The sequence below is a fragment of the Cupressus sempervirens genome, chromosome 7, assembly GCF_028749045.1.
Source record: "Cupressus sempervirens isolate cs-2001-9-10 chromosome 7, ASM2874904v1, whole genome shotgun sequence".
NCBI lineage: Eukaryota > Viridiplantae > Streptophyta > Pinopsida > Cupressales > Cupressaceae > Cupressus > Cupressus sempervirens.
In genome coordinates this window covers 487,836,943-487,909,031 of record NC_143124.1, presented here as the reverse complement: position 1 = coordinate 487,909,031, position 72,089 = coordinate 487,836,943, and the positions used below count along the sequence as shown (strand labels likewise).

At 35.0% G+C, this 72,089-nt stretch overlaps 1 protein-coding gene across 1 annotated transcript; it reads left to right on the top strand.

Annotated features, from left to right (window-relative positions):
- The first annotated feature begins 13,067 nt into the window (after nucleotides 1-13,067).
- Nucleotides 13,068-66,898, top strand: LOC149547676 (pectate lyase 1-like). Its single transcript, XM_089794171.1, is given in 3 exon segments — nucleotides 13,068-13,402; nucleotides 47,343-47,518; nucleotides 66,543-66,898. Coding segments are annotated over 3 exon segments (867 nt in total).
- The last annotated feature ends 5,191 nt before the right edge of the window (nucleotides 66,899-72,089 follow it).

Here is a 72,089-nt window from a genome sequence, read left to right as displayed (position 1 = left end):
TTGCTATTTTCTTTTTCTTTGTTAGACCCTTTATTAAAAATTTGTTTGATAGACTCAAGAACACTGATATTATTCTTCTCAAGAATGTATCTCAAGTGATCAAGTTGTTTCTGCAAACATTTATGTTCATCATGACTAGGTCTTTTACAATAGGCACATTTGACCTTTTCTTTCTTAGGCTTATTGCCCTTGGAAGATGGTGTATCAATAGTTTCTTTTGAAGAAACCAGCATCTGATCCTTCTTCTCCTCGCTATTCTTTTGTTTCTTGTCCTTACTGTTGTTGTTACTACTTTTTCCTTGTTGTTCTTTTGTGCCTTGGTTGGCAGCCAAGGCATGTGACTTAGAGGACTTAAGAATGCCCATCTGGATTAGCTTGTCCTATTCTTGAGTGAGATTGATAGAAAAATCATCTAAAGATGGCATGGTGAATTGAGTACCAAGTGCACCCTTAGTAGCATAGAAGGTAGAGACAAATATAGAATATTCTGAACTTAGCTTAGAGAGAATACTAAGAATCAGTTGTTCATCTTTCTTTTCAATTCCACATTGATTTAACTGTAGCATTAGTGATTTCAATTTGGTGAAGAAATCTTGGATTGTGTTGAAATTTCCTGGACTCAAACTAATTAACTCATTTTCCAACATATGACCCCTCATTGAATCTTGTGTGCCAAATAGTGTTTCTAGCTTTGTCCATACTTCATTTGGTGTATCCAAAGACTCAATGTGAAATAGCAAGTCAGGAGAAATAGATAAACACAATGTTCCAAATGCCTCATCACATTTGTTAAACCACTTAGGCTTATCATCATCTTTAGCAGGTTTAGTTTCAAGTCCCATAGTTATCCTATTTAATCCAGCTTTCCTTAAGTGAATTGTCATGCGTGATTTCCACTCAAAGTAATTGTATGGAGTTAGGATGGGCATATTTTTTTGATCCATGATGAAGAAATGCAGAGAAGAAATGCTAAAAAGAAGAGAACCCAGCCATGACAATGCCCCCCCCACCTTTTTACTCAATCAAAGAACCCCCCCCCCCCCCAAAGAAATATGATTTGGCACTTTATTTTAGTGCATTTACAACTACCACTAGAAAGAGATACTTAGTGGTCTCAATTTCAATGCATTACAAACCCTCATGAAGAGCATATGCTAAAAGTGAAACTTGGGCACAATAATCAAGGAAACAAATAGCACCACTGTGATCTACTCGAAAAATCATGCACTTTCAAAAAAAGAATCGCCTCGATATGAGGTCGTATGAGAAAGTTATGATCCTCCGAAGTTTCCAAAACGAGAACTATGCACAGTCATGGTTGAGAATCTACAATTTCTAAAGAATTCATGCATAAAAATTAAAAAAAAACTCTAATAGTGGATAGAGCACAAAAAAATAGCCAAGTTCCTAACAAGAATCATCAAAATCGGAGTCCGTATGAGCAAGAACAAGACATTTGAAAACTGTGTTCAAATCTACGACTGCCAATGGAGAGGGGTATGGCTCTAGCTTTGCATGCTCGATTCTGCAAAATATACAGCTTGCATGCAAAATCTAAAAGATACCCAGATAGTTTTTCGAGGCTGCAAATAAAACCCAGAAAGCATTTTTCTTGCTAATGTACAGAGGATGTTGTTGTAGTGTAAATCAGATGCCTTTAACTGTAAAAAATGGCTCCAAAAATTAAAAAATGACTCCAGCAACTAGAATATGACATGAAAATGTTGGATCAGCTTCCTAAGTCCATCAATGGCATGCTGGAACTTGCAAAACTGATTGAAAACTTCAAATATGCAAGTTGGTTGTCAGATTTGAGATTGAAACCCTAGAGGAAAACGGTTTTTGTCAAAACTTTTTTGATTCTCAAGATCATTCAAAGATGCAAGAGAAGATCATACTTCATTTTTTGAAAGACTACAATAAAGTTTATTAGCCCCCTCGAATCTCTCAAATAAGGAAACTAAAATCTACTCTTGCACATAACTAGGCTCTGATACCATGTTAGAATCTGAAAAGATTAATAACCTAGAAAACTAGTGCAAAGAGTAAATATCTAAACTATGAATGCAAATGATACAAAATCAAAATAGCATCATAGAGTTAGTCTCCAAGAGAGTAATGCAAATGCTTGGAAGCAAAATAGCATTAAGAGGATGCAAAAACAAGAGATGCAAATACAAGCCAGGTAGCATGCTTATATAGGCTAGGAAGAGGGAGGAGGTGGCAACACCAACCAATGAGGAGCAACCATCTATCGAACTAAAGATAACAAAGTATCTTCCCAAGATAGCTAATGGATGCTCACATGTAGGAAGGTGACACCTCACAACCATTCACCTAATAAGACATGATTTATTAACCTAAGCGAGATTATTAAAAGTGTAGGAAAAGCCTATCAAAATAGGAAAAATAAAAAATTATACTAACATCTATACCATGATCCCATGCCACAAGATCATTGTTTAACATGCAAGATGATTGTTCATACCCATGGGCTGCTATTCATACTCGCGGGATCACTATTTAAACTTGTGGGATCATTATTTTACTCGCAGGATCACTGTGTAGGATAGCTTTTTTTTCCTCGCAAGATCATTGTTTTTATATATATATTTTTAAAAAGAGTATAAATCAAATTTTGAATTTTGGTGGTTATGTAGGATAGGTATTTTTCTAAGCATTTTTATGTCTATAAAAAAGAACAAAATAAGTTAAATCATTTTTTCCAATAGTTAAGCTTCCATTTTAGAAATGTTTGGTGTCTAATCAAATTGATTTTTTGTAGCATTGTAGTTTGAAACATCTTGAAAAGCCTAACCATATTTTTTTTGCAGGTTTTTCTTAGAATGAACTTGCATGTTTAAACAAATATTTCATTGAATGAATGTTGCTCAAATCAATCTTGAATGCCATGGACTAAAATCAAGTTTTTTATTGGAATGCATGATTAAAACATCAAACCCAATCTTGAATGCCAAGGATCAAATAATCATTGCTATACCTCACACTTCAACTTTCGGGCTTAAAAAGAATTCACTCACTCTTGAACGCATAATAGAATTGACGCATTCACTTGTTCCTTTTCAAATTTCTCATGTTAACAACACTCAAATTTCTTATGTTGATGAACTGTCACTTTTCATTATGATGACAATGTTTTCAAGTTGGAAAGAAAGTTGTATGCCATAAACAAAAGTGTCTTTAATCATAGATTACAAAATATAAATCATCATTTAGGAATAAACAAGTATCTTTTAAACCCAAGATCACTTATGTGGTCTTGTTTTACACTTTTTAGGATGCCTACTTGGAGATTTCATCACCCCTTGGGATGACCTCAACTCTTGCATTCAGGCAAAGTATAAATTTTGGGAGGTGAATCGAAAGACACCTCTCTTGGAAGCATAATCTTGTCACTATTAGCTAAGCTCCAAAGAACTTTATACCTTTGAAAAGTGAAGGTAGAGATTTGGGTTACCATCTCCTCCCATCTATGTGGCATTATTTTATTTCATCTATAGATTTGGGCCTCAGGTACCTTGCATATATTGAGGACACCCCTAGCTAAGCTTGTATATCCTCATAAAATATCTCATAGGGCTATTGGTGTGTTTGAAATGATTAAGTGTTCAAAAACCTCCCAATGTTTCAAAAAAATCAAATCTTTTTCCTAAAGAGATCACTTGAGTATCCTTTGAACGGTTGTTAGCAAGTCCACTCGCAACAACCCAACCATTGGTCAATCATTCAACCCAAATGAAAGGCATACTTAGTGTAGTCACTACCTCATCGAGATTCATCCAAGCTTCCAAGCTTTACTCTAGCACCATCATTCCTAAGGTCTTCAATAAAGTCTTCATTTTCTATCCATGTCTTAACTAGTAACATTCCATCCCTACCCAACTCATCATCAAAATATGATGTCACAATCCTATTACAATGAGTTTGGTCATCCCACCTTTCTCCCACTCAATCCTATTCTAGCGATGATGAAGATATGGTTGATTATGATGGGTATATTGAAAGAATTAGAGATATTCCTTCAAACTTCCTCCAAAATCAAAACATTCCTCCAAACTACTCCATCATTCCTCCATGTATGCCCACTAGTACTCCTTACCATGCCTTTGACAAGGGAAATCCATTATTATCTTCATCCTTACCTTCTTCCTATATTGTGCCTACATATTCCTCTTATACATCATTCATCTCTCCATCTTCCTCCACCTTCATATCCTAGTCTCCACCATTCCAAAACATTGCTAATAGCTGCATCCCTAGTCCAAGACCATGATCCCAGTATCTTCAAAACATCTTTCCAAATCCTCCAACCAATCCTAGTCATACAACACATCACCCTAATCACCGTACTCTTCCCAGTCCAACACACTTGTCTCTAAGGAATTTTACAAGGAAACCCAAAGAAAATCCATCTCCCACACCCATCACTCCTCTTACATTGTCTTATCGCTAACATCCCTATCTCATCCACACCACTTATCAAACCCCTTCCATCTCTTACTTCCCATCCATTGAATCCCTCCAAATACCATCCACATTTCCTCCTCCTAACATTACCCAAATCCCATATAATAAACCCAATGAGTCCCTCCCTAGTCAACTCATCCCCATTAAAGAACCTCCTACCCATCCATCTACCTCACTTTAAGAATTTTCCACACTTCTCTGATAATACCATCCACTCATATCCATTCCTATCAAGATGTTGTCCAAAAGAATGTTGAAATATCCCACAACATAGAAGAAGATCCAACCATCCCACTTACTCCCCTACATGATCCACTTTTACCTTTCAAATAGTAGTCACCACCCCCTCCATATCTAAATCTTACCATCTTACCTACTCCATCTCAAGATCCATTCCCATCAACACATCCAAATAAAGATCCTATCATTTCATTCCCTCTACTTCATGATCATACATACCCTATAATCAATGATGATAAATCCATAGAAGAAGAACTAACTATCATATCTGAAGCTTCAACTTTTTTAGCTAGTAATGGACTCACATTTTGTGTTTCAAATAATGAACATTATATTGAAGAAAGAAACAAAAGTGTATCTCTAGATTTTGGTATCCCTTCTATTCACATATGGTTACAAGTCCTCCCATATTCACCCCAAAGTTCCCATCCCTCTTGCTCTACATCTGGTTTGGGCCCTTATCCTACTACTTCTTTTCAACCCTCCATTTTAGATCCCTTACCTAACTCTCCCTCCCTTTCCACCCATTTTGGGTCCTTATATACCTAATATTAATACTTTATCTCCTCCATCTATTTTTGGGACCTACTCCTTACTCACTTCCCTCTATTTTAGGTCCATATCCTGTATTCTAGTTTGTCACTCCATCCCCACAAATCCACAAGCTAGATCATCAAAGGAACTCATCCTTGAATCCCTTCCAACCTTCAACCTCTATCACTCCTTCCATAAACCCTCCATATCCTCCATGCTCTTTTTCCCATACCATGGCTAATAAAAACATATTGGATGCCAAAATAAAAAAGAATAAATCCACAAATCCACAAAAATTCTATGTTTCAACATGTTCGTTCTAAAATAAATGTTCCAAAAGAGAAAGTGTTAATCCTAATCAAAGAAAAAATCAAGAGGCCACAAAGGCCCAAGCTGCAAAAGTAAAAAATAATGTGGATACCCAAGATGCTCATAAAAGAAATGCATCTCAGAGAAAAATCTCAATTGGCATCTATTCATGCCACTTAAAAAGCCTCATCCATTCATGCTTTATCCAAATCTACATATATAAATCCTTCACCCCCCTAATCCACTTTTGGTCCTTCTGCTTCTTATCCTAAAATTCCTATCCTCCATCTTCCAACTTTACTTTTAGTCCTTATATTTCTCTTCCTCCATTTTCTCCTTAGCCTCATTGAAAAACATTTTTCTTGGTACTTCATCACCTATTAGAGTGTGTGTTCATGATGATATTTCCATTTTCCTCATTCATTTACCCACAAGTCTTATGTCTTCCCATCTCCTATCTACCAACTCCCACCCATCATTCCACTTATATAATCCAATATTTTTCTCCCCATCCTACCAACATCTATGAGGAAAAATGAATCTCAAAAAAAAAATAAAAAAAATCCATTGGTGAAAACTTGGCAATTCAAGTATCTTGGACAAGTACCATTATGAAAACTTGGCAAACAAGCATCATGTATAATCCCTCCATCTAAATGTTCTATATCCTTGGAGGCATCATCCATCACCCACCATACACATATCATCCCACCATACCAACTAGATCTTATCCATTTCACCCACCATCCTCCTTCGGATATTGATACAAATAAACTGTATCACTAGATACATGATTTTGGTCATCCTTTTTCACATCCATTTCCCATCACAATTTGTATCCACCTATCCTTTATCCACCCATTCTTTCATCCATATAATCCCTCCATGAGCCTTACCGACTCATCATAAATTACCCTCTCACTCATTCACCTTTCACATCCTAGCTTCCATCTATCTCCCTCATCCTCTTGTTGACCAATATTCCATCCTATCATATCCCTTATAAAACCTCCTCTTGAATAAAGTATAGCTGGGGGCACTATATTCCTTGGAGACCATGTTGTGTCCATCTTTCCATCCCCCTCATTCTAGCCCTATTTTTATCTTGTCATCTAGAAACTTGTCATGCATTTTTCTCCTATCCTTGCACTCTTCACCATCTCTCCATATTTCCATCATCTAGTACATCCCTTGCTATTGGTATCTAACTCTAGGCTATCTCCATCTACCCCAATGTCATCCATTCATATCCTAATACTCCTAGAAATCTATCATCAATTACACCATTCCATTGCACATCCAATCACATTCTTAATCTTCTGCCCAACCTTGTTGCAAGCCTTGGTCACACCCCAATCATCATCATTGGGATCCATCCTCCCCCCTCCTTCTCTTCATGTATATCATTCCCTTATCCATATCACCCTACCCACCATTAATCCATGTTCTTCCACTATCTCCTCACCCTGAGCATTTCCTCTGGTATCTTAAGCTTTACACTCACTATCTCCTCATCCTAACCTTTCATCTGCTATCACCTCATGTTGAGCTTTTTATCCACCATCTTCCCATCCCAAGCTTTTCATCCCCTCTATCTCCCTATCTTGAGCTTTCCCTCTATCTCTTTATCTTGATCTTTTTATCTGCTATCTTCTAATCTTTATCTTTCCTACTACTATCCTATCATGTTGAACTTTTTTGTACAGTAATCCCTTGGAAATACTTTGGTTTGTTAGTTGTATATTCCTTACATGTTAGTTCTTAGCTTGGTACCATGGTATATCTCTCATCTCTTTGTGTTAGTTCATGCTTGATTGCAAATTGGAATTATCTTGGTTAGGTGCTCTAGTGAATCCTCATACAAGATCCCTTGTCATCAAGATGTCCTAACAAAGGTTCTGATTGTCTGACTCATCCTAGTCCTCGATATCATTGATAGATCCTTGTAGGATGTATCCTTCCTCTCATTTGATCTTGGTCCATTAGTATCTAGTTGTACTGATCTCTCTAGCAAAAGGTTACTTTTTCATGGATTCATATTTTCTTTCAATTTTTTTTCTTTTTGGGATTTCAAGTTTAGTTCTTAATGCATCTCTTCCATGAGATTTGATTTGTTCCCTCCTTAAGGTCACCATGATCTCTTATATAATGGTGTGATATAAATGGGGCAATTTGAGAACAAGGTTTTGATCATGTCATTTTCATCTTCTTTTCTACTTGTGAGTTAGTTGGATATGACCCTTGCATTTAAAAAACATGTGATCACTTGTGGTTACATAGTGCACTTGGGAAATGTAATTTTCTTGTGGGTTACCCAGTATCATTTCCACTCTACTTCTTTTAGGATTCATGTGTGATGTTGGGGCAATCCTTGTGTGTTTGTTTCACATCAGTCTTATGTAACATTGGTACAAAGGCCTTTATGTTCTTTGTAACCTTGGCATATCCCCAATATTCCTATATCAAAATAAATGCTCAACTATATGGTGGTTCTCCTCTTTGGAACAGCCCCAAGCTCAAGCTTCAATGGATTACTTCACACTTCCATCCTACCCAAACATCCCATCCTATCCAAGCATCCTATCCTATCCAAGAATCCCATCCAATTGATCCTACCGTCATGATCCAACCAATCTATCAATCCCATGGTATCCAATCCTACATCAATCATAATCATAGCTCACGCATCAATCATAATCATAGCTCTTATATCACTCATAATCATATCTCCTACATTATTCATAGTCATAGCTCCTGCATCAATCATAATCTTAGTTATTGCCAATCCTAAAATCACAATCTCCCCAACCTTACCCTCTTCTGAATCACTTCCTTAGGATCAATTTCAAATAGCCAATCAACCCCCCTCCCTCTATAACTAGTGTTTTTAACCCTCACTTATCCTTGTGCACAAGGTTTTCCTTTGTATCATTCTCTGATAGTGAGAGTATGAGCTTCCTTAAACCCCCTCTCTTAGCCACTCTCAATCCTCCTACTTGCCCTTGATTCTTGTACTTTTCAAGAAGCTATCGAGCCTCACCTTCTCTCCCTACCACCTTCTTGAGGGGGCATCACACAATCCATTCTATCCTTTTCTACTCAAAACTGGGGCAACCATGTTGCTTTCAAAAGTCTCCTTTGCATTGTTTATATTCAAACTTCTTCAAAATAGTGTTGTTTTAACACTATGTCAAAGAGAGGCAAAATGTAGACACCTAAATCTGATTACAACACTACCTAATCATATTTAGTCTTCTCTTAGGACATTATTGATTAAATATTTATTATTTAATTAATTAATCATCATCCCCTAGTTAATTAATTAATTTAATTAACTATAGTCCATTTGATAAAATCAAATGATAACCCAAAATCAAATTATCAATTAAATCCTGATTCCTCTATTAAATTAAAATAAATTCTCAAATCTATTTAATTTAATCCCATATCCCCATTTTATTAAATAAATTATTTAATAAAATATCCAAACCCCTAAAACATCCCTAAGAAATTCCTTTATCCCTAATCAAACCCATTCACCCATACTAACCTCACTTAGCCTCCTATCTAACCCATCCAATCAAAGCTAACCCACTTTCCCCCTAATCCCCTTCCTAAACTAAGTCTAATCCCCCTCCTTAACATGTGTACAACTTTAAGCAAGGGTGAAGACTTTCTAACACAAGCCAAAGTCAACAAGTCTCCCTTATCTTCTTACATCCCTCTTAATGGCTCTTACATTCCATTAATGCCTCTTACATCCCTCTTTATGCCTCTTACATGTCTCTTACACACTCATTCTCCCTGATTACTCCCTTTGACCAACCCTTACCCTATCCTCTTACACTCATCCCCCTTGTAACAAGTGGCACTTCCATATTGGCTCTAAACAAGCACAATCCATGTGCTTCCCTTTGAAAGCATGTTAGCCCTCCCTCACCATTCCTCCATCTTTGCATCCTAACCCTCCATCTCTCTACCCCTTAACCTATAAATAAAGCCATTCCCTCTCACAATCTATCAATCTGCTTTAATGCAACCTTATAATACTCCACTGACTACTCTATCATAGCCATTTTACACCATCATAATGTTGAAATCCATCCATACCTCCATTTTTGAAACCCTCATCCATATACTTACTTGGTAAAAACCCCCATCCTTTGGAAGCTTGAGCACAACATGAGCATACATTCGCTATCCATCAGGGACATAGCTTCTTCATCATAGGTTATGCCCAAGGAGCTTACCATTCTTGGTTTGCCTTTCTTTTGGTGATAACCTCATCCTATCAAAAGTGTTTACTCATTTGGTTATTGTGAATGCTTTTGTTAGTATTAGTATTCCTTTTACACTAACTAAATTAGGTGATACACCATGTTATATAGAAACTAAGCCATGAGAAATGGAAAATATGTCAATTTTATAATTGAAGAGGTAGACTATTTCAAGTTTTTCTTTTATTTAAATAATTAAATTGTTAATAAGCATCACAAGACACATGCACATATAGAAGATATTTAATAGATAACTCCAATATACAAAGAAATAGAGATACAAAAATCAAATCACAAGAACAAGAGTAGAGAAGGAATGTCATAGGGAAAAATTTCAAACAAGATTATCCAATTTTAGAGATTTTTAAAGAGGTTCCTAGATTAAAGAATAAGATTCTTTAGTTTATTAAAACTTTTAACCATTTTAATCTATTGTGAAATATAATATATGAAATGAAGAAAAAGATTTAGGTTAGAGCCATCAAAAGAAGATACAAGAAGCTAAACAAATAGTTTTTATCATGTTTGTAATAAAACAGAAAATTTATTTTCAAGAAATAAAGGCTAGATAAAAATCTAAAACAAAATGACATGTATATACCTCAAATATGAAACATAAAATATCCAAAATGAAATAAAGAGTGAAGCAAATTAGACAAGAGATATAGATGACTCTTTAGGAAATTTTGTATATTAACAATAGTGTTAAGTGATCAGCTTCATTAAAAACTTAAGGTAGGTTATAGCCTAACAAAGAGATGAAAAATATTAGTAATGAGGAAGAGACATACCTTTAACTAATCAAGTTCCATGGAAAAGGAACTGTCAAAATGAATAGAAGGTAAGAAGATATACAAAACAAACTTTGGATTAATCTTTCACCACAGTTTTTTATATGGGATTTGGAGTCTATAACCTATTGGAAATCTCTTTTCTCATAATCAAACTATAGTAATTTTATAACAATCAATTAATGTATCATTAATTTTCACTTTAGCAAAATCTTACCATTTGCCTCACTTGGAGAATAAGCATTAATAGAACTTGCACACTCTAAAAAATTTATCATAAAATATTCCTCTATTTTCCATTTCCAAATAATAGTATTGTATATTTACATCCAGCTTATTTGTACTTGGTGAAAGATCTACCACAACAATCCAAGCCTACAATTGAATTTATCTTGGACAAGGGGGAAGCACACAAGACAAGGAGGAGGAATTATTATGAGTTCTTGGTCAAATAGAAAGATAAACCCCTTAAAGATTCAACATGGATGACAAAAGATGAAATTGATAAGACTAGAGAAAAACTATGATAAATAGTATCATAAGTTACCTTAGGTCTCATAATGTAAGGAAGCTAAGAGACCAAATGTGTTTTATAAGCCTTGGGTCTCATCAGACCAACATGACCATAATATGAAGGTAGCATAATGTCTCATAAGATATTTTGAGATTATTTATCCAAAAATGGCCTTAAAATGGCATTGGCATGATTTTTTATCATTTTTTGGTTCTTAGAGGAAAAATTGTCAAAATTGCTACTTTTTAAAAAAAGTTGCTAAAATGTTGTCAAGCAACTTTTTCGCAAAAGTTGCTTAGTAAAGGAAAATTATTTACCAACAATCATACTTATTCAAAAGTTGGTTTTGTCCCTCTGCAATTCATCCACCCTGCTGAATTTATCATAAGATATTTTACCTGTGAAGGAAGATATTCCTATTTGCATGTTGTTCATTTCAAAATTTTGAGTGGTTTGCGGCATGGGGATTGTCCTGTAAATCTTCCAAGTTTCCTTTATAATATCATCAAAAGGAAAGCTACCTATGTACAGCAAGGCAAAACCCAGTCAGTATCCCACCATTTCTTGATTAGGGCTATAATTGAAAAAGAGTTGACTAGGCAGCACTTGGGAACATGGGATGATTTTGTAAAGCTAAGGTCAGAGGGACCTAGAAGGGGTGGACCTAAAGGGCAAGGAGTAGGGACAAGAGAGAAAACTATTGTAGGAGTCAAAAAAGTAATATATAGAATGACTCAAGAAGCTTCAGCTTTTCCTTCTACGCCTAAAACTACAAAGAGGAAAATTTCAACCATAAAAGCCTCAACTCATAGGAAGAGAAAATCACACATAGTTGCCGCAAAGGAAGGTTCAGAAGAAGTACCTCCAGTATCACAAGAACCTGCACTTAACCCAAATAAAGGAAAATCTATTGATAAGGGTAAGAAACCAATTTCTACCCCACGACGAGTCACCAGAATGTTTGGGGTGAATATAAGAACTGAACCTCCTGCGCCACCTACTGAGCCTCCTATACCACCTATTGATATTGGAACTCCAGTACCTACACCTGCATAGTCACTAGAGCACACAACACCTACTCCTGAACATAAAAATAATCTTGAGGAAATTCCCACAAAACCAAATAATCCTATTAATGTTGATAGTGACATAGAGTCCTCAGAAGAAATAGTGCCCGAGGTTGGACACCCAGTCGAGGAAACTGATAATCTACCATCAAAGGAATATCCATCTGTTGTACAAGAAATGGTTCAAGAAATTGTTGAAACATTTCAAGATCAAATGACTATTGTACCCCATCCTACAACCATTGCCCCTTCATAAAAAGTTGATAACACTGTTTCTTGTCAACATAATAATTTTGTTGAACAACATCATTCTTAGGATGATAGCACTGCTAACCACCGTCATCTTGAGTATTTCCTTGAAGATTATAGACCTATTGTCCATCATCATACACCATCAGAAATTTCCACTCCATTAACAATTAGCTTTAATTTGTACCAACAATTTCAATGGGAAAAAGCAAATTGGGATTTAGAAAAGAAACAAATGCTCAGAACTATCAGGGAACAAGCACAAAAAATTGAAGAAAAGGATAATGAAATTAAGATCCTACAGCAATGTGTCACGAAGATCACAGGGCTCATTCCAGAGCTTATAAATTGTAGGTCCCCATCTCCAATTTACACACTATTCCTAAAAGAGAAAATGATTAATTTTTAGTTATCTCGAATTACTTGGGGGTTGAACCCTTCCTTACATACTCCTCGGGAATTTTATGCAACATTCAATTTAGTTCCAATGACTCTGAAGAATCTCTTCTATGAATTATATGTTCATAATCTTGATGTACCAGATGATAAAGATTGGAATTCATTGTTATATGTGGGTGATGTATAGTTTAGGGTCGTTATGTCATGGATGCAGAATGAGATCAGTCAAGGGAACCAGGCTGCTCCTTATAGGGAAAAGGAAATGTTTGAACCATTAGACATTTGGCTTGAAATAAAAAACACTTACAGAGTATTCTTCGATTGGCTTTCCATTAGCAATAATCAAAGTGCTACTGCCAAAATCCACCCTGTTCGCAAACAAGAATTTCTAGATTGGGAGCAGCATTGTTTTGAAAATGCCCCTGATGCTATACAAGCTTCTCTTCAAAGATGGATTCGATTGCCAGAAGACTTGAAAACTAGGGAGTTGCACTCTCCCCAAAATCTAGAATTAGCCATCAGTAGGATGCCCAGGTATTTGATGTTGGGAAGAAATCAAAAAAATTATTGGGTACCTCTTCGTTTCCAACTGCCAATACTTTTGCATCCTATGCTTGGAAAATATGATTTGTTTGCTGAATATAACATGACTGCTGAAGAACAGAAATGGGAAAGATTGAAACAAAATCATGGATATTTCAATTACAGAGCTCATGAATCAGGAGAAAAAATCGTCAATGACCTCAGACTGCGGATGAGGATCAAAAACCTATAGATGCTGAAGGGACCAGCCTCAGGACAATTGGGGGATGACATGAAGAAATAGAAGTTTTATTAGCCCTTCTTGTGAAAATTTGTCTATAACATACTAAACTTTATCATCCTTTAGTATAAATGTTTTGAACTTCTGATGTATAAAGTATGGACATAGGGTATAAAATGATAATCAGAATTATATTTAAAAATCATTTTGTGGTATAAATATTTCTTCATGAATGTTTGATATGGGTAGATCTTCCTGCAGCTAAAGAGATTGCAAAAACTATTAGTTGAATAATTAATGCCTTTTCTTTATAAACTAATAAATGAAAATAAATGTTTGTGGGAAGTCTTGTGTGTAGTAAATGTTGATCGTAGGATACAAGTTGAGCGAGAGTTAAATGAACTACAAAGGAATAGCACTAAAGCATTGATGACATTAAGGAGAAGCATTATGACACCGTTGCAGCTAGAAGACTTGGCGGCAAAGTCAGAAGGGACCTATTTTAATGAATAACCAAGTGGGACCTGATAAAGTTCCCAAGCAAGGAAGTAAGCATCAAAGCAATCAGTTAAACATGCAAAGCATGATACCTGGATTCCTAGAAAGTTGTTTGAAGATAGATAAATGAGGAAATCTAGCATTTGTTATGATCTCTATATTTGTGGGGAATTTATAGGAGAATTAATGTCTTTCCAATTGCATGTTTGTAGTCTTAAAGTTGTAATTGACTTTCCTTCATGAGGAAGTCGTATTTTTAGGAGTTTGTTGTTCTTCCCTATAAATAAGACCTTGTTTGTATCTACGAGGTTAAGAAGTGAATAGACAAACAGAGTTGATAGACATCTTACTATTTTTCCTAAGTTATTGTAATACTATATATTTGATGAATACATGCCTTTGTTGAGTTTCTACACTTTTATATGAGTTTTTCTTTCCTTCATTCTTTTGTGGGGGCCCATGTGAAGGGTGGAGTTTTACTTTAGTAAGTAGGAGTTAAACTCAATTTTCTAAGTTAAAGTTAAAACTACTGTTCTTGTAGCCACTGGAAACAAAACCAGTCACTATTCCTGTAGCAGTAGCTACATAGATGTATGGCTAAATAATTAGAATTTCCTTCCAAGTATTTGATAGTCATCTTTCCTTTGGATAAACTAGATTTCCTTAATGTTTATTGGATTCAAAGTAGTAGTGACTTTTAGTGAAAACTAGAGCATATAATTTGCAGACATCATCTCAAGTTCATGCTCCCAGATTGACATTTAATGAAAATCAGCATAGTACTTTGGTCGTAAGGGATGTCCAATCCTGCAACTAAAAGGGTGTTATATTGATTAGACAGAAACTACAATTGAAACAATTTTTGTGTTATCATTATTGTCAAATCTACTGATGAGACATGTTTCTATATAATCTAAATGTCATATCTATTTGATTGATGAAGATGATTTTAGAAGTTTCTCATAACAAAAGTACCTAGAGAAAAGGTTAAGTTAAGAAAAGGAAGTTACAATGGGTGTTTGATTAGTTAGACTTTGACAAGATAATTTGATTGTTTACATTATGAAGACATGAGAAGGCTTAAGTTTTTTGTGAAGAGAAGGATGATTTCTTGAAGAATTACAAACAAAATTGAGGACATAAGTGACAAGGAAGGCTTATCAGGGAATCAACACATGACTTGAATTGAGATATAAAATAGAAAAGTGAGTTTTAATCATATAGATCAAACTCTTTTTTTTTCTCTAATCATTGTATAATAGTTTGTATAGAAATACTTTTAATCAAAGGTTGGCCTAACAATCATTAAAAACTTAATAGTTTGTGTAAATCCTTTAACTAGGTGACATTTTAATGGAATTTTCTAAAGTCCTTTGGAAAAGCCACTCCTAATAGGTTTGTTAAATCCTTTAAATAGGTCACATTTAATAGTGTGTATTGTGAACTTTAACAAGGTTGGCTCCTAACATGGCTTAGTCCAAAATAGTGAAAAAGTGATGAGATTTTTCTTTTGGTTTTTCCCAAATTGGGTTTCCACATCAAGTCCTAGTGTCAATCTTGTATTGAATATTTTTATGGTATTTTACATGTCAAATGTTTACATTCAACAAGTCTATTATATTAGGATAGTAAACTACTAGTTAATATTATTATTTAGAATATAGTAGAGATTGAATTGAATCAAGATACAGAGAACTAAAAAGTGTTTAATTATTTGATTGTTCAGTTGGTACTTATGCACATTGAGTAACTGATTTAGCCCCCCACCTTCTTAGTTATTATAAACATTATAAAATTTGAACCATTCCAAAGTTAGTGGATGAAGATTTTATAGTTTTGAAGTTTGATGAATAAAGAAGCACTAAATTCTATCTAAATTTTGTTGTTTCCTAAAATTATATGGCCTTGTATGGATTGGAAGACTAGATTAGGTGACATTGTTGGATAGTGTTTTGAGTTAATTTTCTAATGCACTTGTTCTAACTTATTTTGGTGTTTGTTGAAGATATTTATAGGTGTTTTTATATTGAGACATCTTAAACCCTCCTAGAAATTAGGGTTTGTACAAATGAAGGCATAACTTGAAATTTCAAGAGTGTATTTCCAATGCCACTTAGGAAATTCAAGTTAGGACCATGTACTTTAATATTTCAAAATATTGGGATATGAAGATTTTTTTCCATTTTTAACATCAGGTCCTAGGTCAAATGTCTCTATGTATTTGACCCTAAAATTTGAATTTTATGTAACTAGGTGAGTAAAAGTAGCAAAGTGACTATATAAAAGATAGATTTGGAGTATCTGAAGACAAAAAGAAAGAACTCTTTGAAGGTTTGGTTTAATTCTATGAACCTATCTCATCATCTTTTCTCTCTAAACCAAGCCTAATTAGTCTAATTAGGTCCATGAACATATTAAAGGTTAGGGGGTGCTAGAGTAGAGTCAGAACTTGAAACTTTCAAATCTCATAGAAGACCCAAAAGGGTATATAAAAAACTAATTTTTTTTCTTGGTCACTTTGAGTTTTTGGATTTGTGCTCAAATTTTCTTTTAGGCCAACCTAATTGCTTCTAGGTCTCTCTATTTGGTTAATAAGGCATAATTGGTTTGTGGGTATCTTAGAACCCAATGAATGGTTAAAGCCTAATATAAAAAGACTAAAAAATGAGTTCCAATACTTTAATTGAGTCTATGAAGAGATTGAAGTATAATTCCATACTTTGAACTAGTTTAGGGAACTTTTCCCTAAAGCAAAAAATGCCATTGACTTTAATTTGAACCCTATTACTTTGTAGGGTTGTTTTGGGAATTTAAAACACATAAAATGGTAGAGTAGCCTTTGAAGAAAGTGTACATATGAAATTGGGAGTGAAGATGTTTGGTTTGAAGGATTATAGTGAAGGAGGTCTATAAAGCACTCTTTTGGTTATGCTTAGAGGAAAGGTAGAACAAGAAGACTTCGCAAAAGATCTATCACAGAGGAAAGGCCTTCTATGAAACCCCATTCCACATATGTTACAAAAGTCATTCATAATATTCAAAATATAGGTATCTAAAAATACCATATACTTATAATTTATAATACACTAGATCATGAATACATTCTTGGAAATATCACAATTACATCAAACAATCTCATATATAGGATTTAGATTATAGATATATTCAAAGGCTTCAAGTGTAGATAAATAAGGGTAGTAAATTTGCATGAATGTGTTATATTTTAACTACACCATATAATAAATATAATAACAATGGTGAATACAAAGGTACAAGTGTCTATCATGATAATCATAAATACTAAATAGAGCTTTCATATGCTACAAGAGCATTTCCCACTTTAAGGTAAATATAGTTAATAATGGGTAAAAATGGTAAGTTTTGGATATGTAATGTGGAATTATCCTTTTAAGGCTCATGTGACTATTGGAGAGTCTATTGGAGGTGTTGGAGTTCTGATTCAACAATACTAGAAGACAACGAAAAATATGATAGCTAGGGTTTAGCTACTTCCCATGATTGGCACATTTTATTTTGGATATGGACCAACTAACAAGGAAAATGATGCATTCTACACTTTAGGTTCTACTAACCAAGGTAAGTTAACCATTTCTAAGCATTATCACACTATAAATACCTTGCAGTAGACTTGGTCTCTAAAACTTCTTGAAATTGAAAATTGACAATAAACTTATAGTACCCAACTAAAAATTGCTATCTTGCAATAAGTGATGACCAACATTGGATTTCTATTCCATAAATCCTTGTAAATTAATTTGATCTTAAAATGAATGATATAATGCAAATTATGTCTAATGTAGGAGCATCTAGTGGTGTAAGAGCAATCCTGCATCACCCAAAAATATGCTTAGTGTTAGTTTCTATTTAAAATGTTTTCATTTCTAGAAACCTGTTTGGGTCAAATAAAGATTCCAACTCTCATAGCTCCACTATTGGTTTTCTAGGTTAGAGTTTTTGAGCACCTTGGGGTATGTGCCAATGCAAAAAATAAGTTATTTTGTAATTGAACTATAATTATAATGATTTATAGTATGTAAGTTGGAGGGATGATTATACTTGTAATTTAAAGCACTCCAAAAAAAAATCAGGTCAAAAGGCTTTACGGTTTGAAAGTTATTGCAGCTTTAAGTTGCCTAGAGACCTCCTAAGAGAACTTCAAAGTCAGATTTGAGGCACTAAATGGCCTTGTATGGGCCTAAAAAATGGGGGATGAAAAAATCTGGTCCATAGGACTATAGAGCACTTGGAGAGCTTTCCAAAAATGTAAATGTTTCATTAATCAAAGTCTCGAATCAAAAGTTATGCCTCCCAAAAGTTGGACTACCATGTCTGGATTCTTCTAATTTTACACCAACTTCTGACATTTTTTCAAAAACTTCTATTTTAGAGGTGGCTTCCAAATGGCATATTGTAAAATAAATTCATAACCCTAAACCTAATTTGGTTTACTTAAGGACATTTTTGGCATTGTAAATGTAGTTTTTGGTGGAGTTCAAGAGAAGGTACTAGAGGAGGGTTTTTCTCTAGGATCATACAACATTGTAACCCTATAGGGCACATCTTTGGGTCTATTTTTATTGTACTAAATGCAATAATAGATCACTTATGATAATAATATTTCCCTTTTCTTGTTGTGTTCATTTTTGTCTTGGGTTTTTTCTTCATCAATGTCTATCTTTCTTGATGTTCAAATCCTTGACTAGTGTGTTAATCCAATCTTAGAATAGAGCCATATCACTAAATTATATCTATTTAATTATCTCATAATTAAATATATCAATTTTTAAACCCTAAAAATCCATGTTTATAATGTCCCCCCATACACCAATAACCCTACCACTTCATAGAAGTATTTTCTTAATTCATTGAATTAAAAGAAACAATGAAGTAATATACAACTCTTTGAAATTTTATTCAAATAATTTGAACTTTTTTCATTTACTCTCAAGGTCATAGACACATAAAATGGAGATACAATTTAGAAAATGCACATATATCTTGCAACTTCTCTCTATATTTATCTTTCTTGAGAATGATATATTTATATGATATAAGATTTTGAAATAACCAAGAACTAAAAAAACCTCCTCATTTCATTTCTATAAATGCTGAAACTACAAGACAAAACATCACAAATTATGCATAAATATGGACTGACTCAAAATTCAGACCTTCACTCCACATCTTGGAAATCTTTTTATAAAACAAGGATTGTAACAAGATTTAGATGGGAGGAAACATGTTGAAAATTAGATGTAACAATATTATTTCACATAAGACAAGACACATATATAAGAAAATGTTGGAGATAGCTAAAATTGAACAACTATCATTCTAGATGTTCACGACCAACTTCATTGCTTGAAACAAGAGAATACCCACAATAGGTGAACTGCCAAGATAAGGTATCTCTTTCAGATAGCTTTCCTTCCTCTTCCTATTATTTTAACTTATTCCATCTTTCTTAGTAGCAATCTCTAGATCGTATTGCTTTAATATCGATCACAACTTCCCAAATGCTAATATCAGAGTCCTCATTTGGCTAGGTGGCTTCTTTAACAATATTCTACTCATTCAAAAACTTGTTCTACTTTTCATGTGTTATTATAGCTCAAACCTTTGCAACTATCTTATTGATATCTGCTTCAATTTTATTCATAATGTCAATAATATCAAAAACCATAATAATATCAGTTTCACCATTGCTATTAGAAATGAATCTCTCATGTCTCAATATATTATCAAAGGAATAAGACCATTCCTTCCATTCTCTTAAGTTATTATCATCATCAACAATATTTTGAATGAAGTTAGGTGTCTCATTAGCAATGGTCTTCATCTTATTATTTATCAACTGCATTTTTCCTTAAAAGAAACAATTTAGCTCCTTGACTTTGTTTATCATCTTCCTTGTGGAAATAATAACCTCATTAGGTAATTTTTTCTTTTGTATCAAAATTGGGACAAGCTTATCAAAGAATGAATTGTAAGGGTCCCACTTTGTAAATAATGGAGATAGAAAATATAATGCTTCTAAACATTGATCACTAGTAAATTTGGAACCATTTTTTGACACTTGGAGGTTGAAAGTTTTACTCTTCCATATCAAAAATAGCCTTGCTAGAATTTTATCAAAAGTGTGATTCACCTTATGGCTGTCAGTTTATTGACCGAATACTCCATCAAAAATAATCCCCATCAATGCAATATGGCAATGTTACACTACCAGTTTGAAATGTAAAAATATCAACGAGATGCATAGATGATTTGATGGATTTGTCATACTATTAATGGTGGGCCATGCCAAAATATCAACATACATTAGAGAATATTCGACAGGATTTTCCTACCATTGATAACAAGCTACATCAAAATATTCATGAATCCTAGAGATGATTTGATGGTCCGTCTCACACCCTTAATAATAAGATGTGTCAAAATATCAATGACTATCATAATTTTTTTATAAAAATTAATTAAAACCCAATATGTTAGTTTCTACCTTTCAATCTATTGCTCCTTGTAAATAATAGTCTTAGATAAAATGCTACAAGAGCTTCAAATGATACTATATTTTGCAAGAAGTAATAGTCAATATCTAATGAAAGACATCACACACACTCATCATAGTCAAGAGACCCATAAATATTTTCACACCCTTATCAAAATGGAGTAATAAAAAATATAGATGTTACTGTTGAAGATTATAGTTGGGAAATAGATCTTTATAGTTTGTAATGTTTTTGGCTTCTGGATAAAAATTATGTTCTTACAAACATTATGATGGGTCATGTAGTTCAATCCAATAAGATATATAGAGTTCTAATCAAGAAGACTAATGTAGACCTTTATGAGATATTCATTTTTCAAGTTTGTAGACTATATTATGTATTATACTAATTTTAGAATTAGAGTAGTTGATTTGAAAAATTAAATATTTCATTTTCTTGGAGTAAATAATATTTCTTGAATTAGAATATAGATTTCAAAAACATGACAAGAGTAATATAAAATTGTTAGTAGTAATCATGAAAAAAATAACATCCCTTCTAATGATTGAGAAATTAAATCACATACCTATAGGACCTACACAGGTACCCTCATCAGGCGGAGCAACTCAATGTGGTCTCAAAAAAACCTGTAAAAAAATATAGATATTGTGGTTCATGATCCATAAATTAGTATAAAACATAAATCTTTATTGAACTATTGTCTTAGCAAAAGACTCATTGATGCTTACTTTCAAATAATGTGCTCTACAACACAATTCATTTCTTGTGTCCTATTTCTCTTCTATTGGATTTGGATCCATCACAAGCCCAATAATTTATATCTTGCTGGTCTTGAGGGTCTTTTTACACAGGGTTACAAGGGCACTTCTATATGTGATGTCATCATCACATAATATTGTGGCTGCCATATCAGCAAGTAATTGCTCTTGTGTAATATTTTTCTTTTCCCTTTCCCTATGAATTAAATTGTGACAAAAAAATCAATAAAATAATCAAAACAAGTCCAAAAGCTTAATGAATGTAACATAATAATATGACATTTTTTAAATTACAATTGCATAAGTTTTTATACAGAAGGTTCACTTGCATTGTAGAAGAGGTGGGAAAAACATTTCTACCTCTATCATCTAATGGATTGACCATGTCGCCTTATGAAAAAGAATATATAAAAAACCATCAACATAATGAAAGGAATAGTTGACTTAGCAAAAAACTTATTATTAAAAAAGTATATTACATATCAGAGTTCTAATTGGAAGTAATTAGTTTAAATATTACATATATAGTACTTACAAGTCCCATGATACTAACTTTCTTTGTATCTATGTGATTAAAATTGTAATTTATTAGAAACTCTTCCCCTAAACTTAATGATTTTATCACACAAACAAAAACATGATTTCCCTCACGTGACTCAAAAATGCAATTGGGTCACTTATTAGTTGACACAGGAAACATACTGTTTATAAAATCTATAATGTTTCTTATTATTTTTGGCCTTTGATCAATGTACACAACAAGTCTTTTATTTTGATTAGTTTCTTTCCATTGTAGATAATTTTCTGACAGTGCATACCTACACATGTTTTTTTAATATTGAACTATTCACATCTAGTTTTTGTAATTGTCCTACACACTCCATCAATTCAACAACTTTTTTATAACTAACCTTTATGCCATCCATGGAAAATAGGTGCAAACCATGTAATGATGATGGAGCTATGTGATATATCCTCTTGTTAATACAAAAATTAGTGTTGATTGGAGGTAGTTCCTCGGGTACCCATTCTTTCTCAAGATGTGTTTACCTCGAGGGAACCTTGATGTCTCCCTTTGTCTCATCATAAGAAAAACATGGCCCCCCTTTAGCAAGGAAAAAGTGCATGGATTTATTGAATTTTCTTCTAATCTTTTTCCCTCTAGTTTGTCTCTCTTTTGTAGACCTATGACATGTCTCACTATTCTCTTCTATTCCCACATTTCCCTCACTCGAGGAAGAGAAATTTGATAGATACCTCTTTGGTGGTACCTAGAGCCCATGAAATGAGAGATATAGTTGAAGGAGCAAAATATTTTTCTATAAAATGAGGCTAATATTGATGAATTTTGCCTAAATTTAATGTTGAAGGTAAAGAGAAAGCAGGCATGAAATAAACTTATACCTCCTAGTCCATGTCACTTTGTACAATCCTCATTAAAAGGGTATAGTTTCCTATATATGTAAATCATTTGTCTTAAGTTAGTTAAAAATTACATGATACTTATCCTACAAATTACATAGAACATAACATGAACAATATGCATACATCACAAAAAAATAACATTGTATATTTTTTAATTGGTTACCTTGACAAAAAAAACATATTATAAGTAATCAACACCTAATAAATTTCCATTGATCATGTCATGATTATCTTGTTCATCCATCTCATCATCATGAACATCATCATTATCACCATCATCATCCAAATCATCAGAATGGCCATTGTCAACATCATGATCATCACTATGACCATCATTGTTGTCATCATCACTATCATCATCATTATAATCATCATCATCATCATCATCATCATCATCATCATCATCACCACCACCATCACCACCATCACCACCATCACCATCATATTTAATGATTCCATTTCATGTTATAAATTATTTCAATTGTCTTAATAGAAACTAAATCGTAGAAATTCTTGGAATGTCAAATTGTAATCTTTAAGTGGAAATTAGTGTAAATGATAGGTTGTGATATGCAATAGGACCTCATTCACATGCCTGGTGACTTAATAGTTATGGATTCAATATTTCATCACTATGATAGAAAATAGATTATAAGGTTGTTTAGAATGTTATTTAGATCATGCTAAGTAAAGATCAATGTTGATATGTAGGGATTGATATTTTAATGTTTTGAATGTTTTATATGAAAATTATTAGAAAAGGGAAAGTTAAATGGAAATGATGAAATATGCAAGGTTAATGTTGAATGTGATAATGAATTATTGCACATATTTACATATTGTTTACATGATTTTCCTAGACTATTGATACTTGAGTTTAGTGTGTAGGAATTTAACCATGAGATTTAATGGGGAACCAAGGATCAAGCCCATGTGAACATGACATAGCCAAGGTTAAATTGGTGGAAAAAATTCAAACCTCATTATAATGGGTTTTGCTTCATAAATGTGATTTGTATGTGTGTGTAATAGTTCAATTCATGTATCATTGGAGACAAGTCACTTTTGATGTAATATGTTGTTTTTGTGTGTCACCTCACACTTGTCTTGTCCATGTGTTGATGACTTATCATTTAGGGGTTTGGGAAAAAGTCACCTAACCTAAACCTAACCCAATGTAGTACCCAAGTTAACCCCTTAAGGTAGAGTATTAACAGAAGTCTCCATCAAGGGAAATTCGAATTCCAACTTCCCAATAACTTTTAGGAATCAAAAAGTAGTCCAAAGGGTTTATTTTTGTGAAAAAAAAGTTCTCACATGATAGTAGTATGGTTTGGGGCGTCTAAATTTAACCTTTAGTAGGCCTAGATGACCTTGGAAACCCTTCGAACACACATTCAAAGCAATTCAAAATTGGACTATCACATGTCTTCTTCAACACTCTCTTTGTTGGTCAAGGCTACATTTTAGAAGGAGACAATGGTGTAAGAAAAGTGAGCTCATGTTATGACCATTTCTAGATAGTAAGGGTTTTGAGACCCTTTTTAGAGGATGTGGGATGAAATTAGTGGGATTTTTACCCACTCCTTTATTTTAAAGACTCTTAGGGTTTGGAAGCTTGGAGGGAGCTCTTCTACAACCTATTAGAAACAATAGTCCACCCATATAACTAAGAGGGGGTAGGGGTTGAATTAGTTATCCAAAAATTAAATTTGTTATCTTCTTTAAGCAAACTTAACCATTCAACCAAAGTAAACAACAACCATACAAAGATGAACATAGACAATTAAACTAGATATGCTAACTAGGGAAACCCTTGAGTGCGAATGATGTCCACAAGATGATGTAGTAGTATAAATATTCCTTGTTAGAGGATAGACCCTGTTAGGAGTCTATTATAACATTTAGTACAATGAGTCCCTATTAGGAAACTTTGAATCTCTGTTAGAAGATTCCAACCCTGTTAGGATTTGTGGTAAAATGTATACAATAAGAATCCACTGCCCAAATATGCAATTTCAATTAAAAGAAGAGCTCACTACTCAAACAAATAATTTATTGGTATCTTCTTCTTTCCTCTATCCTTTCCTCTCTCCTATCAATTAGACCAATCATTGTCAAACCTTGTAGACTAGGTTATGAACCTTGGATCCAAATACAAAATCTTGAAAATCAAGTTTTTTTCACTTCTACACTGCTCTACTCAACTTCAGATTCCTCAATTTTTTTTTTCTGATCATCAATCATTCAATCATATAACACATATCATGATATAGGAAAATGTCCTTCCTTGATACCAAGTCTGTAAAAAAATTACTTGAGTTGGTTGTTAGTATTTCTCAATTAATTGTTATAGGACTGCATTATGAACATGTTACACTTAGCGATAATCTTAATCTTTCACATTACAACTTGAATAAATTTTGATACATGCAATATTATGAGAAGAGAGCTTAGACATGTTATCCTCAACATGCCTTCTTTATTTCTTCAACCTCAACCCTCAAGATATAACCTCTGCTAAGAGATAAAACAAGTTTACCAAAACATGCCTTTGTAACTATCTCAAAATAGACATCGCCAAAGCTTACATAAATTTTTCTAGACTTATCCATTCTACTTCAAATATTAATTACATATAATAGATACTTTAAAGTATCTCCCATAACCCTGGGTTGTTATCATGCTCAACTAGCCATCCATACCAACTTAATCTTTCCATTATTCTTCTGTTAGATACCATAGAAGACATCATACATGCAATGTTGACATCAATGACAAACTCGGTCATGAATGTAACATATCATCATCAAACAATCTTCCAACAATCTTTCCAACCTTCCAAAAATCTCCCGCTTTCACATTGATGGCAACATAGATGAAAACATCTAGTTCCAAGAATACCAACAAAAGACAGTCAGTCATCAAATCCTCTTCATCAATTATGCTCCCCCATTGATATACCTTAATGTGCTCTATACCAAACTATTTATTATGAATTCATGCCAAAATTCTCTTTGTCATGCAATACTTCTCCCCCATAGTATGATTCAAAACTTCTCTTTTTCATGAAATACTTTTCCCTCATTAAGCATAATGATTTTCATGCCAAACTCTCCCCCATTGACATCAATGTCAAAGGTTTCTGCAATCAACATCTGTGCATCAAATTCTGCAAGAACTAATACTTACTCATCTCGAGTGTCAAATGAAAATATTCAAGAAAACATCAACAAGAGTCCTAGATGACATTGGCCAACATAGATACTTCCCCATATAGGAAGTATCAACATCTAGTCCAAACAAACAATGGTGCCCTGTTACCCTGGACTGATGCACTCTTGTATCTTCTTACTCTGATATAGAAAGGGGCATAACCCTAGGAATACCTTGCAAATACTTAAAAGTCTCTTTGGGAAGAGGCTTGGTGAATATATCTACAATCTTGTCTTTACTACTCACATACTCCAATCTGACTTCCTTTTTTGTAATTTTTTGTCTCAACATATGATACTTTAGAAATGTGCCTAGTTGTCAAACGCAATAATGGATTCTTAGACATATTTACCATGTTTTTGTTGTCACAATGAATAACAATAGGTTCATTGATTTATATCCTTATATCCTTTAGCATCTGCTTCATCCAAATTACTTGATTGCAATTATTTGCTACTGCAACATACTCTACTTTTGTTGTACTTTGAGATGTACAATTCTAATTCTTTCTTAACAAAGAAACCAATCTTCCATCAAGAAAGAAGGCTCCTCCACTGGTGCTCTTTTCATCATCCATAATACCTACTGAATCTACATCAGTATAAGTGCTTAGAGTGAAATCATTAGATCTTTCATACAACAATCGAAACTCAAAAGTTTCCTTTAGACATCTAAATATCCTTTTCACTTTTGCATAATGTGCTTCCTTGGGATTAGCCTAGAATCTTGCAACAATTCCAATAGCATTTCCTATACCTAGCCTTGTGTGAGTTAGATATTGTGATCCTCCAATTATAGATCGGTACTTCTTCTGCTCAACAGTAGGTGTTTCATTCTTACTAAATGATTGGTGCCTAGTTACCATAGTAGTTGTAACAGGTTTACATATTTCCAAAACAAACCATTTTAGTAAATCCTTCAAGTACTTATTCTAAGAAATAAAGATTCCTTCTTTATTTTGTACAATATGCAATCCTAGAAAATATTTCATCTCTCCTATCAATACTCATTTCAAATTCTTTCTTCATTTCTTTTGCAAACTTCTTACTTTCTTCATCATTTCCTACAAATGTGATATCATAAAAAAATATTACCAAAATCATCAAACCATCATTAGTTTATTTCCAATACAGATTATTATTAGTCATACCTTTACTATATTTGATCTTTGTCAAATGCTTGTCCAACCTCACATACCAAGTTTTGGGTGCTTACTTCAATCCATACAATGTTTTCCTTAGTTTTCATATTATGTTCTTGTCATTTTTGAAATGACATCCTTTAGGATACTCAATCTATACCTCTTCTTCAAGTTCTCCATTTAGAAATGTTGACTTAACATCCATCTGATATACTTAAAATTTTATCTATACTACATAGGCTAAGAATAATCATATTACTTCTATTCTAGTTGTTGGAGCATAAGTCTCCTCATAATATATTCCTTCTTGCTAATAGTAACCTTTACGTACTAGTCCTGCTTTGTTTCTTACAACTTCTCCTTCCTCATTTATTTTGTTCTTGAATACCTATTTAATTCCTATCACATTCTTAATTGTTGGTCTAGGGATTAATTCCCATGTCTTAGTCTTTATTGTTTGATCCAATTCCTCTTTCATATCTTGCTTCCAATAGTCATCTTTACATGATTCATCTACATTCTTTGCCTCTACTTGAGATATCAAGCATAGTTCTTTGTTCACTCTACTTGTTGTCATCACATCTTTGTCATTGCTTCCAATGATCTATTTAGATGGGTGATTCTTTATCATCTCCCTCATTCTAAAAATCATTGTTAGTCTCAACAAATACCTCATCATTCCTTGGCTTAGTAAAAAATACATCATTTGAATTGTAATAAATTATTCTCTCTTGTATTCTGAATTTCTCATCAATTCACACATTTACAATTTCCATAATAGTCAATAAAGCTATTTCTTCTAATACATGCTTTCCATTAACCAATGTAGACTCATTAACATAGGATTTCAAGGATATTTCCATACCTTCTAAATTCCTTAACTTTATCAGAAAATAGATTCTTTCTAGCTATTCTCAATCTCTTAGGACATTTACTTGAAAAATGACCAAACTGTTTACATGTCCAACAAGAAAAAAATTTCACACCTTCTAGCTCTCTCTTTGTAAGTAGATCAATACCCTCCTTTTAATATGTCTTCTTTATTGACCTTAGATTGGTTTTGACAATTAAGTATCAAAACACTTAAGACATTTACTTAGCTCATGTCAAACTAGTAATGCATGCCAAGTATAATATGTAAATACAAGACTATACCAAGTTGCAATGAGTGCCGAGTCACTCAAGTGCAAGGAAGATAGACCATGTCAAGTGAATAGTAGATGTTGAGTAGTTTGGATGCCGAGTGAGAAACCAAATTTTAGTACGTGCCAAGCATCAATAACTTCAAGTGTTGAGTAACATAGATTGGACATATTTGTTTGTGATTGCACAAACAACTACGTAAACCTTTTTCAAGCTGACCTAAGGTTAGATTTTGATTCTTTAAAGATTAGGATGAATCTACTTGTAGAAGCCCTATGTATTTGCATGCAACCAATCAGAAAATAGGAAGGATTAAGTGGCAAAAAGAATGAATCTCAACCATAGATTCATACCTAACCCTAAGACACCAAAGTATTTATAAGGAAGATGAAGCCCTAACAATTATAATGAATCAAGAGAGTGAAAGAGATCATGTTACAGGAGGTAACAAGGGGTGAATGATCGAATTTGTTCACGAAGCATTCAAGATGGTTTAGTAGTAAGAGTGAATTGCAAAATTAGTTGGAGGAGAACAAAGAATAGAAGGATACAATAATTGTTATATCAAATCAAAAAGGACCAAGAAGGACACTGTATGGATTTGATCTTTAATCAAGAAACTAGAGCCAATCACAAGATCTATGGTGAAACATCCTAATAGGTGATTTTACTTAAATATCTAGGAAGATTAGTCCTAACAAGCTGTAGTAAATCCTTTAATAGGGTGACATTCAAAGTGGATATTCTAAAGTCCTTTAACCATGCACACTTCTAATGGGATGTTGAAATCTTCTAACAAGGTGGGACTTAATAGTCTTTATAAGCCTTTAACATGGCAGGTCTTTCATAGGGTAGATCATGTTTCATAGTCAAACCATTGTAACTTTAATTAGCTACACTTTATTACTGTAGTAGTGAAGATTTTTGGGTGTCATCCCCACCTAATTTTACCTTCTCATTTGGAGGGTTTTTTGGTAATCATATCTGGTGTTAAGTGTGTGTGTTCGATTATATGCTTACATGATTTTGATGTATGTGCTTTACATGTTATTTTTAGTTCATATATTACATGCATCTAATGAATTCTAAAAGTTTTATTAGCTAATGTTTGAACTTCTGATTGACCCCCCCTCTTAGAAGCATGTTTCCCATTTGTAATTCCAACAATTGGTATCAAAGCCAAGTTCTCAGAAAAAGAAGCTTTGCAGCTTAGAGGAAAGATCTTGAAATGGAAGTCTATAAATTGGGAAAGACCATTGAGAACTAGGAGATCAAGATACATCTTATGCTACATCAACTAAATGAAGGTAGAGATGCTTTGAAGAGTTCCCTAAAGAGAAGGAAAGAGATTTCCATAGCAAAAAATGACACACAATATAAAGAGATTGACACCACAAAGTTATTTTCAGATGATAACTCCAACGATTTTGATGCAACAATTACAGATCTAATGGAGAAGAATAGAGTAAAAGCTGAAGAAATTAGAAATCTCAAGTTTGAGCAAGAATCACAAGCTATACTACTATGTGAAGTGACTAAACAAAAGAAGAAAGTTATAGAAGACAAGGCCATGATTGAAGAAGATAAAAAAAATTTGGCAAATAGATTGTAAGAAAAGTCAACAGAGCTATCTAGGATCTCAAACATGCAATTGGATACCTTAAGCCAAATAATGAATGCTCATCATCAGTTGAATGTCAAGGACATTGAGATAACTATATTGAAGTTGTAGAGTAAACAACTATAGAATGACCTAAAAAGAGAAAAAAAAAATCTAAAAGTTTCAACAAGCCAAATGAAGCCAATAAGTATTTTGAGCAATTATTGAAATCCCCTAGATCTAACAAAGATGCATTAGGATTGGGGTACACAAGCATTGAAGAGGGAGAATCATCCAAAGAAACTAAGGAAAGGAACAATAAAGGTAAGAATTCAAAACCTACATGTCATAATTGTGGAAAGAAAGGGCATACTCCTACTGTGTAGGAGCAAGAATAAAAATTAAAAGGCTAAGCCTAAGAACATGGTCCACTATCATAAGTGCAATAAACAAGGTCATTAGGCACATGAATGTAGCACTAGAACCATGCATGCACCAAAATTTGAAAGATACTACTACAAGTGTCAGAAGTATGGACATAGAGCCTTCGAATGTAGATCCAAGTCCACAGGGTTGTCAAGCAAACCAGCAAAGGTAAGAAGCTATGGAAATTCTTATAACTAGGATTACAATACAAGATATAGTTGTGACTATTGTCAAGAATATGGACATGTAGTTGGAAATTGCATTAGGACTCACTTTAGTGGTAATTACAAGAGGTGGTTGAGTCAAACTACATGTTTTAGCTGTTTGAAGATTGGTCACATTAGTAAACATTGTCCATCTAGGTCTAAGGCACCAAGTTATTAATTTGATAAAGGAAAAGGCAAGGAAAATGTTGAACACATCAAGAATGAGATGAATAAGACATGGAAAAGGAAAGATGGTTGCAGTAGATTAAATAGAGAAGGGATCACTTCACCCAATGGGTCAAGTGGTCACACCTCATCAAACTAAGTAAACAAGACGTATGTGGGACTGATACTTACAGTATTATATTATACATCAGTTCCAAAAGGAAATAGCACTAAAAAATATGGATCAACATGAATAAAGATGCAAGGTGTTGTGAAAATTCAAGTTAAATCTTCAAATTTTTCATGTTGTTTCCAAGTATGAAAAGTTATTTGTGTATGCTGAGCAGAACACTAGTTAGTACCAAGCTTCCTATTGACGTTGAGCCTATAGTAGCTACTAAGTGATGGTCATGTCATTAGATGTCAAGTAAAATAGAAATTGTGTTGATGTTGAGTTTAAAGTTGTACAAGCAATAAGCATTAATTGCGAGGTTTTTGAAGGGTATAAGGTCAATTTTCACTCATTTTCCATCATTTCAAATTCAAGCAAATACAAGAAGAGTAGAAGGTGACTCAAAAACCAGTTTGAAGCATTTGCATAGATTCTAGCAATGATTGAACACCGGTTCATCAAATTTCCAAGGTATTCTTCATAAACCATGTCACACAGTTTAAAATTTGTATAAACCCTAGTTTGTCAAATGGTGTTTAGTTCAAAAAATGTAGAGGGTCAAAAAGTTTTAAATGTTCAATTAGTTAGCAATTAAGTGAAGCAACCATATTTTAGAGAAATTCTAGATGTTTCTTATAAACAAGACCTGTTAGGTGCACTTTCCATGATTCCCCTGAAAGTCATAATGGTCCAAGCTGTTAGAAAATGCTACCACTACAAGATAGGAGGAATAGGAGACATGGGACTAAGGTAAGCCTATGAAAAGTTGTGTGAAAATGCAATTCTAAAAGAAGAATTTAAGATTGTTGAAAGGAAGGGTTTGACCTATGCCCTAGACTTTCCCATGGTGTTGAAAACATAATGGATCAAGATAGTGTTGAGTAAAATACACAATGGATGCTTATGGCTAGAAGATGTTCCTATCAAAATTTCAAAGAGAATAGTTCATAGGGTAACTAATTTTCCAACTCTAGATTAGTTGAAGACTTTGTGAAGTGATTCAAAGGAGGTTATAGAGAAAAACGTAGGAGCCAAATGGAACAAATGTGGAATGATAGTTGATATCATCACAGACCCACAACTTGAATTTGTCATAAGGGTAATTTCTCATAAGTTTTATCAATCAAGTAGATTGAATAGTGTACCCTATATTGTAGTAGATATGGGCTACAAAATTGTGAAGAGGGATCATACCTATGTGAAGAGGGATCGTACCTATGATCTATTAGATGCAATTGTTCAATTGTGTGTTGTCTTTGATGTTACACAAATGTCATATCAATTATCAGAAAGAGTCTACCGAGCTCAATTGGTCGGCAAAGAAAACTACAAAGTCTATGAAGCTTAGTTGGTTAGCAAAGCAAACTACAGAGTCTACGAAGCTTAGTTGGTCACCAAAGAAAATTCTAAAGTCTACTAAGTGTTCCTAAAAAATACTTTGTGGAAATAGTTTCTACCAAGCTCACTTTAGCATCAAAGATTTTTTTTGCAGAAGTCAGTTTCTACCAAGCTCACAATGTCAGCAAAGGAAATTCAATTTTGTTGAGTTTAATTAGTCTCCAAAGGATTTTGTAGAGTTTTTAGCGTTTACCAAGCTTTAGTTGGTTAATAGTGGAAATCATTTCTGGAGCAGTGTTTACCATGCAGGATCAACCAATGAAGGATTTCATTATTTTGGGAAATAAAGCTTAATTGTTTTATGTAATATTTGTAGCAAACTCATGTAATGATCATTGGTAATTGTAACTTGTAAATGAGTTGAATTGACAATTTGTAAGGTATAAATAAAAGGTCAAGTTGTGAATTCTAAAGTATGGATGAGTGTAATGGGAGAACATGCAAGTGTATTGATTGTGAAGAAGGTGTAAGTGAATTTTGAAGAAGGATTAGATATCCTTGAGGAGCAGAAAAGTTGTATTCGAACAGAGAGGATCTAGTGAAGTAGAATAGAGATCTGTATCAACAAAGTTCAGTTGCATCTCATTCAGGTCAACTCATTGTTACTTTCTCACAATTGTAGCAGTGATTTCCAAATCTCTTAACAGAGTTAGTTTAACAGCCATTTTGTAAATCCTCTAACAAGGTGATAGTTCTATTGAATTGTTCTAAAGTCCTCTAGAAAGGCCACTCCTAGTAGAGTGATTAAATCCTTTAATAAGGTCACAACTCACAACGTGTTTTGTAACCTTCCTAATAGGGTTCACTTTAGAAGAGTGAAAATTGGTAACTAGTTACTTGGTGGTTTTTCCCATATTGGGTTTCTACATTAAATATGGTGTCTTTTGTGTTCATGTTATTTGTTTATGCATGCATGTTAAATCTCTATGAATGCTTAAAGATCATTAATTAATTCATCTAATAAGTTATAGAATTTTTCTATGTTACTACCGAGTGTCAACAGTAACTAGTTTTATAAGACATCTAAGGGATATGTGGATTTGTTATTATGGTAACTAATTCACTCCCCCTCTCAATTACTCCATCTATATTTCCAACAATTGGTATCAAAGCTTGTGGTGCTTGCATGAAGGATTTCAAGGATCTAAGCTAAAGATTAGGATTTATTACAAGAGGGAAATTCCAAGGCTTAATAGGGATAACTTTTCAGCAATGGCAAGATCTCATGAGACTCCATCTGGCTTCCATTGGAGATACAAGATTGAAATATCTTGATGAAGAATATGTAACTCCTTTTGGTACACTATCTGTCAATGACATTGCTGAGAAGAAGACTCATAACACCATGATGATAGAAATTGCATTAGCCCTAACCTATGAAGAATTTAATGATATCAAGGACTAAAAAACTACCTTTTCTATATGGAACAAGCTGAAGGAAATCTATGGAGGTGATGATAATGTGAGAAGAGCCAAAGTAGAAAGTCTAAGAGGACAATTTGATCAAATGAGAATGAGAGAGGATGAAAACATTACCAAATATGTTGAAAGAGTCAAAGAAAGCGTCAATGCAATCAAGGCTTCTGGAGGAGATATCAAAGAAGAAACAGTTGTAAGTAAACTTCTTAGAACATTGCTTCCCATTTATGCAATTAGATTTTCTAAAATTCAAGAAAGAAGATGTGAAGCAAATCATAAGATAAATTTAGAGGCCATAGTAGGAAGATTGACTACATTTGAGCTAGATAACTATGACAACTATGTTCTAGCTCCTAAGAACATTGAATCAACATTTGAAGCCAAGATTTCACTCAAAGAAAAGGGAAAGAAGATAAAGGATTCTTAGTCAAAAAGTGAAGAAGAATCATAATAGAGTTCTGACAGTGATCTTGAGGTGGTTGAAGCTCTACTAGCAAGGAAATATTCTAGAGGCAAAGGGAAATACAAAGGAAAGATTCCTCTAATCTATTTTTCATGTGAGAAAATTGGTCATATTGTTGCTAGGTGCCCAAACAAGAAAAAAAAGGATGAGAAGAAAGGTCACTAGTGTAATGGCATGAAAGACTTCAAATCATTCAAAGACAAAGGTAAGAAAACATGTTTCATGTCTTAGGATTCTAAGGATTCCGACAATAGTGAAGATGACATTGTTTACATTGCTGTGAAAGATGAATCTGATAATTAGGAGGAAGATAAAATGGTACTTATCTCTCATGTAAGGAAAAATGATACATGGATCATAAATAGTGGTTGCTCTCATCATATGACTAGTGATAAAACTAAGTTTGAACATTTTGAAGACTATGATGGTGGTAGTGTGAGATTTGGTAATAAAGAACCTTGTTGCATAAAAGGAAGAGGAAGAACCTCACTAACCAAAGAGCTTGTATGTGATAATGCCTATTGGGTTGAAGGACTAAAACATAATCCATTGAGTGTGGCATAGATAATCAATATTGGATTCAAAGTGGAATTCATGCATGGAAAAGCAAGACTGTTAGATGACACAGGAAAGCTAATTGGATCAAGCATACAAACAAAAGGTAACTTGTTCTATCTTGAACTTGGTGAATGTTCATGTTTTATTGCTCAAATTGAAGAAAGTTGGTTATGGCATAGAAGGTTATGTCATGTGAACTTTGATAACTTGGTGAAAATAAGAAAATTCAAGAAAGCAAAAGGCATTCTTAGTATAAAGAAACCTAATGTTGGTCTATGCAAGAATTGTCAAATTGGTAAGATGGGAAAGACTAGCTTTAAAAGTAAAAATTATTAGTTTGAATTTTTTTTGAAAATTGTGTATACGGATTTGTGTGGACCTATTGAAATTGAGAGCTATATTGGAGAAAAGTTCTTCATTCCTTTTGTTGATGATTACTCTAGAATGATGACTATCATGTATCTGAGAGATAAATTAGAAGCATTTGAGAAGTTCAAATGGTATTTGGCAAGAGTAGAAAAGGAAACAAGGAAAAGACTAAAATGCTTGAGGTTAGACAAAGGTGGTGAATTCATCTCCCATGAGTTCAATAACTTTTGTATTGAAAGAGGAATCAAAAGATAGGTATTAGCTCTTGGAACTCCTAAGCAAAATGGAATAACTAAAAGGAGAAATAGATCTATCATGGATTATGCAAGAACTTTAATGATTGAAAAGAAAATTGCTATCAACATTGCAATTCATACCTTGAACCAAGTACAGTTGAAGAAGGACTCATTCAAAACCCCCTATGAGTTATGGTATGGCTACAAACCCAATGTATGTTACCTAAAAGTATTTGGAAGTAAATGTTACATTTTGAAAGAATCTAGAAAAGGTAAATTTGACATGAAGGGTGATGAAGGCATATTTTTGGGATATTCTTGCAAGAGTAAGGCATATACATGTTTGAATTTGTCTAGTCACAAAGTTATAGAAAGTGCACATGTGAAAGTTGATGAGTTTACAGAAAGGACTGAAGAAGAAAGCAAAAAGGAACCAAAAGATTACAAAAGATTTATTTTTGTTGAACCTGATACAGTGCTAGATACATTTGTTAATAAAGAAACTTCTACTCCCAAGTCTTCAGTCACCAAGTTGCAAGAAGTTCAAACCGAGTTGCAAGAACCCAAGTCACATTTAGATGCTACCAAGCCAATGCCTACTAAGTCTGAAGGACCCGACCAACAATCAAAATAGCCAGAACCTAAAATTGAAATTCAAAATGAAGATAGTGGAACTCAATCAAAAGGCAAGAAACCTATGTTAGCCAACTATGTTAGGAGACATCATACACCAGATTAGACTACTAGAGACAAATCTGAAGGTATTATGACAAGAAGTAAGCTAAAAGGTACTTTTTTACTTGTTGATTTTGAACCTAGAAATGTCGAAGATAAATTAGAAAATTAAAGTTGGATTGAGGCTATAAATGAAGAGATAGATCAAATAGAGAAGAACAGAACTTGGACTCTTGTACTAGGCCTAAAGATAAAAATGTGGTTGAAACAAAGTGAGTATTTCGAAATAAGTTGAATGAAGATGGTAAGGTATCTAGAAACAAAGCTAGATTGGTATGTAAAAGCTACTCTCAAGAAGAAAGAATTGATTATGGAGAGACTTTTGCTCCTATTGCAAGACTGGAAGGTGTTAGGACCTTACTTGCATATGCTGCACACAAAGGATTTAAAGTATATCAAATGGATGTCAAATTTGCATTTCTCAATGGTATTCTAGATGAAGAAGTCTACATTGAACAACCTGAATGTTTTTTTGATTTAGATAAGAAGGACATGGTCTACAAATTCCACAAAGCATTGTATGGTCTTAAAAAAGCCCTCAGAGCATGGTATGAAAGATTGCATAACTATCTTATTTGGATTGGTTTTTAGAGAACTAATGATAACAGTAGCTTATATATCAAGGAAGGACCAGATAACAAAATTATTTTGGCAGAAATATTTGTGGATGATACTTTGTTCACAGGAAATGATGATCTATGCAAAATTTTTTTAGAGCAAATGAACAAGGAATTTGAGATGTCCATGTTTGGTGAGATCAAATTCTTTGTTGGTCTTCGAATTCAGTAGAGCAAGAATGGTATCTTCATTACTCAATCAAAATACATCAAGGAGATACTCAAAAAGTTTGGTATGGAAGATTGTAAACTAGTGGAGACTCCCATGTGTACTAGACTAAAGCTTACCAAGGATGATAAATCAAAAGAGGAAATCAAACCTTATATAGATCAATGATTGGAAAGTTGTAGCATGTAGTTCATACAAGACCGGATATTGCTCTTGTAGTTGGTATTGTAGCAAGATTTTCAGAAAAACCAAGAGAAAATCACATGATGTCAATCAAAAGGATCATGAGATACTTGAAAGGCACTGAAGATTATGGATTATAGTACAAATTTGGAGGTAATCTGGACTTGAAAGTGTTTATTGATGTTGATTGCATAGGAAACATTGATGACAGAAAAAGTACAAGTGGAGAAGCATTCTTTCTTGGAAAGAGGTTGGTTTCTTGGACAAGTAAAAAGAAAAATTGTACATCCCAATCTATAGTAGAAGCAAAGTATGTTGTAGCAGTAGTAAACTATTCTAACATTGTTTGGTTTGAATAGTTGTTAGAAGGTATGAAGGTAGACATCAAGGAACCATTTGTTATGTTTTGTGACAATACAAGTGCTATCAACATATCTAAAAAATCTAATGATGCAATCAAAAACCAAGTACATTGCAATAAAGTATCAAGTTTTTAGAGAATTGGTGTAGGATAAGGAGATTAGATTGGAATATGTTTGTACAAAAGAATAAATTGCTGACATATTCACCAAGCCATTACCTAAGGATGCATTCTTGTATCTAAGAGGTAAGCTAGGGGTCATTCAGCTTTCTGAGGCTCACTAAAATGAAGTTTTTCTTGATGCATCAACAAGAACAAAATTGACGATACATCAATTGATGCAACATAGTCATGGGAACATTGCATATGAATTAGTACTTAGGGTACATTGGTACTCATTTCGCTATGTTGTCAAAGAGGGAGACTATACTGTCATATCTTTCTAAAATTTGAATTTGATTGTGGAGAGATTGCTATTTTGAAAAGAAGCTATGTAATTCCTTCACAGAGGGAGATTACTATATTTGAGAAGTTTGTGAAATATAATCTAAGAGGGAGAAATGTTCTATCAAACAAAGAGTTGTTCTCAAATTTCATTTGCTATGACATTTTGTGTTGCCATCAATGCCAAAGAGGGAGATTGTTAGATATAATTATTCAATTATGTGTTGTCTTTGATGTTACACAAATGTCATATCAGTTATCAGACAGAGTCTACCGAGCTCAGTTGGTCAGCAAAGAAAACTACAGAGTCTACCAAGCTCAGTTGGTTAGCAAAACAAACTACAGAGTCTATCGATCTCAGTTGGTCAAAAAAGAAAATTCCAGAGTCTACTGACCATTCCTAAAAAATCCTCTGTGAAAATAGTTTCTACCAAGCTCACTCGGGCATCAAAGGTTTCTGTGGCAGAAGTCAGTTTCTACCTAGTTCACAAAGTCAACAAAGGAAAGTGATTGTTTGTTGAGTTCACTCAGTCTCCAAAGTATTTTGCACAGTTTGTAGTGTTTATCAAGTTTCACTTGGTTAACATTGGAAATCATTTCTGGAGTAGTGTTTATTGAGCAGGGTCAATGAATGAAGGATTTCATTGTTTTGGGAAATAAAACTTAATTGTTTTATGTAATATTTGTAGCCGACTGATGTAATGATCATTGGTAATTGTAACTTGTAAATGACTCGACTTGACAATTTGTAAGGTATAAATAAAAGGTTAAGTTGTGAATTCTAAAGCATGGATGAGTGTAATGATTGAGCATGCAAGTGTATTGATTGTGAAGAAGGTGTGAACAAATTTTGAAGAAGGATCAGATATCCTTGAGGAGCAGGAAAGTTGTATTTGATCAGAGAGGATCTAGTGAAGTAGAATAGAGATCTATATCAAAAAAGTTTAGTTGCATCTCAGTTAGGTCAACTCATTGTTACTTTCTCACAATTGTAGTAGTGATTTCCAAATTTCTTAACAGAGTTGGTTTAAATGCCATTTTGTAAATCCTTTAACAAGGTGACAATTCTATTGAATTGTTCTAAAGTCCTCTAGCAAGCCCACTCGTAGCAGGGTGATTAAATCCTTTAATAGTGTGTTTTGTAACCTTTAACAGGGTTGGCTTCTAACAGGGCTCACTTCAAAAGAGTAAAAATTGGTAGCGAGTTACTTGGTGGTTTTTCCCATATTGGGTTTCCACGTTAAATCTGGTGTCTCCTGTGTTCATGTTATTTCTTTATGCATGCATGTTAAATCTTTGTGAATGCTTAAAGATCAAAAAATAATTCATCTACTGAGTTAGAGCATTTTTCTGTGTGACTACATAGTGTCAGTAGTAACTAGTTTTATAAGACATCTAAGGGATCTCTAGATTTGTTTTTGTGGTAACTGATTCATCCCCCCCTCTCAGTTACTCCATCTATATTTCCAACATGATCTAGTTGGACTACAATTGTAATAAATAATGGAGAACCTAGGTGCCATTAGAAAAACCAAGAGTGCATAGTGCAAATTTGGATCAATCCTAATTTGCATATTTTTTTATGTTTAGAACACATTCCCATATTTTGGCAAGGTGAGTTGGAAGACAAACAGATTAGTTGTAGTGCAAATCAATGAGTACATTGAGAAAATTGGTGAAGACTTTGAAACTATCATGACTAGCTATTTTGAAGACTTCAAGAAGTCTATGAATCCTAAGATTAGAATACCTATTTCATTGGTTGAATAATATTACAATGACATATGTTTTCTTGTTTATATTGATTATACATATGTATAGGCTACCATACCTAGTGTAAGATGGCTAAGACCCTTAGGATATGAGATTAATGTTGATGAAGCCTAAGCTACCATCACCACAGTTCTTGCTGAGGAAGTTGATAAAATAGCCAAAATATTTGGAAATTATGATGTGATGAAGTCCAAAGTTGAGATGGAATTGAAGACAAGCTCCACATTGACGAAGAAAGACAAATTGGTGAAGAAATTAAAGGCCAAATTTGGTGAAGGTACAGGTGAAGAAGATGATGATGATGATGAAGATGAAGAAGAGGAAGAATAGGAACAAGCTAAAGAACCTCTTGCATTAACCTAAGGATTGGGAGAAGATAAGGATAAAGATGATAATGACAAAGAAGATTGCTAAGCCAAGCCCAACAAAGCCTACAACACCAACAACTAGGGCAAGCACATGAGCCACCACACAAAAGGCCAAGGCTACATAATAAAGAGGTCTAGAGTAGAAGAAACAAAGAAGGAAATGCATTACACAACCAAAAAATGATGATGAGATAACATAATTAGAGGATACAGGCCAATTTAGAGTGGTAAGCCATCCACCAAAATCTGATCTTAAAAATATCTATGAAAATGTTAAAAATAATGTAGGCTTGACTAGTTTCAAAATTATTAATTTTGAAAATCTTGGTAGAGAAGAGTAGAATTTGATTGAAGAATCAATATATGAAATGATCTCTAAATTCAAGAACACCCCACTTGAATTAGATAATACCATGCCAAAGGAATTATTTATTATTGTTGAAAATAAATGGCATTATTGTTTAAACCTAGAGAAACAAATTAGAGAATCCACATTAGCCCAGGTAATGCAATAATTGGTAAAATGGTAGATTACAAAGGCCAACGAGAAATATGGTGGAAGGTTTGCACCAAAATATAGGACATTCAACATTCTTCAGAATAACATTGAAGATGTTGTGAAGAAATCCACTCGAATGTGGAAATTAATTTATGGATTGAAAACTATCAAAGAATGAGAAGAAGATCCCTTTGAGAGTAGAAATAATGGAGATGAAGATGATGACAAGGAGGAAGATTAAAAAAGGATAATACTATGGAGGAGATACAAAAGAAAGATGAAGACATGGCTACAACTAAAGAGTAGTAGGAAGAATAGAGTGTGCAAGACACACAAATACCAAGTATGAGCCCTCCTCATGACACTAGTATACCTTCAGAAACCATAATTGTTAAGGATGTTCCTGATAGTTCAACTTAGAACATCAATCCTTTAACTAAAAAATATCTAAAGAAGATTCTTGACCAATCTACACTACAAGAAAGACTATGTGAAAATTCAGTATTAGTCAATGTAGATGAACTTTAAAAGGTAGTAGCTGATATCACAAGGGATAAGGTCAATACACAAGAACCACGATCTTCCATCCTTTCAGCTACTAGTCCTCAACGTTTATTTAAACATTAGTAGAAACATCTATTAAGGTTGACACAAATGATACAGTTGATTTAGTTGAACAAAGGAAAGCATAAGAAAAGGAGACAATAAAAGAGAAAACATGACAAATAGATGTATCTGTACCTAAAGAACAAACACAAGAACAAGGTGCAACTTAAATCATTTTGATTGATGACAGTAGATCTAAAGAGAGAAAGGAGCAAGAAGCTATTCAAGTATTGGTAACATTACTAACATCAAGCACTCCTACAAAAATCCTTTAGAGGTAGAGCACGAAAGTTGTACCCCTACAAATTCTAGCACCAAGCTCAAGCTCTACAAAAGTTGACAAGGTAATTCACTGTGGTGACATAACTTTAGATGAAGAGATCATTGTTCCTTAGTTTGATTATGCAACAATGACTATAGAGAAAATAGGGATATTACAACAAGCTTTAGAAAGAGGAAGCACCAAGAAGTTCTTAGAAAGGAATTTAGGCAAAAGCAAGCATTACAAGACATCAAGGAAATCTTCTTAGATGCATCCAACTTTCCTACACCTAAAGAAACAAGGCCTCTGTTGGAACAATTGTTAGAAATTGTTGAAAAGTGTTGGTATAAATAAGTATTTACTTATTACACTTTACTTAATTTTACTTAGGTTAATGAATTATTTTATTATTTCTTAAGTGAGACACTTAGGAGTTTGTGTACTCTTATGAGTTGTCATGGTTACAATACTATAGTAAGAAACTCTAATTTAGTTGTCATGTAGACAACATAGGTATTCACACTCCTAATTTAGCACATGGTGTCTACAATATTATTGTGTGTTCTACACCTTTGTAGGCTTATCCTCTCATCATCACACTTACTCTTGTGCTTAATGGAAGATAACCCATATCCAATGGACATGTGTTTGGTTGTATGACTTATCATGTTGTTGATGCCTATGCATTCTAGAAGCATTTCAGAGGCCTTTATATATAGGAACTCCTAGTGTACTTTCATACATATTGAATGCATATTTTATCATCATTATGATCATACTCTCTTTGATCTACTATTGTTCTTGTGCTTGAGTTCCTTAGTCTTTGGTGAATCTTTCCCTAAGGAAAAATCTTACATGGTATCAGAGCTTGGGGAGATTCTTTTCACATATTCATTTGAGACCATTGTTGCTTCAATAACTTGACCTAGATCCACATAATATGCAAAAATTGGGAGTGTCTAGAGCCTTATATTATTTTATTATTTGGCAACACTTACTAACAGTCTAGCACATTACAAATCTAGGAGGCTACAAATTTTTGGCAGACTTGGCAATCACATCCAGCTATCTCAATAACCTTTAGTAGACTTTGTTGCTTATACATTGAGTAGGCATCATTTTAAACAATGTGTGAGTTAGCTTCCCCACCAATGTGAGACCATTTACCCTTCACTGGCATCATAATCCCATCCTCTGGTGGGTTTTAAACTTTCCATCAGCACCGAGCCCCCAATGGCCATTATCTTTGCCGCCTATTGCACTTCCTCTAGCACTATTTTAAAGATTGTAGTGCCTAGTAAAAGTAAAACTGGAAATAGTTTCAACTTCATCTGATGCACGTGGCCCTCAAAGAACCTACCACTTGTCAAGGAAATGCTACCCACCCTTGTACACTCAATAGCCACATGTTTTTACACGTCAACGGTAGCAAGCAACTCAGTCAGCTATCCGTGACCACATCACCAAATCTATACAGTGACATGTGGAAGGCTATATAATTTGTACAAATACATTCAGCATCTGTACTACGATGTCACCCTAGTGGGCAATTTTTTGTGCTAACATCAGTAGTCCACTATCCTAAATTTGATGGTCATCTAACAATTATCTAGGGGAAAATTTGAATTGCTACAACAATCATTTGATCGTCAAATTTAACCCCATCTTTTTCTTATCCAATTCCTCTCCAGATTAATTTTTGATTTGACATTCCAACTTTGGGAAGCCATATCTTAGTCATTCAGACTCCAAATCAAATGAATTTTTTTTTATTTTGGATAAATTTCCTAAACTTTTTAGTCGTTCAATTCTTTTCTGATTTTGGTGCACAAATTTGTCAAAAATTGCATCTCTTGGCAACTATACCTATCTAATCCTACATTTTACAACATCAAATACTTTGTACAGGCTCATCTAGACATGAAAATAGGTTTCATTTTTTTTGAAAGTGACTTATTTTTTGTATGCTTTCTAGATCTACATTCAAATTATAGGGTTGTGTGGACAAAAGTGTCAATTTTAGAATTAGGTCCTTTTCTATTTTTGAACTCCATAAGGAGGTTGTAAAAAAAAAAATAGAATTTCACTAAGGCCAAAATTAATAAGTGGCCATTGTGAACACACTACATATAAAGTTCCAAAAGCATCTTTTTTTGTAGGTTTCTTTATTGAGTGAAAAGGGGGGTGTTCTTAGTGTTGTGTTCCTCTTTTTGCATCATGGGACATTTTAAGTTTCCTAAATTAACTCCACATAACTATAATACATGGTCCATTAAAATGTGGTGTCATTTAATTCATAAAGGACTTTCTCAATATGTAGATGGTACCCTTCCTAAACCAATAGGTGATTAAGTATCTACAACTAAAATCTCAGCTTGGGAAATAATGAATAGGAAAGCCCTAGGAGATATTTGTTTAAGGTTTGAAGACAAGATCATTTATTAGACCCAAAAGTCTTATATATCCAAGGAAGCTTGGGATACCCTCCAAATCTTATATGGTAAAGTGTTTGAGGAAGATGTTTTCAAAATTAAAGATCAGCTTGTCTCCTTAGATACAAAGACATATGATTCCATGTAGGATTTTATCATAAAGGTGAATGAATTAAGAATTAAGCTTGATGATTGTGGGAGTCCTATTGAAGATGATAGGTTAATCTATCTCATTCATAATAAGCTTCCATTGGAGTACTCCACATTCATTTCTTCTTATAACACCTCAAAGACTACATTAGGGTCTATCTATTAGAAAGTCTCTTTTGATAATTATGCTATACTATTGGATGAAGAAGAAAAGAAGTTGAAATCAATGGGAATTCTCCAATCATCTAAGTCTAAGGCATTGGTGGCCAATAATGAGGGTTCTCAAAATTCAGTAGGTCAATCTTCGAATAAAGGAAAGGAAAAGAATAAGAAGTGGAAGAATAACAAATCAAAAGATGCAAAAAAGACAACACCATCATCAAATCAACAAGGCAAGCCTTCCCCAAATTCACATAAGAAGGGGGACAATAATAAGGACTAGAGAAAGTGTGCTTATTGCAAGAAGTTGGGTCATGATGAACATGAGTGTTATCATAATACGATTGATGAGTTAATGAACATCATGAAGAAACATGATGTTTAGCTACCTAATGCTTATAAGGAGAAAGGATCTTCTTCGGCTTCAAAGGGAAAAGGGTAAGCACTCATGGAAAATTCAAGTTCTTCATCAGAATGGAATCTTGACTCAAGTGCCTCATATCATATGGGTTCTTCAAAAGGAGATTTTTCTTTATTGAAGTAGTAAAAGGTATTGGACATCCTTGTAGGAGATGATACAAAAATGGAAGTTGAAGAGAAAGGAAATGTAGAGATGGAAAATGGAGAGTTAAAATATGTTCTCTATGTTCCTAAACTAAGCTATAATCTCCTCTCAATTTACCAAATCACTCACCTTGCAGATGGCCACAAAGTTGAGTTCCTTCCTGACTCAGTAAAGGTGTGATGTCTAAAAGATAACTCATTGGTTGCAGTGGGGAAAGGTAATCATGCAAAGGTTGTATTTTTTCTCTCACTTTGTGCCTAAGTCTCCTTTACAAGCCTTTTTGACTCAATCCAATTCACAAAAAAAATTATGGCATGAGCAGTATGCACATATTTCCTTTCACTATCTTCAGCAACTTTTCTCAAACAAAATGGTCAAAGGTCTACCTATAATAAACTTTTCCCATGCTGAATGTTCAACATGTTTAGTGGATATGCATCCAGAGGAGAAGTTACATAAAAGGAAGTCTTCAAGAGCAACACTGGTTCTTCAATTGGTTCACAGGGTACTAGTAGGTCCTTTTACAGTGACTTCAGTCAGCTAGGGTCACTAAATACTTACTTTCAGTGATGACTTTTCATGATATACTTGGGTTGACTTTCTTCATCACAAGAATGAAGTGTTGGATAAGTTTCTAACATTAAAGACTTATGTTGAATATAAATCAATGAAAGCCATCAAAGTTCTTAAAATGCACAATGAAAGTAGATATGTGAAAAAAAGACTTAAACACTTTTTCAAACTTGAGGGAATTGATATTCATAATCCACTATCATTCAGTTTGCACAAGATAGATATTGCAGCACTGAGATTATGAACTCTTAGGTCAATAGAAATTTGTATGATACAAGCCAAGTCTCTAGATCCATCACTTGAAGTCGAAGCAATTAGTAGTGCCAATCACATAGTTAACAGGTCTCCTCATAATGCCTTGGATGGAAAGACACCTTTTGAGGCATGGTGTGGAAGAAAGCTAGTTGTGAGTCACTTCAGAGTCTTTGGTTGCCCAAGATGGGCAAACATATCCTCCAAGGGATGCAAGGGACCACCACCTAGGCCTTGTATTTTCATTAGATGTGAAGATGGTGTTAAGGCATACAGACTTATGGATCCCAAGACACATGAGATTTTTGTGGAGAAGGATGTTCACTTTGAGGAAAGTTCACCCCGATTGTCCTTTAATCCTCTCCACACATCATACATTATGGAAACTGATAGTGACACTAGAAATAGTACTTCAATAGATTCAGATACATGGGGTTCAATTGATCGTTACAGTGAGAGGTCATGACATTAGCATATTCCACATTCATATATAGCCATAATGATAGGTCTAGAATAGAAAGGTACACCTAGTCTTCTAGTTCCAACATCAGAGGATGACTACATAGTAGATATTTTAGGTTTGTTTGTGGAGTCATACATAGATATTTTAGGTTTTTTTGTTGAGTCATACATAGAAGATTTGGAAGACATCATTGATGATATACATCTTCTCTTTGATGAAAAAGATCCTTCTTCGGTTGTTGTGAGGGCTCACTCTGACCCTCATGTCCATTCTCTACATGATCAATCTTCATAGGTTGATGTGATTATGGATACTTATGTAGAGCAGTTGTAGAAGGTCTCTTTATTAGTTGAGGAGACAATAAATTCTTTGAGATAGGTTCTACATACATCCTTGCTAGATTCAATAGTGTTGTTTTCAGCAACATTGGAAGGGGTGATAGTAAGTATCAACACAGCGATAGTTGAGCAAGTTTTAGAGGCATCACTGATCATTAAGATTCTTTCTACACATAAGGGAATCATCTCTTATGTACCTATGATATTGTTTCTTCCAAAGGGGAGGAACATTATTCAGCAGTCCTGGATTAGCTTCTACATTGGAGTGGCTATCACTAATTGGCACTCTACATTTGGGGTGGGTGGGACTACCTTGTCTCTTTTCCTCTTCTTTCTTATGGGGGGACCTTTTCCTCTGATAGGGTTTTGTCCTTCTCATTCTTCAATATTTTATATACTTGATGTATGTTGTAATGGGGGGGTGTTGATTACTCCATCCATTCATGCATCTAGTCTTTTCATCTCTCTTTTTGGGGGAGAGTTTTTCCCATGAGTTTTTCCCTCTTTCTCCACTTTATGAGAGATTAAATTTCATTATGTATGTGGGTATTTAACATGGCCTAGTAGCCAAGACCCATCATGCATTTCATCTTAGCTTTCGTAAGCTTAAGTGCATTCCCCTAAGTTGCACTTAAGGGGGGCTTTTGGTGTAAATAAGTATTTACTTATTACACTTTACTCAAGTTAATGCATTATTTTATTATTATGTTTTATTTTATTATTTTTTAAGTGAGGCACTTAGGAATTTGTGTACTCTTATGAGTTGTCATGTTGACAACATTGGAGTAAACAACTCTAATTGAGCACATGGTGTCTACAACACTAGAGTTTGCATACACTAGTACATTTGACCCCATTTTTAGACCAAATTTTTTGACCATCTACTAAAATAGGGTCAAATTGTTTAGAATAGGCAAGAAAAAATGTCCTTTTTTAAAAAACCATGACTATGTTGGTTGAAATTTAGACCAACATGGGCTTGTTATGTTAAAATAAAAAAAATTATATTTTGCATGGGTTGCAAGTGGAACTGTAGTTGGTCCATTTGGAGGAGGAGGATTTGTGAGGGGTATAGGAGGAATAATGGATATTGTGTACCATATGCTCACGTAGATTCAAATTGTAGGGCCTTGGTAGGTCAGGCTGAAGGTTTTGACAGATTCTCTGTTGGTGGCTTGCATGGATCTCTCTACCATGTCACTTCTTTAGCTAGTAAGATATGTTTTTGCTTCAATTTAAGTTGCTTGGGTTGGTTTTGAGATACTTCTACTTTTTGGTCAGCTGGGTATGACATGTTTCTATGCTTATGTACATTTGATGCAATCAAATTTCCTTTTATGGTAGCTTTTGTTTTTGTCAATTTGGGTTTCTTAGATTTAATGATATTTTGCATTGGGTGCAACTAAATTTCCATTTGAGATGGTTTTAGTTTTGTTCATTTGGGTTTAATGTAACATGATTCGGGTACGATTGAATTTACTATGGGCAATTCTAGTTACTGGGCATTTGAGTTTCTTGGATTTAGATTTTATATTGTACATTGGGTGCGATAAAATTAATGTTATTATATAATTAGAGATTTTTGTCTTTTGAGTTTATTAGTGTATATGAGCAATGTTAGTATGCTAATAGAAACCAAATTTAAATAAAGCTTCTACAAACTAAACAAAATTCATAAACTTCAAGATAGACTAAGATGAACTCTGAATTGAGAATATGAGCCATTAATGGACTTTCTCAATGAGAAGCTCTCTTGTTGAGTGGCTTTGTCTAAATAGATAGGATGTATGCTCAAACTTATGCTTCAAAAAGGGCTTCAAATGGAGTTGGAATTTGGGTGTGAGTGTATGGTTTTGATGTAGAATGGCTTCTTAAAATGGCATTATGACTTTACTTCATGGATTGTGTTGTTTTGCAAAGGGGAAGGATCCAATTTATAGGCAAGAGGCTTGAGGGATTGAGGGCTAAGATGCAAGGATGGGAAAAAGCTCATGGAGGGCTTAGATTGCATGAGAGGAGAGCACATGGATTGTGCATCCTTATAGCCAATCAGGGAGTGACACATGTCATAGGGTGAGAGGATGGAGGAAAGGGGAAGGATGAGTCAACAAAGGAGGCTCAAGGGATAAAATTTTCATAAAGACCGTCATAATGGCTTGTAAGAGCAACAAAAGGGCTTGGAAGAGTCATTTATGTCGTAGTGGGCTTCATAAAGTTTTATGGTTGGGATATTTTGAAGGAGATGAGAGTAATTTCGACTTGGGCTTGATTAGGATTGTGCAAATGATTAGAGGATGTATTAGGATGGTTTAGGATTATCTTAGGGATAGGCAAGTGGATGGCATTTAATGAGGGTGGGTGAAGGAGGAGATATTTGTTAACTTTGGCTTGGGTTAGTAAGTCTTAACCCATGTTTAGAGAATGTGACAAGGTTAGGAGGGGATTAGGATTAGGTTTAAAGACATCTTCTAGAAGAGTCTAGACTTTGGATGAGGATAAAGACTTTCTAGAATAGTCTAGAACTTCCTAGGATGAGGATGAAGACTTTCTAGAAGAGTCTAGAACTTCTTAGGATGAGGATAAATTAGATTTTTAGGAAATAAATAAAGTTTTATTTATTTCAAGGGTTTGGGTTTAGGAGATATTTATTAAAACTTTTTTAATAAACATGAGGATTAATATTTAATCTTAATTAAATATTTTGAGTTGGGATTAGGGGTAGGAAATGATGGGATTAGCCTTTAATCAAAATTAAAGAAGGATTAGAAGATTTTGGAAGAAGTTAGTGGTCTTAAGGAAATTGGCCAAGTTTTGGGCAAAAAATAATTTTTTTATTTATTTTGAGTTTTTTGGTCAATTTATTAATTAAATAACTAATAAATAAGGAAATAATGTTTAAATAAGATTTAAACATTTTTGGGAGGGATTCTTTAATTAAATATTTTAAATTAAGATAAGGGGATTTAATGGCATAAAAATAAATTAATTAATTAAATAAATAATTAATTAATAAATGATGATGTCATCAGGAATTTTTCAGAAAACAAAAATACTTTATTTTCTAAAGGTTTTTAGGTGTCTACATTTTTCCCCTCTTTGATGTGATGCCGCAAGTGGCATGGCATCAAAGATAAGAAAATAAGATGCCCAAGGCTAGAGCAAAAGAGGAGAGAATGGACTGCAAGATGCCCCCTCAAGAAGGCAGCGGGGAGAGAAAGTGAGGCTCGACGACTTCTTCAAAAGTACAAGAATCCGAGATGAGAAAAAAGACTCAGATTGGCTTAAGAGAAGAGGTTTAGTTAGCTCAAACTCTCACTATGGGAGAATGATAAAGGGAGAATTAGAGGCACAAGAGGAAGCAAGCTTAAGTTCTCAGGGATTGCAGAGGATGAAGGAGCAGAGGGCTATAAAAGGAATCTAGGATGGGGAGATGGATGAGGGGCTTAAAAAGCTTATGCAACAGGATGTCAAAGAGTCAGATTGGCGAAAGATGGGTTTCGGAGATCCCTAGGACTAGGATTGTGAATCTCGAAAGATGAGGCTTGGTGGATTGATCTAGATTGGTGGATCCCTAAGACTAGGATTGTGGATCCCTAAAGCTAAAGGTGAGGAGTGATTCAAAGAGATACTGATGCATAAGCTGGGGTAGGAGAGATGGATGCTAGATATGGATGGGGGATAATGGAGATGAAGGAAAACCATTGAAGCTTTTTGAGCGGGGGGATACTTCAAAGAGAAGTACCACCATGTAGTTGAGCACTAGATTTGCTATAGGACTGTTGGTTAATTGCCAAGGTTACCAAGAACATCAAGGCCTTTTCACCAACTATCTAGAGGATTGACGAACTGACTCAAAACAAACATGCAAGGATTGCCCCAACATCACACATGATTCCTAAAGGAAGCAGCGTGGAACCGACACTGGGTAACCCACAAGTAGAAAAGAAAAACAAACCAAAGACCTGATCAAGACCTTACGTTCAGATTGCCCCATTCGTAGTATACCATGATATGGAAGATCATGGAAACCTTGAGGAGGGAACAAAAGGATTGCTTGGAAAAGATATTTCAAGACCCAAAAGGGAAGATTCTAAATCAAAAGAAAGTAGAAATCCAAAAGAGAATTGTTTGCCAATGAGATGGGTAGGACGAGGTACTAACAAACCAAGATCAGACAGGAGGAAAGCTATATCCTATAAGGATCTATCAGAGAGTACCTAAGTTGATGGATCTAGATGAGTGATGCATCTAGCAAGCTGAACTAAGAAGGATAACACTTTGGTGATGGGAGATCTAGCTAAAGGATTCATTGGGATAGCTAACCAAGGGTTGTATGATGTGTGCAAGATGTTGAGTAAGAACGATCTGACACGAAAACTAGATAGATACAATGGTACTAAGCTAAAGAGGATGTACAAGCTAACGGACCAAGATATCTTACAAATGTACAAGGTTGTTCAAGTTTGGGTTTTGTGAGATGGAAATGTTTGTGAAGGGTGGGATGTCTGCAATAGTTGATAGGCGGATAGGTAGATGGTTTGGGAAAAGCTTAAGTGAAAATGGGATTCTTTGTGTGCATGTGATAGGATACAAGCTAGGATACAAGATCTGGCATATAATACAAGTTAGAATATGGTACAAGCTTTCGACAAGATTTGGATATACAAGCTATGATACAAGGGATGATACAAGATTTACAAGCTGGGGTACAAGATTTACAAGTTGAGGTACAAGATTTACAAGCTATACAAGAGGTATTTACAAGCTCCATTAGATTTTGGATATTTGGTTGGAACACCAAGGGAACAAGAAGGTGTTTTATGGGATGGTGGGTGAATGGATGAGGGATAGGATAGTGATAGATAATGGAATAGTATTAGTACACAAGGCACCTGAATTACCAAGTTTTCACCAAGGTACCTATCCAAGGCGCTTAAATTGCCAAGTTTTCACCATTGGACGCTTATTTCTCTTTACTATTTTTTTTTGTATTTTTCAAAAGATGGGTATACCAAGGATCTTTAAGCATAGAACTTCTTGAGATGAATGATGTTAGTAGGATCATTCAAGAGTTCTCCTTCTGGTGTAGATAGCTGATAGGCTCTAGAGCTAAAGGATGCAATGACAACATAAGGACCAAGCCATGTAGGTTCAAACTTGCCTTTCTTTTCTTGATCTGCTTGGACTTTCATGTTTTCTTTGAGGACCATGTCACTTGGCTGAAAGTGTCGTGGAAGAACCTTCTTGTTGAAATTCCTTTTGAGATGAGTTTGATAGATGGTGAGATGATCATAGGCTTTTTGTCACTTCTCGTCTAAGAGATCTAGCTAGGTGAGCCGAGCTACTCTGTATCCTTCATCTGATATTTGCCCTTGCAAAGATATGCGCAAGGAGGGAAGTTCAACCTCTATAGGTAGTACCACTTTGGCACCATAGACTAGGGAGTATGGAGTTGTGCCTATGGATGTATGGAAGGAAGTTCAATAGGCCCATAGGGCTGGATTTATTTGTAGGTGCCAATTGCGGCCGGAATCATTGACAAATTTCTTTAGGATTTTGAGGAGGGTTTTGTTAGTTGCCTCTGCTTGGCCGTTACCTTGTGGGAAATATGGGATAGAAAAGAGGTGATGGATGTAGAGGGAAGTGCATAATTCTTCCATGTTGAGATTTTCAAAGTTACCTCGGTGGTCGGTGAAGATGGTGGATGGGATGCCGAAGTGGCAAACAGTGTGGTATAAGATGAACTTGGAGAACTGAACTCCTATAGTTGAGACGAGGGGGACTAGTTCCACCTACTTAGTGAAATAGTATGTAGCTATTATTATCCATTTATGTCCATTAGATGAGAGGGGAGTGATAGTTCCAACTAGATCAAGGCCCCAACAAACAAAAGGCCAAGGTGGTGCAATAGGCTGTAGATCCTGTGCTGGAGTGTGCACAAGATTTGCATGCTGCTGACATGGGAGACACTTTCTAACAAAGTCACAGGAGTCTTCTTCAATCGTAGGCCAATAGTAGCCTGCTCTAAGGATTTGTCACGCTAGGACAATACCACTCGTGTGGGCACCGTAAAGTCTAGAGTGTACTTCTTTTAACACCATCACGACCTCGTTTTGGTCTAAACATCGAGAGAGAGTATCGTGATAACCCCGATGATATAGGGTATTGGCTATGATAACATAGCGGGATGATTTTTGGATGAGGTTTTGGCATTGGGTACGTGTGAGGTGAGGGGAGATGATACCATCTTTAAGGTAACCGTGAATCTCATGGTACTAAGGGGATTGGGGACCAACCAAGATACAAACATAGTTTGAGTCATCATTTGCATAGGCAAGTGTGAGGAGTTGCTCAACTAAAAACTCATACTGCATAACAACTTGGGGAATTTCCAAGAGTGAGCCGATAGTAGCCATAGAGTTTGCTACTTTGTTCTGTATTCGAGGCACTTGTGTAAACTAAAGCTTTGTAAAATGCTGGGTTAGCTGATCAACTAGCTCTTTGTAGGGTAATAGCTTTTCATCTTTGGTTTGATATTCATTTAGGGCTTGCTTGATGATGAGCTAAGAATCGCCAAAGATTTGTAACTTAGTGATGTTCCATTCTACAACTATCTTTAATCCTGCTACGAGAGCCTCATATTTAGCTATATTGTTGGTGCTAGGGAATTGTAGCTTGAAGGCTTTTGGAATGTAATCTCCTTGAGGTGTGACCAACAATATTCTTGCCCCTAATCCATGAGATGTATATGAGCCATGAAAATAAAGTTTCCATGGGGGTTGTTCTTCAATTAGACAAATATGCTGATTTGGAAATTTTGTGATCAAAGGATATGTATCTACTAGATGCACATCAGCTAGGTGATCCGCTATAGCTTGCCCTTTGATTTCCTTTCTCTCTACATACTGGATGTCAAATTTGCTAAGGAGCATAACCCATTTGGCCAAACGGCCTGTAAGTGTTGTTCTGGAGAGCATATACTTGAGAGGGTCGATCTTGGAGACTAGTTGGATGGTATGACTTAGCATGTAGTGGCGAAGCTTTTGAGTTGAGAAAACAACTACCAAACAAGCTTTTTCTATAGGAGTATAATTGAGTTCATAACCAACTAGGGTTCTACTGATGTAGTAGATGGCTCTTTCTCTGCTGTAGTCATCGAGCTGTGCTAGAAGTGCCCCTAGAGTAGCAAGCATTGCTGATATGTACAAGATAAGGGGATGACCAGGAACTGGTGGAACTAAGATAGGGGGATTCATGAGATACTACCTGAGATGATTGAAGCTGCATTGACATAAAGGATCCCACTTGAAGTTTTCATCCTTCTTCAGTAAGTGTGCAAATGGCATACACTTATCTGCAAGCTGGGAGATGAAGCGTCGAATGGATTGAAGCTTTCCTTGAAGAGTGTGAAGCTATCACAGTGTCTGGGGAGGAGGCATGTCTAAGATAGCCTTGACCTTCTTGGGGTTGATCTCTATACCTAGTTTAGAGACTATAAAGCCTAGAAGCTTGCCAGATGTGACCCCAAAGACACACTTCTTGGGATTCATCATGAGATGATATTTGGCTAACCTATCAAAGACTTTCTCCATGTCAGCAAGATGATCCATGAAGGTATGAGGTTTGACCAAGATATCATCCACATAATCCTCCAAAATGCTATGGATGAGATCATGAAAAATGGCTATCATAGCTCTTTGATAGGTAGCCCCAACATTCTTTAGGCCAAAAGGAATCATGTTGTAGCAAAAGGTTCCCCAAGGGGTAGTGAATGCTATCTTATGCTGATCCATTTCTGCAATCTTGATTTGATTATACCCAAAAAATCCATCCAGGAGGGACAAAATTTCATGTCCAGCTGTAAGGTCGACAATCATATCTATGTTGGGCAAGGGAAAATCATCTTTTGGACAAGCTTTGTTAAGATCTTTGAAATCAGTGCAGATTCTAATGTCACCGGAAGGTTTAGTGACAGGGACCATGTTGGAGATCCACTCTAAGTAGTCGATAGGTCGAATAACCTTAGCAGCTAACATTCTTTCTAATTCAGCTTTTACCAGTAATGCCACCTTGGGGTGCATTTTTCTAAGCTTTTTTCTGACGGGCTTGATCTTTGGATCGACTACAAGATGATGAACTACAAGCTTTGGATCAAGTCTTGGCATGTCCTGATATGACCATGCAAATTGGCCAATGTTCTCTCTTAAGACCTCAAAGAGGAGATCAGCTTGGTCTTGTGATAGGGATGCAACAATGTGAACAAGTTTGGGGATCTCTGAAGAACCAATGTTGACTTCTCGAGTATCCTCAATTAGAATAGAAGACACCTCTGGTCGATTATCTTGAGGAGGCAATGCTAAATCTTCATGTTCTGCTTGTGGCTCTAGATTTTCTTGCTGAGGGGTTCTCTTTGCTGCCATAGCTAGTCTTAGATTCACCTTAGTTCCAGTTTTGGATGTATCGGAAATAGGTTGGGGATTTTCTCCAAAATACCCCTTGGGATATAGCTTATAGATATAGGTAGAATCTGGCTTTGTTTTCTTATGAGGAGTTTTGGCTCCCATGAATCTTAGAAGTTCTTGCTCTGATGTGAACTCATCAATGTGTATGACGCTTGGTTGGTCCCAATCTATGAGTTGTGGATGGGCGAGTGGTAGGTCAATGAGGTGGATGGATAGTTCTTGGAGAATAGAGTCTCTGAGGGAGATTTGGTCTAGGATATCATCGTAGGCTCTCTTTTCAACTTCCTCAAGAATGTCTTCAATTTTGACAAGGTTGTGGTGAATGTTCAAAAAAGCCTGACCATCCATATTGGTGCCCTCAATTGTGGGTATGCCAAAGCAAAGACCTGACTTCGATTCCCACTTGTGTGCATCGATGGGACACTGCATGCCTCTTTCTTCTAGTCCTAGACTACCACCTTGATAGTTCCATTTGTCAGTGATGAGATTATGTTCTTGGGGATACTTTTGGCTAAAGTGATCAAGGTGTGCCTGATTTCTTTGAGGTGCATCCTTATGTAACTAATTGTTGATATCTAGAGTGAGCTCCTCATGAAGAGGGATTTTTGAGGATACAAAGGTTGTTGGGCCAAACTATTTGTATCGAGGAGGTGGAATCTCCTTAGCTTTGTGATATGTCAATCGTCCATGGGCATGTGGATCAAGTGGGAGTGCCTTGACAACAAATGCATCTAATAGACTATACTCTCCATAGCCTTTGTTATTGATCTTCATGGTAGATAAGGTGGAGGCGAGGATGGTTTCTGGGTCATTACAAGTGTGGGATGAGCTGGCGATGGCTGTGCCAGTATCAATTCTAGGGCAATGGTTCGTATATGAGGCTTCAACCACATTGCAGTAAGCAAAGGGTTCTGGATCAGCATGGATGGTTACCTCAGTGCCCTAATGCAAAAATTTGACGCATTGATGGTAAGTGGATGGAACGACTTTCATGGCATGAATCCATGGGTGATCGAGGAGGATGTTAAATGGTAGGTTTAGATCAATAACATGGCAGAGTGTCTCTTGGATGACTGGCCCAACCTTGATTGGTAGCAAAATAGTTCCTTCTATGGTTCTTTCCAAGTTGTCATAAGCTTTGATGGTGATAACCTCACTGATGATATTTGCCTTTGTATGCCCAGCTTGTTTTATGAATTTTAGGGTGCAAATATTCAAGGCTGATCCATTATCTATCATTACTCTTTTCATGGAAAAATTGGATACCATGATGGCTATGCAAAGTGGAAGGGTGTGATTTGGCTCGACCACGGGTATGTTGGTGGGTTTGAAAGATAGGGCACATCAGGAGGATAGGTGTCCAACAAGATTATGAAAAATTAGTAGCATTGATATTTGAAGGGACACAAGATTCTATAAGGGCACTATCAAGGATGTTCTTGTACACAGGACTAGTGCAAAGAAGGTTTAAAATGGAGATTTGGGCTGGTATGTTCCCAAGGTGTTCCAAGATATTGTACTGGCTTTTTGATGGAGCTGATGGTGCTGGTGAAACGGGTGGGCCTGTGATGTTAAATCGTGCTCTTTGAGTGGTGAATGCACACTCATTACTTGGTTCTTGGATATTGATAACATTGACAAAAGGATCTTTCTCAGATATACAACCTATGAGGCTACCATAGTCTATATAGGATGAAGTGTGGTCATTGTTCTTCCCATGCTATTGGTTTGGCTGGTGGTTGTTGGTATTGTTGTTGTTGGCTTGGATAGGTGCTTCTCCAGGATTTTGGTTGTTGTGAGGAGGAAAAGCATTTTGATATATCTATAAGCCTGCATTGGGAGAGGTTTGGGCACCAACGGTGATTTCTTTGCAATCAATGAGGTCCTGCACATAATCTTTCAGTTTCATGCATCTGAGGGTAGTGTGACCTTTTACCCTATGAAATTTGTAGTCCTCATTGTCTTTGTACCATGTAGCTTTGGATTGGCTTGGGTCAATTTTCTGGGTAGGAGGAAATTTGATGAGGTTTTCCTTGACTAATTTCTCAAAAATGACATCCAAAAGTTCACTAAGGGGTGTATAATTTCTAAGTGCAGGTTGGAATCTGGACTTTTGCCTTGCAGCTACATTGATGGCATTAGCTTGATTGCTAGACCCTTGAAAGTTGGGTCTTGGATTGTGGTTTTGATAGCTTTGGTTATTTTGTTGTTGGTAGTTGATAGCTTGTTGATTGTTTGATTGATATGGTGGGTTAGACTAATTTTGGGAAGGACCAACACTATTCACATGTCTGGTGTCAGTGACGCCATCTGTTGCAACATGCTTGTTTTTGTTCCAATACCTAGACTTGTCATTAGAATGTGATTGATTTTGGTTGGCTTCCTTGTAAATCTTGACCACACCATCTTTAATGAGTCCTTTCTCAAGGATCATTTATTTCTCTTTGATGTCTTTGTAGGTCTGCAAATAGTTCATGGTCATGTGGTGAGCCAAGCTAGGATGGGCATTATCAATAAACATTTTCACCAAATGGCGCTTTGGCAAGGTGCAAGATATGTGGGTGGTAAGGGTTTTCCATCTTTGCAGATATTTAGGAAGGCTTTCTCCACCTTTTTGCTTAGTGTGGACAAGATCAACTACTGATAGCTCTGTTTCAACAAGATGGGCATATTGGGCTACAAATGCCTTAGATAATTCAGCAAAAATTTTAATTGTGCCATATGGTATTCTATAAAACCATTCAAGAGCTGGTCCGACCAAGCTTTTGGGAAAGAGATGCAAGAGGAAGACATCATCGTATGCCACTTCTTAGCAGTGCATGTAAAATTCTTTGATATGTGTGATAGGGTCTCCTTTTCCTCTAAATTTGTCAAATTTGGGTGTCTCAAAATGCTTGGGAAATGGTGTCATGGTAATGGATCTTTCAAATGGGTAAGGGCACACATTCTCAAACTTGAAGGTTTTTGGATCATTTCCCTCTTGGATGTTTTTCAAAGCTGTCTTTATGGCTTCCCATTCTGCATTAATGGGTGATGGCTGGGGTGCCCCCAATGTAGGAGTGCCCTGAGGTAGGTATGTGCTAGATAGGGCAATGGAATATGGATGGCTTTGAGGTATGGGCTGGTAGGGATTGTACATGGCTTGGGAAACTAAATGGTGGATGATGGGTTGCTGAGGTGGAGGTGGCACATATTGCTGCATATGTTGTGAGGCTTGCTGCTGATATTGGATTTGAGGTTGGGATTCAGGAACATAAGCTGGCTATGGGATAAATGGATTGCTTTGTGGAGGTAAGGTATAAGATGAGTGTGAAGCTTGGGGAAAGGATCGGGGAGCTTGTGGAACTTGACTTTGGATTTGAGGAGTTTGACCAATATATGTGTGTTGTGCCCCTATTTGGGAAGGTGTCTGCATGGCAAAAGAGGCCAAGTAATTGGTGGTTGGTGGTGGTGGATTTCCTCCTAGAAGTGGCATAGAAAAATAGTTTGTAATAGGAGGTAATGGATTTTTTGGTGGTGGAGGTGGTGGGAATTTAAAGCTTGGGAATGGAATTGATGGGGTTTGATAGCTTGGTGGCTGGATTTGAAAGCTTGGTAAAGTGGTGGCAGGAGCTTGGGTCACTTGAGAGCTTGGCAGAACATTGGTAGTAGCTTGTTGGGTGTGATAGCTTTGTGGAGTGAAGGTAGTAGCTTGTGAATTTGTGGCTGATGGCACTGAGCTCTAAGGACCTAGTGTAAATGATGGAATTGTGTTCTGAGTAGAGGTAAATAGGCTAGGGGTGATAAAAGGTTGATAACTTGGCCCCATGGGTGGCATCCTAGTTGTATATTATTGCGGTTGGCCAAAGATGCTAGCACTGATTTGGGAGATGGGTGGATTTGGAAGGCTGGGTTGGGCGGCAGTAACAACAACAATGAAGGGAATGAATGATGAGGTGTTTTGGGCAAAGGGGGTTTGGGGTGAAGTGGTATGGACCAATGGTGGAGTGGTGGTGGCTGGATTGGCTTGTGGAAAGGAGATTTCAACTTGAGTGGAGGCTGTTATGTTTGGGTTTGTTGGATCATATGGGGTGGGTTGAGGCTCTTCTTTTGGCATATATTGAGGATAATTTGAATCATAAGAGCCTATGGGTGGTGGGAGTTGTCCAAACAATGGGTGAGATGGCTCTGATAGGGGAGGAGGTCTTCCAAAGTTGAAGGCTCCAATGTTGTCCCTTCAAAAGTTAGCCATGATTCTTTCCTTGTTTTTGTCTATAATGGCATTCACCAATACTACATTTCCTAGTTGGTTCATGAAAGCTTCAATGTTAGTAGGTGATGGTATGGTGTTCTCTGGGTTGAAGGATGGTTGAGTGCTCAAGGGGAGTGATGCTGTTGGATCCAAATGATAGGGCTCCATTGTTTCCTTCTTCTTCTTGCCTAAGCAAGTGACGGGTGGCATGAAAAATGCAGAATGTTTCCTAGGTATGAGATGTAACAATGCTAATGGAGGCAAAAGAGGAAGGCTTTTCTATGCAAATGATTTCCTAGGTTGAGGCAAAGCTATATGAAAAAAACTAAGGAGGATTGGGTTGAGGATTCTACCTTCAAAGATATGTTGCCAAAGCATGAAAGGTCTACTTTCCTATGTGCAAGCTTGGTGGTGATTGTGTCAACTTAAGGATAGACTGATGATCCTTTAGGAAGAACACAAGATTGACCACTTGTGGATCCCAACCTTTAGCTCAAGGTGATGAGGGATGACAAGTGATAAAGCTAGATTACCCTAGACAAAGCTCTGTCAAAGGGATAACCTTGGTGAGATTGATGGATTTGGAAGTTTTTAGGAATGGCAAACTTTTGGCAGGGTGACAACAATTTTGAAGGCTTGGATGTGAGGTTTTGATTGCTGGCTAGATGGTTTGGTTCTAAATGAGATGAATGAGCTAAAATTTTTTAAGGGGATGACTAAGGATGGCTAGCTTACCTACAAAGATGACTCTAATGCAAAAGTGAAGCTTATGCAAGAAGATGTGGAGAAACAAGGGGGTCTAATCATAGAAATCATGACTAGTTGGTAAGGCATAAGCATTGTTAACACCTGGATGTTGGTTAAATTGGATGGTGTGATCTAACCAGGCATCTTGAAGGGCTTTGTCAACAGCTTTGTCCTCTACTTTGTGGAATTTGGCAATTTGAGGGCTTGGTGTTAGTTCCTTTCTCTTGGCTGAAAGTTGTTGGTATGCCTGAGATGGCTTGAGTTTAACTTTGTGAAACTTCTATTTGGGTTTGGGTTGCTCTAACATCAATTCCTGAATCTGCTTAGCTTTGAGAGATCTTGGTTGTTTTTCTTCAACTTATTCAACTTTTGGAATAGGTAGTGACTACGCTAAGTGTGCCCTAAGCTAGGATTGACCAAGTTTGGCAAACATGCATTCAATAAGTAAAAGACCAAGCAATAGATAGAAACAACTAGATAGAAGTTTTGATTCCCAGAATGTGATTCTTGTGCCAAGAAGTGTGTATGTTTTACAAATTTTTTGATCACTCACTTCAAACACATTAACATCTTAGATGGTTGTCTACAATACTGACAATTGGTTTAGCTAGGGAGTCCTCAATATACCTAAGGTACGTGAGGCCCAAATTCGTAGATGGAACCAAAAAGATGTCACACAGCCGAGAGGAGCAGTAACCCACTTCTCCTCTTTCACTTCTCAAGGGTATAAAGTTCCTTGAGGCTTAGCCCAAGTGACAACATCTTGATTCTAAGAGAGGTGTCTTTGGATTCACCTCCCGATCTTTATACTCCGCCGGAACACTGGAGTTGAGGTCATCTCAAGGGGTGATGAAATCCCCAAGAAGGCCTCCTAAAAAGAGAAACAAGGTTTTGGGTCCTAATCTTATGCACCCAAGATGGCCTCAAAAGATGACAAGGGGAGATAAGACTTGGATGACCTTGAGCTAAAAAACACGCTTGTTCCTTTTCCAACTGACTCTTATGCGTGTTGATCTAGACTTTGCAAGCACTCATGTTTAAGAGACAATGTTCAATTCCAACTTTGAAATGTGCCAAAAAAGAAAAATTGATCAAAGAATGAATACAAGAAGAAGAGTTAGGGTCAACAAAAAAGTAAACCCGTGCGCCCGAAGGCCCTCCACGTCAAGTATCGATTAATTTCCTTTAAAGCATTAAAGAGTTGGTGTGATTTTGTTTTAAGCCCAAAACAAAGATGTGTGAATCTCGATTGTCAAGCGCATGCCCAGAGGCCCTCCATGTCAATAGTTGTTCAATTTTAGTGCCCAAACTTGAAGTGTGATCGATTTAATCTAGAGTTTTGGTCATTTAAGAATTTTGATAAAGTTAAAGCAAACGTTCAAAAACCAAGTCAGTGAGTTAGATTGTGGAACATTTAACACCTTTTTCAAGTAGACCCATCCCCATAAATGGCACTGAGATTGCAACCAATGGTTGAATTGATGGGTGATTAGAAAAGAGGTGAGTCCAAGGAACTACTCAAATTAATTTTTGCAAATTTGTATTTAACTTAACGAGGTTTCTTAAATGTCCAAAAATCAAACTTTGCCTAAATTGCATGTGGAAAAGAGATTTGTTTTGTTCAATTTTAAAAGCTCCAAATGAAGTCTTTGATATTGCAATGGTTAATTGACCTTTTGCATTCAAGATTGGATTTGTTGTTTTAATCATGCATTTATAAAACAAACAAACTTGATTTTAATCCATGGCACTCAAGAGTGATTTTAGCAACATGCATTCAAAGACAAGTGATTAAAAATTCAAGTTTTTTTTTCTTTAAGTATTCAATATTGAGATTTTGTGTGTTGTTTTAAGAACTTTGAAGTTCTTTGTTTTAACCTTAGATCATTCAAGATTGTTTTTGGACTCAAAAGTGAAAATGACTCTTTGGACTTTGCTTTTCATTCAAGATTTTGTGTTCTAATTTGCATGTTTTAAGCCAAAAACTGATATTCCTAGATTGTTTTGATGCATGAAAACCTAAGAAACATTCAAGATTTTGCAACAAGACATTTGTTTGGAACAAATAACAAAGCTTTTAGGACAATTTTTGGCAACCATTTAGGACTCTTAGTTTTCATGAGATTTTTAAAAGAACTTTAAAATATTTGCAAATGAGGTTCATTTTATCCTTGATTGATGCTTTGAGTTTGATTTAGATTTTAGTGTGCACTTAGTGTTGATTTTGAACCTTTTGAAATGGAAACTTGAAGTTCTTTTTAAATTCCCAAAAATGAAGTGTTCCTAACTTTGCATGAAAGCATCTAAAACCTTGATGTTGCAAGGATACAAATGATTGCATTGGTTTAGTTTCACTTGTTAAAAGATTTTTTCTTTTTTGCAAATTTTTAATTTTTTAATGGATTTAAGTATGATTTGGGGGTTCATTTTAAGCACTAAAAAGAAGTGTGTATGATTTTTCTTCCTTAAAAAAAAAATGGCCAAGATCTCCCACAAGAAGAAGAAGAAGAAGTAGATGGAATAAAAAGAATATAGACAAGAAGAGGAAGAAGAATTCCAAGTGCTTTGTCCACCTATAAGCTTGAAAAATTTGCAAATACTATGAGATAGACTATGAGTTCCTTTGTCTTCTTCATGTTAATGTGGACCTACAAAACCAATTTATACAATCCTGCCAATCACAAAAAGAAGCAAAATTAGCTAAAATTCACAAATGACATATAAAACTTGACTAAAAAAGCTAATGAAGATGACCCATGCGGGGTCCCACTGGGTGTGCCAAAATGTAGATGAGCAATGTTAGTATGCTAATAGAAACCAAATTTAAATAAAGCTTCTACAAACTAAACAAAATTCATAAACTTCAAGATAGACTAAGATGAACTCTCAATTGAGAATATGAGCCATTAATGGACTCTCTCAATGAGAAGCTCTCTTGTTGAATGGCTTTGTCTAAATAGATAGGATGCATGCTCAAACTTATGCTTCAAAAAGGGCTTCAAATGGAGTTGGAATTTGGGTGTGAGTGTATGGTTTTGATATAAAATGGCTTCTTAAAATGGCATTATGACTTTACTTCATGGATTGTGTTGTTTTGCAAAGGGAAAGGATCCAATTTATAGGCAAGAGGCTTGAGGGATTGAGGGCTAAGATGCAAGGATGGGAAAAAGCTCATGGAGGGCTTAGATTGCATGAGAGGAGAGCACATGGATTGTGCTTTCTTATAGCCAAACAGGGAGTGACACATGTCATAGGGTGAGAGGATGGAGGAAAGGGGAAGGATGAGTCAACAAAGGAGGCTCAAGGGATAAAATCTTCATAAAGATCCTCAGAATGGCTTGTAAGAGCAATAAAAGGGCTTAGAAGAGTCATTTATGGCCTAGTGGGCTTCATAAAGTTTTATGGTTGGGATATTTTGAAGGAGATGATTGGAATTTCAACTTGGACTTGATTAGGAGGGTTTTAAGCTTGCTTAGGATTGTGAAAATGATTAGAGGATGGATTAGGATGGTTTAGGATTCGCTTAGGGATAGGCAAGTGGATGGCATTTAATGAGGGTGGGTGAAGGAGGAGATATTTGTCAACTTTGGCTTGGGTTAGTAAGTCTTAACCCATGTTTAGAGAACGTGACAAGGTTAGGAGGGGATTAGGATTAGGTTTAAAGACATCTTCTAGAAGAGTCTAGACTTTGGATGAGGATAAAGACTTTCTAGAATAGTCTAGAACTTCCTAGGATGAGGATGAAGACTTTCTAGAAGAGTCTAGAACTTCTTAGGATGAGGATAAATTAGATTTTTAGGAAATAAATAAAGTTTTATTTATTTCAAGGGTTTGGGTTGAGGAGATATCTACTAAAACTTTTTTAATAAACATGAGGATTAATATTTAATCTTAATTAAATATTTTGGGTTGGGATTAGGGGTAGGAAATGATGGGATTAGCCTTTAATCAAATTTAAAGAAGGATTAGAAGATTTTGGAAGAGGTTAGTGGTCTTAAGGAAATTGGCCAAGTTTTGGGCAAAAAATAATTTTTTTATTTATTTTGGGTGTTTTGGTCAATTTATTAATTAAATAGTTAATAAATAAGGAAATAATATTTAAATAAGATTTAAACATTTTTGGGAGGGACTCCTTAATTAAATATTTTTAATTAAGATAAAGGGATTTAATGGCATAAAAATAAATTAGTTAATTAAATAATTAATTAATTAATAAATGACGATGTCATCAAATTTTTTTTAGAAAATAAAAATACTTTATTTTCTAAAGGTTTTTAGGTGTCTACAATTAGATCTTGTATTATTGAAACTTTGGACACATTAAATGGTTCAAATATAGAATATTCAAGGTTGAACCCTAATCAGTATATTGATTGAGCATATAAAGGTCTAGTTCATACCATGTAGGGTTTAATCTGATGATCAATTTGGAGAATTATCCAGAACCCTACCAATCTACCCACATTAATATTCTATTTCTCGTTGTGATAATTTTGGTTTTGGGGCATTTGGGATTTTGTGTATCTTATTTTAAATACCTTGAGCACAACTGAATGCTTTTGCACTTATTAAAGCCATGTTAGCTACAGTACTAATTATTATAAAATCTTAATTTATACCTTATCAGTTTTGGTCAAATGATTATGCTTTGGAGTATTCCAACTGTTGTCAATCTACCTTTATAAGTTATAAGGATTTTTCAGAGCTCACACTTTTGCAATTCTGCCACAATTGAATGGACTACAAATAAAACCTCCAACTTTAATCAAAACCTTCCAATCTACCTACATCATGAGTTACCTATGATAATTTCACTTTTAAGCCATTCAGGCTTCTCGTATCTTGTGATAATTGTACATTGGACACAAGTAATTGGTGTAGTTACTCTTTTATTTTTGTTTTAGCCTAGCTAGCATGCTAAGGTGTAAAATCCCAAGTTTAATACCTTCAAAATTTCATTCTGATGATCACGCTTTCAAGTAGATCATCTCTTTCCAATCCTCCTACATTATGCAATAGCATTTACATATTGCTTTTGTCTAAGATAATGTTTTTTTTAGCTTTCTCGGATGTTACAATATTGTACTTCAGGTAGAATTAATTCTGTTGTCACTTTTTTTTGGGCTTGAGCCTAGCTAGCATGATAATATAACTTATAAACCCCAAATTTTACCATCTAGGTTTCAATTCAATCTAATAGCTTATATTGGTTTCTCAGCAAACTACATTATATAGACTTATTGTTAGAGTTTGTAGTTGCAATAGATATTTTCATACCTACAATGACTTCATCAACATATCGGTTGTATGGTAGCAATGTCTCTTTTCAGTGATGTTTGGTTTCTTCTCATGATCAAGCATTCTGAGATTGTGAAGATTCTCCAATACTGAGTTGTATTCTTTAAGTAGAGTTATGCCTCTTGAAGTCATTGAAGAGCTCTCAGCAATGGACTATAGGTCTTCTATCTATGTGTGTAATGAGCTCTGAGGTGACTTTTCATGGATGACTTTTTGGAACATGTGCTTAATGGATTGGAATAAATGCTTATTGGATTGGAATAAATGCTTTTTTTGCTGATTATGGCTGCAAAAATTGAGCTATCACTTATCTATTGTTGTTTAGTGTTATTAAAGCATATTCAACTTGCACAAACACCTTAGTATTATTAATGACTACTATATTCTATTGTTTCCTTACTATATCTTGAAGTTGGATCTTAATATATGCTTTCTTCCTCAAGATAGGCACTATTATTAAGCTGAGATTTAGCTCTATTAGTGGGTCATGCTCTTCTTTTGGTTTCATTTGAACTCTAATTATGTTATTGGATAAACCTGAGGTGCATGCTTTTTGTCAAGCAAGCCTATCCATTTTGCTAGATTGAACTAAAGCCTTTGTATCAAAAAATACTCAAATCTGGGCTCTAACCCTATTAAGGGAGAAATGAACGGTTATGGACTAGATTGACTTGCAACCCTTTTATTAGTCTACACTCCCAACCAAACTATAACCTTGTTATTGAGCAAGACTAAGCCATGTTATTTTTTTGTATTGAGAATATTTTGGGAGATGAGGTGGTTGGAGTGCCAAATAAGTGGGCCTTAATGGTAAGGAGGGTTAAGATGTGCTAAGTCTATGGATCTATTTTGGACCTTTGGTGATATATCTTTTCTACCATAATCTAAATCCTTGCAAAAATTTGAGTAGCTTTCATAACTTTATTTTATTTTTTAGGCGTAAAAATTGCATGCTAAAAACAATTTCAGCTTGCAAATATGAAGGAAGCATGTGTATTTTTATCAACAAATGTTTTCTTGATGACAAGATGTTTCAATGTTACAAACTAGTATAAGTAATGCATGTCTTAAATTTTCTAAATTTTGAATTATTAGGTTCCAACATCTCCACATATTTTTGTTCATCTTATTTCACCCATTATTAAATAGATAAAACATGAATCTTTTGGCATCTGTACATGAAAGATTTTGTCATTTTCTGAAAGTCCAATAGTTTGATGGTCCAATGTGCTAGAAAAATGAACTATTATAAATTTCTATTTTAGGATACATTGGTTTCTAAATGATAAATTCATAGATTAGCATATTGATTTGGGGCAAGTGTAGATATAGCCTCAAAATGTTTTCACCAATTTTAGTCAACCAGCACAATTTTACATGTGCCTAGTGATTGTAAGTGAAGTCTTTTGAACATTAAAATATCAAAATTTTATTGCATATAGAAGTAAAATATTGAGGCTATAATATATGTTTGACAAAATGCTTGTTAGCTAGATAGATAGTGGCCCTAGAACCCTTCGTGAAGGTTGTAAATAGAAGGAAACTCTATAGATTGTTTTTGAAGTGTCAGGAATGATTAATCTTTTTTCTTATTTGAGAGTTTCCTCATACAAGACAATTGATAGACGTGGGCATCGAATAAAGCTAGTGGGCAAGGGCTTCCAGTTAAAAGAGTGTGAACATATCATCATAAACAATTTAGAATTTGAAGGTGGCCGAGGGCCTAATGTTGATGGAATTCAAATAAAACCAAATTCACAATATATATGGATAGATTGCTGCAGCCTTAGTGATTATGATAACGAACTTATTGATATCACATGCCAAAGTACTGATATAACTATCTCAAGGTAAAGTAACATTTTTTTAGTTTGGTCTAATTCAAGTAGTGCTTTAAAGTGCTATCAGCTGCCATAGGACCTTGGAAATAACATATATATTAATAGTCTTAATTATGTAACAAGCATATATAACTGCATTTCTATTATGCCTCTAGTTAATTCATAGATGCTTATCTTGGAATGGACAAACCTATAACTAGATCTTTGTTTGAGAAAATATTTTCTCTTATCATGATCTAGCTTGCTTCCAATATACCCTAGGATATAATTTTTATTTAGACTTCTTACAATCGTAATTGATTCCTACTTTCAGTATCCTATATGCTATATGATGATTTGATGAGTATATAAAAAATAAGGCCTTATCCTCTAGCTTGGGTCTTGTTTGATTTTTTCTATCTAAAGCCAAGTTTCCCCATTTTACATTTGTTAGTCAATACATATTAATGGTTTAATACATTGATTATTGTGTAAAATCCAACTATTTACAAGTAAAAAAGAAAAATGTCACTATATTGTTTTTTCTTGATTGGAACATATCTTATTGGAATTTGGTTCTTTAATGGCCATCAGAACTTTTATCTTGTTCTATGCCTTCACATATATTTCACAAACTATGTTGAGAAATTTCATTTGAAATAACAAACAGATGGGATTGGCCTATAGCAACACCTTTCAAAACTAAACTAGAAGATGTGAAATTGGTGGCATGAAATTACTTGTGTTATTAGTTAGAATGATTTGCATTTCTTTTTCAAAGCACACCTTGACTTATAACATTAAATTAGAGTAGGTGATGGATTTTTGATTTTTGATTGATAGTTGGGTTTTCAAAGATTAATCTATTAACTTTTTTAGGGAAAAGTGGCAATTCTTTCTTTTTGAGATAACTAGTTTAGCTATTTGGGGTTGGGGTGGAGGGGGGAGGGTTTAATAGACTTCAGCAATGAATTGTTTGAAATCAAAAAGAAAACTTCACACTAATTTGTGCATTTGGCATATTGTTCTATTTTCTTAAAAACTATATACCTTTAGGACTACAACTATTCTTTGAGTTGAAACTATTTTTTAAACAATCAGTTCATCCCCTACTATTAATTTCTTTTGTATATGGTTCTTTCTCTCATGGGAGCTAACTCATCATTCCCATATTTACAAAGTAAACGATGTGACAAATTCTAAAATATGTTCTTATTATAGTTCTCATTAATATCTTAGATAAATGGCGAGTTTCTATTGGAAATATTCAGGATGAAATGTGTTACTGAGAGGGGAGGGGTGAATCAGTAACATATAAAATTTTATGCATTTTAACCATTTATCATTCATTCATCTAATCTACTGCATAAATGAAAGATCAATCATTCATAACACATGAACACAATGATTTGGTGACCCAAAAACCTTCCAATTAGAAAGTAAAACTGGGGTGGGGATGATGCCCACAAAACTTTATTACTGTAGGATGAAGTTGGCTGGTTAAAGCTTACAATGATCACTTCTGGTGATCTACCCTGTTAGGAGCAAGTAGGACTGCTAGATCCACCTTGTTAGAGGATTTACAAACATACAATGAAGTATGCACTCTGTTAGGAGATTTAAAAAGACTGATAAGTCTACCTTGTTATAGGATTTAAAAATTGATTCACCTGTTAGGATGAAATAGTAGATCTACTTATGACTTGTTTTCTAATAAGATCCTTTTGCATTGATCACCTGATGTGATAGATATAACTTTTTTGCTCCTTATGCTAACCTTGTTGTATTCCTTTTGCTTTGCTGCTGATAGCAATACCTTCTTTTCATGTGAACAATACTTTCTTATTTCATGCCAATATGTTCATATTCCATATCATATATCAAAAATAATATCATACATTACATATATACCATTTCAATATTTTACAGTTACAAGGTCGGCCAAAACACAAGTGAACAAAACATTACTGAGTCGGCCCATTAGTAAATTTGGGTTCACTAAACTGACTCGGTGACCTTATGATACTCGACATCCACTACATTTCTTGGCATCATCATGCACTTGGTAGAAGTAGAGACTTGGTTCATACTAGTCACAGAACATTACTTGGAATTTGGTAGCCATTGGTGACTTGATAGGTGTAGTGTTACTCGATAGAAACTATCTTCTTCGTTTACCTTGCTTAGCTCGGTAAACACTAAATCCTTTTTCACTCGGTAAACTCTATTGATCTTTGATTACCTTTTTCACTCAGTAAAATCTGCTGATCTTTGATTACCTTTTTCACTCAGTAAACACTGCTGATCTTTGATTACCTTTTTCACTCAGTAAACTTTGCTAATCTTTGATTACCTTTTTCGCTCGGTAAACACTGCTGAAATTCCTTTACCTTTTTCACTCAGTATCTTCTAGAATGCTTGGTGAGAACTATTTGCCTATTGAAAATATAAGGTAACCACTAAATTCTCGGTATATACTTGAGACTAAGTGATGAGCAAGATAAGCATTCAGGATAGAATAAGTTTTTGCACTAATGACAAAAATATCATAATTCCAACAATCTCCCCCCTTGGCATTAGTGATAAAAACACTTATGTACAATATTTGATGTAATGATTTACATATATCTCCCCCATACAATATGCTCAGAGTGTTTACAAATATCTCTATCTCCCCCTCTAAACTCTATCCCCCCCTTTTTGACAATAATGCCAAATTAAGCAATATATATTTATATAGAGATACCAAAATGGGAGATGAATTCAAAATGTACCTTGAGAATAAGAGCCAAAGTCTTATCCCAATTTTCTTGCAAAATTTTGCCGAAGGAGAGTGCTATTTGAACTTCTACTAAAAGTTCAATCATATGATCTGTAACTAAGAAATTGTTGTCATGGATCAATGCTTTGGAGTGGACAATGTGTTTCTACATTGTGTCCATGATAGGAAGGATCATGTTTTGGATGTCTATTAAGGTAGACCTGATCCTTGCTTCCTCTCTCAGAAATTCTGCCTACTTTTTTGACAAAAATCTAATTCAGAGATGATGGGATGAACTTGAATTGGGATCAAGTTACAATATTTGGGCACTGCCCTTCATATCCTCATCAATTTTATTCAATTTTTCTTTGATCTCCTTTGTGTACTCGGTAACATCACAAAGTTTGGCAAAAAGTGAAGTTACATTATTAGAAGAATTTTCAAAATTGGCCAAAATTGTAGACAATTCTACCTATTTTATTGCAATGTGCTCAAGCACCTTATTACCAAATTTCCTTTTAGCCTTTTCAATCAATTTTTCTTGACCAGAGGTGTCCTCATTGAATTTATTTACAACCTCCTCTAATTGAATGAAAATGTGTTGAGTAAAATCTACTTCAACACCTATAGCCTCTATAATAATGTTCTTGGCATCCTCTATTATTTTGTATTCCTTATCCCTTTCAGATCTTAACTGCTTCTGCGTAGCCTTCATTTCTATTAATTGACTAGCATACCTCATTTCTTCAATGGTAGCATTTTCATAGTCAATTTTTGGAATAACTATATCTGTGTCTAAATCAATTTCTTCTGGTATTTCTTTTCTAGTTATCAGAAGTCTTAATGGTTGCTTTTGTTTGACTTCTATGGCCATTGGTTTAATCTTAGGAATAAACACAATAGTATATATGGAAGGGCTAGCAACAAAAACTGGGATAGGACTTGAAGAATGAATGCCAATAGAAGTATTTACCAAATCAAAAATTGGAATACTTCCCAAAAATGATGATATACCTATTATAGCAGTATCTGAACTAGTTATACTTGAAGTAGATGCAAATAATGCTGTCAAAATTGCTGGAACTGACAAAATTGTAGAACTTACTGATGTGTCACCTAATGATGTTGGAACAGAGGAGGTTGGCTCAGTGACTGAAGAAGAGGGCTATAGCTCGGTAGTTGAAGTGGTAGACACTTCCACTGATGATACCTAGAGCTGTGAAGTGGTAGGTGTAGATGATAAATCTGATGAAGATGCTATTAAACCTGTGGAAGCTAACTCCAACCTTGATGATGTGATATTTTTAAGTGGAGAGTGAGGAAGAGATGCAATGAATGCTACTGCAATTTTTACTGGATCATCTTCCTCCTTACTTTCCTCTTTTTCTTCCTTGTCTTCCTCCATTAATGCATGCAGCTCTCCTAGTGAGACTATGATGGATGGAGAGGCAGTTGTATCATCACTATCACTATTGTCATCATCCTGGATTTCTATTGGATCTTCACTGGGCTTATGTAGATGATATATATTTTTCCACATGTTTGTTGCATCATTTACAATATGCTCAATGTCTTTGATTAAAATCAAACAAGTGTGGAATTTGATCATCATTTTTCCTTCATGATTTTTCATTGTAGCCTTTATTTTTGCTCCAGTGAGATTTGGTTGAAGGTTTTTCAGAGATTGCTCATAGATATTTTTCACTATTTTGGTGGTTGTTTCCCATCTAGGTTGCAATCTCTCCAGTAGTTCCTTGGAGATTTGAGAGGCAAGCTGGTCTAGGGAGTATTTCCATTTTCCCATCTTGGAGAGTACTAGTTCCTCTATCTGCATTTTCTCAACATATGTTCTTGTTTCAAATTTCAAAGCTTTGAAATTTTTGATGCTTGCCCCTTCTTCCAATTGTTTGAGCCTTTCCTCAAATGTGAGTGAAGTTCTGACTAGTATAGGTTCCTGTTTGCCTTTCCTAGTCCTCCTTGAGCATACTGCAGTAGGCTTCTTCTTAGGTTTGGTAATGGTTACCTTACCTTTCTTCTTTAGAGTTTCTTCTTCTATAGATTCTTGTTCTTGTTCTTCTTTTTCTCCTCCTTCTTCTTCATCATCTTCTTCATCCTTGCCTTTACCTTCAGTTAGCATAAGAGGACCAGTAGCAGTTTTCATTTTGGCTATCTTCCTCTTGCCTTTTCTTATTGCCTGAGGTAGCTTGATTTCAAGCTCTATTCTGGCCTTTTCTTCATCATAGGTTCCAAAGGAAGGAATGTTAGGGATAGTTGGTTCATTGACTAGTGCCTCAATGATATCTCTTGCATCATCAATATTTAATTCATAAGGTAATGGTTTTACCCATGCCAATCGGGGTATGATTGTCTGTATGTACACATGATCACAATCAACCATGAAATAGATATCATCTTTGTAATCCTCAACAAGATTAGGAGGAATTCCGAACCTATTATTCATCCT